This window comes from Hippoglossus hippoglossus, chromosome 10 (assembly GCF_009819705.1).
Source record: "Hippoglossus hippoglossus isolate fHipHip1 chromosome 10, fHipHip1.pri, whole genome shotgun sequence".
NCBI classification, from domain to species: domain Eukaryota; kingdom Metazoa; phylum Chordata; class Actinopteri; order Pleuronectiformes; family Pleuronectidae; genus Hippoglossus; species Hippoglossus hippoglossus.
Window position 1 is genome coordinate 20751601 of NC_047160.1, and position 72089 is coordinate 20823689.

At 41.7% G+C, this 72089-nt stretch overlaps 2 protein-coding genes across 4 annotated transcripts; both read right to left on the reverse strand.

The window, feature by feature from the left end:
• Nucleotides 1-12881: 12881 nt before the first annotated feature.
• On the reverse strand, nt 12882-59503 carry rab28 (RAB28, member RAS oncogene family). 3 transcript variants are annotated; one of them, XM_034598269.1, is made up of 9 exons: nt 59030-59503; nt 53450-53546; nt 50655-50743; nt 48669-48798; nt 37256-37359; nt 37094-37171; nt 33026-33128; nt 15056-15059; nt 12882-12900 (listed from the first exon to the last, which is right to left on the reverse strand). In XM_034598269.1, the coding sequence occupies exons 1-7, from the start codon at nt 59102-59104 to the stop codon at nt 33036-33038; spliced, it is 666 nt and encodes a 221-aa protein (XP_034454160.1). In that variant the 5' UTR covers nt 59105-59503; the 3' UTR covers nt 12882-12900; nt 15056-15059; nt 33026-33035. The 3 variants fall into 3 exon arrangements, with proteins under 3 accessions (XP_034454160.1, XP_034454159.1, XP_034454158.1); XM_034598268.1 differs by lacking the exons at nt 12882-12900; nt 15056-15059 and adding an exon at nt 31697-32964 and having other exon boundaries at nt 33001-33128; XM_034598267.1 differs by lacking the exons at nt 12882-12900; nt 15056-15059; nt 33026-33128 and adding an exon at nt 34010-34464 and having other exon boundaries at nt 59030-59181; nt 59313-59503.
• Nucleotides 59504-65293: 5790 nt separating this feature from the next.
• On the reverse strand, nt 65294-67982 carry nkx3-2 (NK3 homeobox 2). The gene is made up of 2 exons (XM_034598689.1): nt 67334-67982; nt 65294-66617 (listed from the first exon to the last, which is right to left on the reverse strand). Exons 1-2 carry the CDS (start codon nt 67704-67706, stop codon nt 66193-66195), a joined length of 798 nt encoding a protein of 265 aa, XP_034454580.1. The 5' UTR covers nt 67707-67982; the 3' UTR covers nt 65294-66192.
• Nucleotides 67983-72089: the final 4107 nt, after the last annotated feature.

Consider the following 72089-nt stretch of genomic DNA (forward strand, 5'->3'; position numbering starts at 1 on the left):
AGGGCGCAGGCACAGGTCAGACATTAGTCTGTGTGTTTGCTGCAAAAGTAGTTTATTTCTTTTCTTAAAAGGGCTTCATGGAACCTTCTGAAAAAGAAATATCCAGGTAGCTGCAACACTTTAATCCCTTTTTGTGTTTATGTACTTTCTCATTGGGCTAAAAACAGTGTGTGCGTGTGTTTGTGTACTATCTTTTTAAGGACCATTTTAAGCATAGACCCTACAGACTTGGGTTTAGGGTTAGAATTAGGTTAGAGTACGGGTTAGGCATTTAGTTTGGATGGTTAAGGTTAGGGTAAGGGGCTAGGGGATGTATTATGTCAAGGAGTGTCCTCACTAACATAGAAGTACAAGTGTGTGTGTGTGTGTGTGTGTGTGTGTGTGTGTGTGTGTGTGTGTGTGTGTGTGTGTGTGTGTGTGTGTGTGTAGCCAAGGGTCTGGCAGGTCACAAAGGCGGCTTTGTAGAGGAAGTTAATGAGTGTTTTGTGAATGTCTCTTGATGCTCTGCAGCTCTGCAACACCTCCTCAGCGCATCAGCTCTAAGTGTGTGTACATGAGTCCACGTGTGTGTGTGTGTGTATTCAGTACGTGTGAGTGGTGTTTGTGAGTATTTATAACTATTTATATCTTTTAAGCAGTGATTTATAATGTTTGTCCACTGTTTAAGTTTTGGTGGTTTTGATGGTATGTGGAGGTTGGTGGGTGGCGCGTTTTCAAGTTTTTTATTTTACATAAATGCCGATGGCAGAATCCGATGGAAACAACGGAGATTTAACCCAAATGCAGACGTTTCTTTTCATGCTGCACATCTCTACTCCTGTGGTCAAGTACCTTTGCAGTTATTACAGCTTATTTGTTCAAGTGGCGAGGAAATATTAAATATCACAAGTTCTCTGCTGAGACTGGGCAATAATTATCAACAGATGTCTGCCAGTTGGGCAAAGTGTGTGTGTGTGTGTGTGTGTGTGTGTGTGTGTGTGTGTGTGTGTGTGTGTGTGTGTGTGTGTGTGTGTGTGTGTGTGTGTGTGTGTGTGTGTGTGTGTGGTGGCACATTGGACAGAAACTGAGGAGCATGAAAACGGAGAGGTTGTGTCATCATGACGCTGATTGAAGGTTCCTGCTACATCTGTCGTTGAGGGAGAGGCTGAAGAAGAAATGAGACGGAAAGTTTGGAGCGACGAGGCTCCGAGCAGCAGCCATTGGACGCCCTGGGTGACCAATAGTTGGCCGTCCTGCTGCTTGGGATCAGGCTAAAGTCATTTTTTTCCACTTTGGACATTATCTTAACCTTTCCCGCGTCCCTCGGCGGACTAATGTGAACCGTCTGCCAGCGTGATGTGGATTCTTCACCTCCGGGACACAGAGGCAAACATGTGGTCGCAAACAGAGCAAATGGTGTCCACCTTCGTTAAATTGTATTGTCTTTAAAAGTAAATGCATCAGTCACCTGATAAACACTTATAAGTCTTAACAGGATTGATGATCAATTACTCGTTTGTCATTTTCCAAACAAAATATTCACTTGTTCCTGCAGCTTAAAAGAAACGATATGCTGCTTTTAAGTTTAGTTACAATACGTTATGTTATGATCCATTAAGATTTATCTATCCCATGCCAAGGAAATTCACTTTTTACTGGAGAAAACACGTACAAGTTCAAAATAGAACAAGATAGGCAAAGAAACAGAAAATTAAAAATGAAATTAGAATATGTAGATAATATTTACACCTGTCACTACAGATAGAAATATTATTTGCAGGAATTTAGTATCATTATATTGTCTTTTGGGAATCTTTGATGAACCTGTAACTCTTCTCTGAGTAAGACCAAATAACATATGAATAACAAGCCAATTTCCTTAAATAATTGCACGTGTCGTAATTACACTTTATTCTCAATTTATTTTTAAACTGGCTGATACATTTTCACCTTAGAGGCACAAACCAACAAATCTTTAAAAGTGAGCTTATTGTTACACGGCACGCTGCTCTGCTCAGTCGACGGGCTTGAGGTTGTTGGCTCGTCTGCGCTGAGGTCAAAGGTCAGCGAGGCTCAGAGGAATGAGCGGTGAATGACAGGAAGATCCCCCACACCTTCTCCACACGTTCCACCCAAAACACTGACCTCTCTTGTCCCCCCATGGGTGCTCACCCACCGCAGGCATTAGCCACTTAAAAGAAACTCTACACCAGAAGAAGCACATTGCAGCATGTGCCAAATTACATTAAGACGGGACACCGGCCTGAACATGTGTCGATCCGCCGCTCGCCGTGTTCTTTTATCTCCCTGAGACTCACGTAAAGGCCGGTGCGCGTGCTAATCCTGGCTAACTCAATTACAGGTTCAAAGATGGACAAATTGGCACCAGACATTCTGAAAGAGATGTGACATCATCAGTGCAAGTGCAGAGGAGAGCTGCAACCTGTCTGACTTATAGATCAATAACATGCAATCAGTGAGAAGAACTTTATAATGTGGCTTTAGGGCTTCAGCTTTAAATTTAAATCAATAGCTCTAATCAATAATGTATATATCATAAAATATTGGTTTATTATTACTATTATAATGACGATATCACATCATATATATTATAACTATAGTATTAACACCACATCTTTTCCTCTCTCTCAGCTCCAAACTCCCTACCTCAGACAATCACTTGTGCAAGACCTTTAAAGATGGACACGTAGCATGGACTCATGCACACACACACACACGCACCTACTTCTTCTCTAACCCTGTTTTCATTTGGATGTAATCTCATTATTTGCATATTTCTATTTGTCTTATCTATCTTGTATGTCACTATTTTCACTAATTGGAAATTGTTTTGATTGACAGCAATGACATTTACATAATTAGACTTTTCAAAGCGGTTATAAACTGTTATATTCATGTGGCGTTTCAGAGCATCTTGTTTCTCTTCATGAAAGTGGAATTTCGATGGCTGCCATTGACTTCAGATGAACTCAGGACACTATTCTTTGTAGTTTGTTTCAGCATAAATCAACCCTTAATATTGTCATATCTATATTTAATGACTGGCAATGAAATGGCATCGAGCTGGATTTTGTCTATATACCCCTAATTTATCCAAACATTCAACCCTTAGTACCTTTTAACCACAAAGTGACAGAATCCTTTTCTCTTCCCCGTCATCTTTAACATCCCGTCTGCTCATCTCATGTGTGGATGCAACACAAAGCACGCTGTGTTGAACTGCTGCCTGTCCTCTGAGAGCCAGCCTTGCTTTCTTAGCTGGAGAACATAAGTGTTGACCCCAAGTCAGAACCCTTTCTCCCCTGCTGTGAGTGACAGCCCTGCTTGAGTTGTGGACACAGGACCTTGTTGCCCCCAATGGGAAGCAAGGGGCACGCTCCCTCACAACACTGCAGTGTGGGTGGGCTCAATCACGGAGGACATCTTCCACTGGTGGTACAGTACATGCAAACATCTCCAATGTGAATTAGTATATTATGTTACAGTGAAAGCAGCGACCGTTCGGCCGGCAGGTTTTTATTTGTGAAACAGGAATCTAACCGACCCTACCTCTTTAAAATTAGACGTGCCGATTGAATTTCTTGTTTCTTTGCTCTGCAGATTAAGCCCGGTTTGTAAAACAAGAACATTAAATAATCAGTGGTCGATTTTGGCCGTTGAAGAGGAGATCTACACAAAACTCCACCAATCCATAACATCGCATGAAACTCAAACTGACTGGCCGAATGGCTGCCTTTTTAAAACAAGACCACTCTCAGGCCAAAATCATTAGTAAAGTAATCCATCAGCCGAACCCCGACCCAGCGACCCAAACCACAATGTCAGCCAACACAGACGGAGCCATTCACCGTTCACAAGGTAACACGGACCTTATCTGTCGGGATCACGAGAGGATGATCTCACCGCTGCTCAGACAGTGAGTGACAGCGGATGGACTCTCAAGAAAACAAAGTCTAACATCTCAAAGCGATAGGGCGCGTTAACGATGGAGCCGAAAACACTGGGACGGGAACATCTTGCGAAAACTCTGCAACCTTTTCTCCTGCTGCTCTCCGAGCTGCTCGAGGAAACAGCGGTCACACTAAACCGGGTTTTCCTTGGCCAGAACAGAGGAGGCTCGCTGCACACCGACCACTTATTGCACAAGATGCCAGTCATGGGCCGCCGATGTTTTTGTAGAGTAGTTTGGTGAAATGTCAGTCTTCTTCATTTCCCCCCCCCTTCGGTGTATATATATATATATATGCTAAAAAATTTGCCACTTTGTTAGCCCCTGAACCTCACACGTTTACTGGATGTATGGGATTCATATGTGGGCAACTCAGCCAGGGTGCAGTCAGGACGGATTTACTAAAGTATGGAATCGGAAAAAAAGTTATAAATTGACAAGTTTCACGTCGTCTTTTTATGAAAACTATTGTTAAATATAGTATAAACACCATAATGCATCAAATGTAACGATGGAGGCAAGTTGTTTTTAAATCCAGCATCAAGTTGCATAGAGTAGGTATTTAAAGTGGGAGGAAAAACTTTGCCCCTGCATCTCGCCAAGTATGAAGCTGTGTGGTGTACAAACAAATAAGCCCAAACAAGTCCAAATAAAGCAAAGTACTTTGGCTCCATTTATATAACTGGGCCTCTTACAGTTGGGCCGGCCTCCTCTCTCTGACTGGCTTTGATCCGCGCGGCTCTGTGGCGCAGTCGGATCCCATCAGACACGCAGACACAACGTAGATACAGTGCACCTGAGCTTCTGACGCCGCCGCAGAGAAGAAGTGGGGAGATGTGCTGGTATGCAGGAAAAACCAGCTCTATTTCAAGCCCCTCGAAATCGCTGAGAGGGTTTCCTTGTAATCCCATCTGTCATATTTACTCCAACCCCCACACCCCCCCCTGAAACGTTCACGACGGCCCGAGCCCACCCCCTCTTTAAACAAGCCCTCTGGATCCGAATCAAACATCCCGATACGAAGAGGGTGGGGGGTGAAAAAGGCTGCACGGTGTTGATCAGCGCGCGGAGATCAGCGGAGGGCAAGTACTCTCTCGCCAGCCGTGTGATGTCGCTCTGCAGAGTTTTGGTGAATCAGAGCCGGAGGCCTGCCTCTGCGTCCTCTGGGTCCAGCCAGCTCGGCAGCCTGTCAGCCAGTCAGACTCTTAAAGAGGTATTTAAATGTGTGCCTGCAGCAATGCACTCACTCAATGACCTCTTTATTTGTTAAAATAGATTATTTTAAATAAATTACAGAGCACTTTCGCTGAATAAACAGAGACTTTGGGGCTGCGGCCTGCGTTACATACTTACCACAGCCACAGAGATCCTAAATGACTAGTGAGCTGTGTAATCGCCTTTGATTTCACTGATAGGACTCTGATTCTTTGGGTAAAAGAGATGGAGCCATTGAGGAATCTGAAAAGCGACACCACTAAATGGGGGGAAGGCAAAGAAGAAAAAAAGTCTCATGTGGGGAATATGAACTTATGATGTTTCTAACCCGGCCATGTCGACAGAGGAGTCCATTAGAAGAACAGAGGGGAGCTTGAGGGAATCCTGTCATTTCTTCCCCCCGCAGCCTGAGAGCTTTAACACTCCTGCAGCCTTGTTTCGGAGCCATAACGGAGACGCCACCCGAGTGAGGAAAAAACCGAGAGGGGAAGAATCAGACCTCGTTTCTTCTTCTTCTTCCTCTTCTTCCTCTCTCAACCTTTTCCTTTCTTTTGTTCTGGACCAAGCGGAGGTTAGAGAAGAGCAGTTTTTCTCCGCTACATTTCCAGCCACAGAGACTCAGCATTAGGAGAAAGGTATTTTGCATAATTCAAGGCCATTACAAAACCACCACCCTTCCATTTACTAATTAGTCCATTTCCCCACGTGTAGCTGCACTTTTTTTTTTTTAAAGCAAAAGGTGAGAAACACACACTCTCGCTCTGCTCTACGTCTACATGCAGCTAATTTAGTGTGGCAGGGCCCGGTTACGCCAGGATTACTGTTGCTCAGAAAGAAATCTAGAATAATAAAATGACAGGGAAAATACTGACGGCCCGACGCAGAAGAAAAACCATGAAGAAATTAGGTTTGATTAACCTTATGAGTGCTTGTTTCAATTCTCACAGGTCTATTTATTTTCGAACATGTGGTCGACATTCCTTCAGCTGCACATTTCCCGGCACGTCTATTACATCTAATCTGTAAGTGGTTCCAAAAAAATGAAAAAAAAGAAAACTGCATGTATGTGCGCATACGTCATGCAGGCAATTTTGAAAATTGACAATTGAAATGGTAAAATGGCTCCGACTGTTGTTCCTCAGGGTGCAAAGATTATACGTAGTGTAAACTTACATGTCTGTATTGTTTCCCTATTTGCTGTCAATCATAAAGAAGGGCTGCTGGTAACGATTGTCATTTATAATAAGTCTGACAGTTATTTTCACGAAAAATCGTTTTGTCTTTCTTTCTGTTACAATAGTGAGATTTTCAAATAACTTGTTTTATGACTAAGTTTCTGAGTTTCACAATCTCTGAAGTTTTTCTAAACTTTAAAATTTGATTTGAAAATAAACAAAAAACTGATTTAACTTCTTCTCTCATTTATTGTCTGTTAAACTTAATTGTTCCCAAAATGTTTGAATCACCACCACTTTGTCATTTTGACCCCTCGTCATTTAGGGGGTGATTCAAGGTATGATGTGACAAGACAGGATTGTATTTTCCTTTTTTTAATTATCAGCAAGTTTTTTAAGTGAAACCATTTGTAGTAAAAAAGCAAATATTAAACATTTTAAAACTGAAAAATCATTGTATGTGGCAGACATATACTTATTTTTGTTTTATTTTGAAGTGGCATGCAGTAGAGACAGTTGAGCAAGAATGATGAATTAAAAATCTGAGCTACCTGCCAAAGAACAAGAGCAGCTGCTTTAATCATCAGTTTCTACACAGATTGACCAGATACATGAATTCATCTTATGTACTGTGTCTGACAAAATCTATAATCTATAATCTATGGATGGAGGATAGATGGATAGATGGACAGCACACACAGTCAACAGTCCTGTCAACTGAAAATAGTTCACTGAGCTCTTACACCCCATAAAAGTTAGTGGACTCACAGGTTTGGTTCAACTGAGTTTCTCCACTTGTCAGGTTAAGCTCATAAATGTCCCTTTGCATGACGATACACACCTGAAAATCATGTTTTATACATACATGATGCTTTACACATCATAATTGATCCTATTCGTAGTGTCTTTGATTGATAGTGGTGGACTTTCGGCAATTTTCTTTGACCGTGTTTTTTTTTTTTTTTTTTGCAATACCACAAGCGACCACTGAGAAATGACGGACTGATCAGTTAATATATAAATTGTTGCAGGATTATAATATCAAACCGTGTAAAAGTTCAAATATGTTTAGGTGAAAGTTGAACTACAAGAAAAATGTGTCCACTGAAACCCAATATGTGATAAGGTCTTGTTTTTTTTTTTGTATGCTTGTGTGATTACGAATAATTAGAAGGAAAACTTAATTCAACTTAATTCATAAGCCATTAAGTGTTATGAATAGCAATTTCTGTGACTCTCTCTGTGCTCTTTAAGGCCACTCTGAATGCAGCGCACAGAGCCAGCTCAGTTCTCCCTCTTTCTGGCAGCTATAATTGAGCCTAATAGCTGCAGCACAGACATAGGGAACCTCTTTGACACCTAGACCAAATTTTCTAATGAAACGATCAAATAAGCATCATCCAGCCCCGGCGTATCAAAGCTGCCGGCAGCTGGCAGCACGTCACCGTCTGACATTTGGGCTTTATAAGCGCTGCCAGGCCTGTTTCCCTCCATGTCCTCTGGCCTTGTATTAACACTAATAATAGGGAAAGTAAAAGAGATGTAGTGATGAATGGACGAGACTTTTGCCAGCTGCTGAGGAGGCGACGGAGGCTGGATGCATCTGTAATGGAGTGTGACAAGTCGCAGCATTGAGGCCTGTGTGTGTGTGTGTGTGTGTGTGTGTGTGTGTGTGTGTGTGTGTGTGTGTGTGTGTGTGTGTGTGTGTGTGTGTGTGTGTGTGTGTGTGTGTGTGTGTGTGTGTGTGTGTGTGTGTGTGTGTGTGAGTGTGTGTGTGTGTGTGTGTGTGTGTGTGTGTGTGAGTGAGAGAGAGAGATGAGGAAGTGGAAATCTAAAGACAATCCGTATTGCGGCATCATTATTTTGTAAAAAGATTTCAGAGATCCACAATGTATTTGGAGTTGAAATAATTACTTGATCATTGATCAATAATTGCTTTGATAACTTAAATCATTTTATAATTTACAGCTACAGTCTCCTGATGTGGCATTTATAATCAGCTTATAAACAATTAGTAAACTGTCAATAAAGACAATTAAACACAGCTACAGTGTATTACTGCATTACTGCATTTACACAGTGATGTAAAACATAGGATGCTAAGAAATACTCTCGACAGCTAGGTGCATACATGATAGTTTATTATAAACCACTTATTAAAAGTCTGTATCCTGCTTGTGAAGGATAAAATGAAATACTTAAAGCCTTTGGGTATTGATCACTAGAATCTGATATTTTACAATCGTTAAAATAAGAAAATAATTGCAACAATCATTGTTTGTCATTAGTCTTACTTTATTGTCATATTTGCTCCTTTATATTTGTTAAAATATATATTAATTATATTTTTTTTACTTAAAAATATTTCCCCTAACTGAAATGTAGTGAAATGGGCCTCACATCTAAGTGACTAACAACAATGATCAGTGTTTCTTTTCCTCAAGGTCGATCTGGTTCAAGAGAAACTATAATAAAGTGATTTCATCGAGGTTCCTCTTCCTAAGTTTGACACTGGGGCTCCAGCAGGAGTGGTTAGACCTTTGCAGGATTCCCCACGGGAGCTCCGGATGTCGTCAGCCCAGCCGCCTGCTTATTTTTCATGCTCCTATTGGGACTGCACACGTGCAGACCGGTGCCCGCTTTCTTTCCCTGCACTTGTTTGGTTACATTTGACTTTCTGCGAGATAAGAACCAGATTTGCCTCTCGTAGCGTGGAGCAGCCACTGGGTGAGAAGACGCTGACTGAGCGAGAGGCTGAAAAGCGTCTTCCAGGGGGGGCGACTGTGTAGTCTGCTCTATCTCTGCGAGCTCGCCCCTATTATGTTACCTTTCAAGTGCTTTGTCACAGGAGAGAGGGTGAGCTATTCTGGTTTGCTTCGCCTGTGGGCCGACTCCAACAGCCCCAGTGTTGTTTTAACAGCCTTATTTTAACGAGTGTGTGTGTGTGTGTGTGTGTATGCGTGTGGGGAGAATGTTTCCACACGCTGTTTATCTATGGAATATTTTCTGACACCTACTTACACCATTATCATCCCCTTTTCTTGTAAAGGGTAAAGTGCTGCCTCTGCTGCCTGCCTCACGAAGGACTCGCCACCTTTGTCCAGCGCAGTCAGGACGGACGAGCTACAAGATAAAATGGACAATTAGCTTCTGAAAATACAAGAATATTCTGCTTTAAAATCCAAAACATTTTGTTTCCTCCCGTCGTTAAATCAGCGTCTGATGCTGCCCTGTGTTGTCTGTTCGTGCCACGTTTTAAGAATCTATTCCAACATTGAACGATGTGAAAAAATTACTTTTTTCCACGGCCGTCACTGCAGCGGTAACATCAGTGTAGCAACTCCAGAAACACACACACACACACACACACACACACACAGCCATAATAATAATAGCTGGTGTAACTCATCAAACCACATGATTGATCAAACAGAAAAATTTTACTTTTTTAAAAGTAATCTAACGATTGGTAGAAAATGAAAGTAAAAAATATTAAAAGTTGGTTTGAGAGTTTTAACTCAACTCTAATAGAAACCAAATCCTGTAAGGTTGGACAGGTGGGCCGAGCTGAGGGCGGGGCCTGTTGTGTTGTGACATCACAGCGTTACAGAAGTCCTGACAGCTCAGTTTGAGCCTCAGTGTATGAATACGGCCTGTGTGCATTTTTGTGGATTGTGGGCTTTTCACAGTATTTATACAGAACCTGGAGCTGCTTTATGACAAAATACACATGGAAATTTCCTTTCCTACAATAAGGGACCTTTAAAGTGTGGATGCTGTAGTTGGCACTCACCAAACTAATATAACAACTGTATCTTTAAGTAGTTTAATTGCTACATAAGATTCAGGGTAGAGTCCCGAAAAGTATTTTCCGATAGAAAAACCTACAAATGTGTGTGAGCACCATCTACCTGTTATACTTATTGTTTATCGTCAGTGAGGCAAACCAGACGTCCCTGTGTCTAAAGGCATCAAGTAAATCCTCTCGTCCATCATTCATCTATTTCTCTATCTAGTTATTTGTCTTGACTCCTGTTCTTCCAAAGGAAAGTTGTCCCACTCGTCTCTGTTTGGACAAGGCCTCCTGTCCAACACCCTGATTCACCAACAGCTCTGCACAATTAAGCCGTTTTCAGACATAACCTGAAGGTAAAAATCCGGAGAATCCTTTCACACCTGCACAACACAGCGGGAGGTTCTCTGCACAGACGTGTTCACCACAGCAACAAACCCTCCACATTATTAAGGTGCAGCCGACAGAGACAGGAAGTGATGTATTAACTCCACTGCGGAGATCATGTGGTTTCCTTGACAACACACAGACGTGGGTGTCGGCTCTTATCACCACAAACTCTCTTGATATCTTCGTCGGAGTCCTCTACGTGCGTGTCACCGCTTTCTCACCATGAGATGTTTGTTTTCTTTTTGTTTTTTTAACTCGCTCGCAGGGGATCACATCGATATCTCCTGGATTTCTACAGACTCTATCTGCCTGACCTCCTGGTATAAAGTCTGTAGAAATCACACATGCACCTCCTCCAGTGTCTGAAAGCAGCTATAGTGTTCAAACTGGGAGGGATTTTTCCCCAAGCCCCTGCTGCTAACTTCTGTTGCTGGAGGGGAACTGGTTTGTCAGTGGACAGCTAAAGGCAGGAGAAAAACTCTGATACTCTGACATTGACAGAAGTCGTCTCTCTTTTCTCTTTTCTTTTTTCCTCCTCCACTCCTTCTCTCCTCTCCTCACCATCTGGCGCAGCTGCCAGGAGAGGGCTCGGCTCTGACCCCGTTGTCAAGGACACAGATGGGAATTAGGAAAAGTGGACTTGTTTCAAACAATTATAGAAATTACTTTAATATCTTAAAACAAAAAGACGGAGAATATATATTTATTTGAAATGTTGACTGTCAGCTTGAGTTTCCACTGGAGTGTGTGTGTGCGTGTGTGAGTGTTTTCGTGTGACAAACTCCAGTAAAGGATGATGTGGAGATTGTGTCAGCCAGGTGTGTTTTGTATTGGATCTAATCTTTCTGTTTAGTCGCACTTTTTTTTTTTAAATCGAGTCTAACATAAGCACCTGCCTGAGACTTACGGAGGAGCGGGTCCTGACCTCCTGCCTCCAACCCTGAAATGGACACCGGTTAATAGAGACCCGTCTGTTAAATTGTAATTGAATGTTACACGGCACTCTGAACTCAGAATGGTCTTTTTTCTTCCCGTAAGCGTGCAGGATTTAGGCAGACGCTCCAATGACAACTTAATTTCATCACTGAGGAGCACCGCCGAGTGTTTTGGTTCGAGCCTCTCCCTCAAAATGCGGCTCTTATTAATGATAATTGGTAAAAAGGTGACACATGTCTGACTCTTGTTTATCTTACATTTTAGATAATTTGAGGCACACGTTTTTTTCACAAGGACAAATTAAAATTGGAAAAACTCCAGCACTATGTCTTCATTCCTGCAAAAACTAACCGGTGCTTTCTCGTGTTCTGCTGTTATTTCACTTTTAGTTTTTCTGTTTTACTTGAAATACTACAAACACATGTACAACAGGGAGCAGAGTGCTCGAACACATTCAAACCGAAAAACATTACACATCCAACTTGAGACCAATTCCTCTGCATTTCTGCAAAATCACGAATTAGCTTTGAACAACTGCAGATATCATCTTATTAATAAGGTCACATTTCAAACTGATGTTGTTAAATCAAAGATGTATTCAGGTACTTCATTGTATTGTATTAATACATTCACCAGCAGCATTATAAGGTTGTTATTAATAAAGCCCGACTGATATAGATTTTTTGGGGCTGATATATATACATACTTTCAAAACCGATATATAGGTCGACTTTCTTATAAATAACTGTAAATAAAAAGACAACACAAATCAACCAACAACATATAGAGCTTGAATTAAGAAAATAAACATGTTTTTTTTACATAGAAGTTTTCATGTCAGCAAACAAACACTAATACTGATATGTTTGTGAAAGGCTCATATCAGACTTCAGTATTTATTCCGGGTGCTGCTGCCTCAAACTACACGGGTCGCGGTTTTAAATCAGTTGATTGTGTAATTGTTTGTTGTGATGATCATTGCAAACTAGCTGAGGCTGTACATACAAATATTATACTAAATATTATAGTACAATAATACTTAAGAGCTCTGAAACTATTGGAACTCACTGTGTAAAAGCTGTATACTTATTATACATATCTTAACACTTGATTTTGAGGATCTTTGATTGATTATGGTGAAAGTATTCTGCTGTCCTGTATATTTTGTAATTTAACATCAATTTGATTCCCAAAATGTTCCTCATACTGTCATTGATAACTTCCCCTCAAAGTTCTTCCGATCAGGACGCCTTAAAAGTCAGAACATTTAAATCTGACAGTTGAATAAATGTTACAATTTACAACTTTGTCTTTTTCAAGATGTAAACACTCGTCTCAATGAACAGTGATGTTGAAAACAAGCAGGGGGAGCTGTGTGTACAGAGGAGAGGCAGCAGAGGGAGTATGGCACTGTCTGTGGGGATTTGTGTGTGTGTGTTTGTGTGTAGTAGATGTCACTGAACAGACTTGATACTCTCACATAGACACATACAGGTCGTCTCTGAGCCAAATCTGCCCTTCATGTTTTCTATTTGGACTCCGTAAATGCTTCTTTTCCCGTCATCCACTGAATTAAGTCTAATACCTTCCTCAAGACGTCACGACTGTTTGACTGATTTCAAAGCCAAAGTTAGGCTCAAAACCAGTGAAGGTTCAAACCTGGGATTGAGCTTGTCTAATGTTTCCAAAACGGCGAACTGTGAAAGGCCCCATAATTGATACGCAGGAACCCAGAGGGCACGACTCCTGTCAGATCAGCAGCAGACAAGAACTGCCAGAGCCACGCACTGCGGGGAATAACAGCTAATTAGCCCCGTTTAAACATTTCCTGGTTTGAAGAACTTAAAGAGCCGGGGCCACAATCACACGAACAATAGCTGCTCACTTAGTGAAAACCCCCCTGAGTATGGATCAGACGGTTGGTAGCATTTAGAGAATCCAAACTGAACCAGATGATCAACAGATCACCTGCGCTCTGTCAAAGAGATTTTTTGAATCAGGTGAATGAGAGGAGAGCCGGACCAGGTAGTATTCACATGCTGCTGTTTGGATGAGAAATGTGAGGACTGGAAACATAATGATAAATCATGTCGAATTTTATGTCCTGCTCGTTAATGGCTAATAAATATCTGGGAAAAAAAGGTTTAAAAAGTGTCCATCACAGGTTTAAGTGTTGGAGCCTTGTTTTAGTTGTTTTTCAGTGTAAAGTTTACTTCTTAAATTTGAACATATACTGTTTAAATAGGAACCTTGACAAACTTCTCACCAATAACATTCGAGATCAAATTAACATACGTTATTGGTCCATTTTATTGGTTTCCCATGAAGTACTCATATATTCCATATTCCACTATTCCATTGAAAAATGTAAAAATAAACATGAATAAGGTAATGAAAGCAGTTTATAAACCAAAACAAAAAACTCACACACAACCAACAATAATATATATCATGAAATAATGTGTTAAGTTGCATTTTATGACATCATAGCTGCTCTTTGTACTTGCACCCAACATGATTTTATTTTTAAGTCACTGGATAAGATGAATATGAAATGAACCTGGGACCATCTACAGGTGCACGCTGCATTGTGTCATTGTCTGGAAACTAAAGATAAATAATCATAAACCACATAAAACTGTTTGCACTTTATTATTTGATGCAGGTGAAGCTGTCAAAAGTGTTTTTAATAAGTGGTGATGAAACTGAACCAACTGGTTTGTTCGGGGCTGTTTTCTCTGTGTAAACAGATTAAACCCATATTTATGTAGATTCACTGAGTCTGGATTTATTCGTCGTATTCATATTTTATTTCATTCTTTTAAATTGAGCTGCAGTTTTTGAGGCTGTGTCGACAGTTTGAGTATTTTTCATTTTGTAGTTAATCACCTTGTGGATCTGTTCACGCTGAGATGTTTGACGGACTGGTAAGTGTTACCTTCTCACTTCAACAGTGTGTGTTTCCATGCTGTGCCCACAGGACAATGGCTATCAATAAATAATAGACAGCTGTACAGGGAGCTGAATGCCAACTCCACACAATACTCATCCTCCCTCACCCTCCCTCACCCCTCAGCTGTCTGTCACAGATCATCATTAACGCTGTCTTGCTTTGTCTCTCGGCTTAGAGAAACACACACACACACACACACACACACACACACACACACACACACACACACAGCCCCAAAGCAAATACACCTTTTCATCGTCTGCAGCCAGATTCTCTGCCACAAACATCCCAGAACAATTTACTACCGATATAATGCTGCGGTAATCTGCATCTTAATTAAAGCGGACAGAGACTGTTTACTCAAATGATTGCGTGTCTCTGTGAATTCGAGCTTTGTATTAAACCTTTAAACGTGAAACCTTTGTGATGTAAAGTCACTCAGAGAACATCGTGTGCACAGACACTGAGGAGGGATCTGACGGGGCATGTCCCTAAAGGTATTTTTATAAAATCTCTCAGCAGAGGAATCAATGTGTGTATGTAGATTAAATAAGAATGAAAAACAAATCCTCATAAACTTAAAATCATTGCTTGTCCTCACTTTTAGTCCTCGTGCCATTACAAAGTTTGTAAAATGATAGGAGAATTAGTGATATTTTATAGTTTCTATATGAAAAGCCTTTGTTTGATCAGATATAAAAACTTTTAACAAGTTGTGATACCACAAAGTTTTAATCAGGCCAGAAGAGTAGTGGATCAACAGATAAAGAAAAAACAGAAAACCACAATAATATCCAAGAGACATTTTAATCATCATGATCATTAAAACACATTTTATTGCAGTCCAACAATCTTTTTTACTATTAGTCTATGAGGGTCGACACCAGTTGGCATTTTTTTAACCTTAAAGTCAAACCTCATAACATTTTTTAAAGATATTTTTGGGGCATGTTTGCTTTTGTTGATAGGACAGTGTTTCACACCAATATATAAAGTTTTTTAATGTAACAGTTTCTTTTTACTCTGGTAAAAGGATCTGTCGACTAGTTCATTTAATGTCGATGGCTCCTTAAAGTTCATTTGTCTACATGTGAAAGTGACTGAACTGCAGTTTCTAATTCTCCTGTCGCAGGTTACACGTCATCTTTGGTTCTTTCTTTCTCTGTATTTTCATCATCAACACCTTTCACCATATCAGACACGTCTCCTCTGATCTCCATCCTGTTTGGATTAATCTTGCTCCAAAGCTGCTTTGTGTTCCCACCTGGCCGCAGGTTAGCAGGTCGCCAGGTAAGCATTTAACAAGCCCTCCGCTGGCTTGTCTGCTCCACTTAACACCTGACATGCCCCCTCCGTGCTGACCTCTGACCCCTGACCCCGGACTGACAACTGTCGGATACTTTCCTTTCTCCGCTGCGCTCCTCCTTTTCTTCCGTACCCTCACTGAGTGCCACAGAGTGAGACAAGGTGAAAGGTATCCAGGCGTTTTCTGAGAGGGGGGGCCGCACAGGTGTTCATGCCTCCGCACCTCTCAAGTTCAAAAGCCATCGAGTCCTTAGCAACCGGGTAGCAGTCAAACAATGTGTCACCCGCCCCCCCACCCCGAGGCGACAGTGTCTTCTGTTTTACTGTCAGAGCGCCAGGCTTTAAAGAGCCTGATCCACACGCTTCACAGTCAACGTCATCCTCAAGCACTGACAATGAAAATATACACATTAACCCAACTGCATGTGTGACATCATGTGATATTATTCAATCACACCAGTGAGAAAAATAACCAGACACAAACATGAGTGAGGCTCGAAACTAAAAACACGGGACAGACAGGCGTGTGCTTATCTAACAACACGCCCCCTGTGTCATGTCTGAGTCTGTCACCTTGTTCAAGATTTCCCAGCTCCTCCGGGTTTATGGGTTAAAAGTGGGAGCCGGTCCAAGCATTACTAGCAACATCAGTGTCAGTAATTTAATGCGCAGGTGTGAATGGATTCTCAAACAAGCCGGGGAGGCCCCCGGCGAGCCCTGCGCAGGGCCGCCAGGGCCAGCGGCAGGTTTAAATAAATACGCTGCTGAGCAGACATGTCGGCAGCTGGGGCCCGATATGGCCGCCGCTGTTTGTGTTGTGGCTTTGAGAGGCACCGAGGAGAAAGCAGCGGGACTCTGGCATGTTTCCTGGGAGAAGAAGAGTTAAACTCAGGAGGAAAATAAGTGGCAGGAGAAGAGTTGAAAAGAAATACTGAGGGAAATAAGTGGAAGCTCGAGACGAGCTGTGTGTGTGTGTGTGTGTGTGTGTGTGTCAAGTAAAGTTCATATGATGGTTGAGATATAACGTCTGTAATTCTCAGAAACTCAGCTGCATCATAGGTTTTGGCTTGTTTGTTTATTTCTCTTTGTCAATGTTTTTTTTAGAGAGTTTATTTATTCTGATCAATTTACTAACCATTCAACAAAGGATAGACATTTTTAAATGTAACATTAAGTATATGAAGACCACATTTTACTTTATTTAAAGCAGTTATGTGTATTTATTAGATTAATAAATTAGTGAAAGGTCCATCCGTTCTGTGTTAACAGCACCTTTAGGCTGTCTCCATCCCCTCGAGACAACTGACTAATAAATGTCTCTGGCTCTCACCCAGAGCCTCCCCCCCCAGAAAAAGGACTTGGGGTTAATCCATAGAGTGACCAGCTACTGTACCACAGTCCAGTCCCAGTCATCAGGGAATGAGACGCGTGGGCTCGTGCACAATCACACTGGGCCAACCACGTATCTGTTCGCTGCTCAAGCAAAATAAAAAAGATTTCTCAAGGATGCACAATCCTCCCGGTTGTCCTGATTGTCAGGCCGACTATGGTCCGTCCCAGTTGCTCTGATTAGAGGTTGAACCAGAATAATTGAAATCTGAATTGTGTTTGAACAGATGGTTTTGGGGTTAGGTAATATTGTTTGTAGTGTATTTTTTTGTGTCATTCCGTCGTCAGAAAGGCTAATGGGAGGTAATGACCTGCAGTAAATGGTCCACCTGTCAAAGTCGAAACTGGGATCTGCTCATGTGATAAACGCCTTTTACCATTTGAATGTCAAGTCGCACTTAAATCTAAACTTTGCCAAAACGTATTCTTTTTGGCAACGTTTTTTTTATATATGGCTGATTTTGCTTTCAAAAGGAGTAGTTTAATTGTTCAGGTGTCAGTGTCCAAATCTCAAGGATCATATTAGCATTAGTTAGTTAATCGTAGCAGGTAGAGATGATAGTGGATCTGTCATGTGTGAATAAACTTGCTGATTTTATTATTAAGCCACTGTGATGGAGACATGAGAAAAAAAGAATCATAAAAGGTTTAAAGATGGACAGCAAAGTGAAATCACAGACACAGGGAGGAAAAGTCCCACGAGCTGAGAGGACAGGGATGTGATGGGGAGGTGATGGGGAGTGGATGGGGAGTGGATGGGGAGGTGATGGGGAGTGGATGGGGAGGTGATGGGGAGGTGATGGGGAGTGGATGGGGAGTGGATGGGGAGGTGATGGGGAGGTGATGGGGAGTGGATGGGGAGTGGATGGGAGGTGATGGGGAGGTGATGGGGAGGCGACCAGATGCCAGACGGGCCCGTTCATTTCAGGTTTATGGATTAAGAGCTGTGCAGAAAAAGGCCAAAAAAAGGAGCAGGATCAGTTTCAGTGTTTCTTTCCAACCTGCCAGAATTCCCTCATGATGTCCTGACAGTCATTAAAAGAAAAGCTGGAGCCATTGATTCCTTCAGGCGCGCTGCCAGAGGTGGTGTGAGGAGAGTGCACCTCTAAGTCCTGCAGTAAATCCCACGGATTCAAGCTGGGCCACAGACGGACACCTGCACGATATATGATACTGTATATTTCATCTCAGCCTTTGAGCTGAGCTACATCACCAGCGTTCAGCATTAGCTCAGCATTAACCCGGCGAAAGGCTTTATCATCACCCACTGCCACGATGTGACTCCTCCACACAGTGTCACATCTACAGAGCAGCTCTGAAATAAACCTTTAAACCATTAGAAACACTATCAAATACAAATAATCAAAAACAAAGCTGTATACTTTTAATTCTAAATACACTTTTGCAGCTTATTAGGCATCATTTCTTTTGTGCTGTGGCCTCCTGTTAAACTGCTATAATGATAAGCAAACTGTAAATCTTATTCATTTTCAAATCTCAAACCAATTACTGTATCTACAATTAAACTCATTTTGAATATTACAAACTTTCCCAACACTAACATTTCAAGGTCTTTGAAAAGACAAAGACCTTTGTATTTTACAAAAAACTTTTTCAAGCAAAGCAACTGAAAGTCAAGATGTTTAAATTCTAGCAGAACTTAATGTTGACAAAATGCTTCAACTTACTGGAAACTTCTGCCAAACTTATTTCCTTATGTTTCTGTAGTAAGTTTCCTATTTTCCCTAAATCAAACTTTTTAAAGAGGAGCATGGGGGAACCTGCAGTATATTAATGTACATTTCTAGTAATATGTGAAGTTTAATATCTGCCGGGAACTTAGCAGAGCCCCCTCTTCCATTCAAACTGTCCATCACTCTGCATTTCAGTTATGGAGGAGCTCACATGATCGTGAGGAGCAGGGCACAGCGAGCTTTGTTATTGTGACTTCATTGTGTTTTCAGTGAAACTCTCAGAGTGGGAGTGCAGAACCTTATCCTCTATGAATAGCAGGGCAGGATGGGGGGGATAACAATAGCTGAGGGTTTGGGTGTTCCCTGCATCTCACACTGTGACAGACCAACCTTTGGTTCATCCCAAGTCCCTCATCAAATATTAAAGCTGCTGTTCAGTCAGCAGCCACAGCACAGACGGACCAGGACGAGCAACACTTCTCTCAGCCGCTCGTCTGCTGTGAAAAGTGTCGCCCGTCTGCAGCGGAGGTGGTGAACTGAGACGTCTGCTGCAGCGCTGAATACGCTGTTTGAGAAAAAGTAGTTCTCTGCATGTTTTATAATGCAAGATGTCCAAATTTCATGAAAAATGAAAATCAATGATGATATGAATGTTATTTAATTCTTTATGAGTCCCACAACAGGGATGTTTGAAAAAAGTAACAAAAGAGTGACATGCAATCTACATATAAGGAAAAATAAGAACAATATTGTTATATATACAATATGTGAACAATATGAACTATAAACATATATATATGAGTTATAGAAAAGTAATTTATGAATACTTGATGTAAACAGACATGTATACAATTTAAACATAAAACAAATTTATATTATTTTTTTGATTTAGAGCTCGATCAGTTGGTAATATACTTATTAGTTCATTAATCAGCAATTATTTTAATAATAAAATAATCTTTTTAAGTCATCTTTTTACCCAAAAATTGTAAAAAAAAAAAAATTCTTGTTGCAGCTTTTCAAATATAAGAAATAGATTTTCTTTTCATTTTTCTACATGAATATAAACTGAATATATTTGAGATTTAAACTGTTTAATCTGACAATTTTACAACTTTGACTGTAAGGGATTAAACATTTTTTAAACTATCACATCTGAAAGAATAATCACTTATTTGATTTATCAAGAAAATATTGGATGTTGTTCAGTTTTCTGACTCTTGGTGATCGACTTAAGATGCAGTTCATCTAATGGCAAGATCCTCCTTTGATTTCCCTTCAGCTTCCTGTCTGAGCTTTCTGATCTCTATCAAAACAAAGTATATCCACCAATCATCATTAAACCCTGTTTCATTGTAGTGGATGATCGGTGTGTGTCTTAAGTTTGATCCCCCACTGGTTTGATTATTGTTTTTTTGCAGCATTGCTTTAATATTGTTCATATTTCGTGTGATAAGTTCTGTGCCAGCTGTTTGTTTGTATTATTTTTTGTTCACAATCTTAATTCTACTCGTACAAAGAGCCAATCATCCTGCACTATTTATTCCAGTTGTTTGCAGTTAACCACCTTCACACTAGACCTGTATCATCTTTCAGTTTGACTTCCTCAGACTCATTTAATTACTCTTCAGTAATCTAATGAAATACTTTTAAATTTTGCTCATTGTTTTATGAAGGAAAATATTATTTATATAGAAAATGTTGCGTGATATGAAACAAGTTGTTCAAATTAAGATTATAGTTAAATCAAGGAGCCGTAGTGGACGTGGTTTAGATCTTTGTTGCAGAATTCATGCGCGGCCTTTAAATCAATACTTGCTCTAGAAAAAAATAGACAATTAGATGAAGACTTTTGCATCTCTAAATAAATGAGTGTGTTCTCCTGTGAATTTGTTCTCCTGTGAATGTGCTGAAGGGAAGCAGATGATGAGACGGACACGCTGTAAGACTCCTCTTATAACTCCCCCCCCCCCCCACCCTGTGTCATTGTGCCTGTTTTGGGATTAGTCACAGGATACTGCAGATATTAATGACTCCTGTTAAAATGACTATAACGTGTCATCAAATCCCCTGTTGCATGATTTAATTTCCACACCCCTGCACATAATGGCGGAACGTCTAAGTCCTGGACCCGTCAGAACGCCTGTAAGTGGCGTCAAGTCCTGTCACCCGAACAAAAAGGAAGAATATATATTTTTTCCCCCGGTTCCATCGTGGCGATAGTGTTTCAGCTGACATTCTCTCTCGAAACACCTGAGACAGGTGACTTTTGCGCTGAGGGGATTAACTGTTATGGAGTTTGAAGAGGTTCCTATTGTGCGAGGCCAGGAATATGAATAACCAACGAGCTGGCGTGGCTGAAGGGGGGGGGGGGGGGGGACGCTGACACGGAGACAATATTAGCTCATCAAAATATATGAATTAGTAACAGAGTGAGGACACTTTGGATGGTGCCCTGCAGCTCCGTCATCAGAGACACCTCCGACCATGAAACACAGCGATCGGTCCTGTTTATGAACAAGTGATTGGGTTTCCAAATTTGACTCAATAATTCACAGGATAATTGGCTCAGCTTAATTGGCGGTGGAGCATAAAAGATTCAAGGTGCCTCTTAAGTGCAGCACATGAGGTGCCACTTATAATGATGACAGATGGCTGTTCGATGGCTTGGGTGTCAGATGGGTCGGCTTTGTCATATTCACACTTCCCCTTGTTCGGAGTCGGATCGGGTTTTTCCTCCCAGAGCGCTACATCGTTTCTCTTTTTCATTTGCCAACTGTGGCCGCGGTGAATTATTGAGACGCAGCAAGCTGACGAAGTGCCGACCAGCGCTGCTCTGTCAGCGCACACAGGACAAATGTTTTGTTTGTGAGCCTTTGAACTAAATCAGCCTCATGAAGCACTTCACGGAAAATGTCTTGTGTTACACACCGAGCTAAGTGGGGCTTTTTTCCTGCTAAATTTGTAGGTTACGCAACGTTTCGGCAGCTGCACGTTCAGGTATAAACATGTGGAAACAGAAAGTCTTTGATATTAATCACGTAGGCGAAAGAAAATAAATATCACATGGATAAAATGATCAAATACATTTAATAATACAGCAGTTTCTATTTTTAAATGTTGTTTCTATTTCAACAGGCCCAAACCAGTTTTATTTCATCATCACACATTTCTTCATAGTGTCCTCATGTGTATGTGTGACTCTTCACACAAACTCAGACCAAAGCAACAGACACATAACTGTCTCTTTTCAGTCTGTGGTCATTAAGATGAAATGTAATTCTTAGAAAAATGACGTACACACTTGCAATAAGCTTTATTTCATTGTTATCATGAAGTTGGTTGGTTCATGGTCGTCACATCTGTGTAGCTTCATTCACAAGTCGACACCGGACTGTACTTTCTACAGATCTGACGTCCAAAACTGTACTTTTACTTTATTTCACTTTCACTTCATATTTTTATCTGTCGGCTCTTGTGTTCCAGATCATTGGTCCTTCTGTTGTTACATAAGTTGGATTAACAAACAAAGAGCAAACCTTGTTGTTGTCTTTAGTTTACCGTTGTTTTTCTAATGTGTTCACACTCCAGGAACTCTAGGAGCTGATGCACATCTGCAGCTGTCCATTACTAGCATCCTTAAGACTACGGCCATACGAACATCTGCAGCTATTTTGATGTTCATTTGCATCCATTTGCTAATTAACATTAAACAAAAAGTAGAGCTGAATATATTGAGTCATTGACCTGATGATGGTGATATATGGACTCTTTGTTCCCGATTGGACATGAATTTGATGACAGTAATTTCGCCTAAAATAACATTCTGCTGGTCTCATCTGCTGGGAAATGTCTGAAGATCACAAACAACCAACAGATGTATCCTCAGGGGACCACGATTGTCTGTAAAAACTTGTCAAATTACTTCCATCCAATAGTCTTTGAGATATTTCAGTGTTTAACTGACCAGTGAATCACAAGTCGGAGTAAAAATATTTGGTTGTTACATTGTTTCATGGTTACATCACATTTATTATTCATACAATTCATATTCCTGTGATGTTTAAAAGTTTAGTTTCTTCTCAAAGTGACGTTTGAACATCTATCGCCCCAACTCAAAGGTTTAAATCACAGCAAGAATAAATCCTCTGTGACACCAAACTCTGACCAATACCAGCGTTTAACTTAAAGACAAAATTAACTTCCTCACAAATGTATTTATTCATCTCCTAACTTTTGCCCTCCAGATGACCACAGCTCTCGCTCCCAGCAGCTTATTTTTATTCATTAGCGCGACGTTAATAAAAGGGTTAATGAACATGAATGAGGCTGTGGTCAGTTTTCCTCAGAACAAACATCATTTTGAACCTTTACACCATCAGTAATGATACATTTAGCATTGAAAACACACAAAAAGAGCTCCGCTGATTTTCCCCCTGAATCACACATGAAGACTCCACATTGCGGGAGTTTGCTTTGCGTGTACACACAACTAATGTCTTCCTGTGTTCAGCGTCTTCTACATTTCCCGTCTCTAATTGCCTAATAATTTAAACACACTTAAGTTGGCTCATTAGCTGTGTATGAAGACTTAAGGGGGGGAAACACCTGTTCATTTACTTAATGAACTCCAAAAAAACATGGCACCGTGATCGGGGGCAAGAAAATAAACCGAGACAGGACAAAGTGGCCTCAGGACATTCAGACCTTATATGGAGCTCCGATAGAAAAAATGTCAATATCTGCATTTACACTTTTGGTAATTTACCTGCCGACAGAGACAGGAGCTGCTTTCTGAGACTTTTAAATCCAGTGTTTCCTCCGTGTGGTCGTCCACTGAGAGATTAATGAAGGGATTCAAGAGGCCGAGGGCAAAAATGAGGAATAGATTAAATATGCAAAGTGTTTGGGTTTGTATTAATGATGTTTAAGTTTGGTGTTTGCCCCCGAGGGAGTGAGACAGAGCTGCTGAGGAAAATGACAATTTGTGCAAGTGATGCGGAAAACTGGAAAATTGAAAGGGGAGGGTTATAACTGCAGAGCAGACAGATTCTCCGCCCAGTTAAGTTGAGTCGGCCTTCCAACGTTTTGCCTGATCCTGCACAGGAAAAGTTCAAGATCAATAAAATGATGTAAATCTGTGATTCACATTTGAAAGAATCAACAATAACACAGACCATGTGGACACCGTCCCTCCCTGAGCACTGTAGCCTCCAGACGTCCTAATTACATCTCAGGTTTTACCCTCAGTTGTTGTTTGTCTGTTAGCACGACAGTATGAATACTGACTGACCAGTATGAGGGTCACTACTTGAAGTAAAGATACCATCCACAAACACGAATGGCACTGAAGAGTAGGGGCTTCCTGTGCTGCTCTTGGTTTGCACATGCTTGTAGTACCAGTATGACTGAGACCGTCACGTCATGTTTTTCACACGCGACTCGCAGCTCCTGTCATCGGTGATCGATGTGGCGACTAATGGTGGACTTTGCCCTGTGCAGCATCTCTGCCATCTTCGCCAGCACCTAAACCTCTCTGCTGGAAACCCAAGCCCGCGGGCCACAAAGGGCCGTGTAAAGCATCTCCCCCTTCCCTCTCAGTATAGTAATTAACCCGCCTCTCACCTCCCTGTCCAGCAGCGTCCTCGGAGCAGCCTGGCAATCACAAGACACTTCACACAACAGCCTGCACACGGGAACCCGACCCTCATGGCTCCCTCTCTTCTTTTGTGACACTTTTCTCTGCGGCACTTCTCTTTCCAAATGGTGGCGGCCGGCCATAACTCACACACACGCAATGTCATCACAGTCTGTAATGAGCGGTCTCGATTAAAACGCTTTGACGGATCACTGTGAATTAGTGGCTACTAGCAAGTGATTTCATATGTTGTAATACGTGGACAGAAGAAGAAAATGTCCTTGATGTGTGGCTCAGGCGGCTGGCGTCCGTAAATCACAGGCTCCACTCTGTCCGTGGGCCATTTTCAACGTAAGAAAACATTAAAGACTTATTAACTTTTAGTCGACTTTCAGTGCGGGTCAAGAAATGGAAATAGACTAAACAGCCAATAAAAGCATGAGCCCCTCTTTGGCGTAAGTCATGACAAAAGCAGCCCTTAAATCAGACGGGAACAAGTCGGGCTTGTTTCCGAGCGCAGCCTGTGCAGAACCTCCACATCCTGTGTGTTTGCACGTTGAACCTTTGTTTCCATCGATAGTTTCTCCTCCTTGACTGATGACCTCTGCGCCCTCGGACCAGGCTGGTTTGGATTAAGCATGCTGCGTTCTAAGTGAGAGCTGCAGGGTTTCTGACGCTGTGATGGATTCTCTGAAGAAAGTCACACCGTCCAGGTTTTCCACACTGCCCACATTGTGTTGGACAGAGAAAGGAATTCTAACGTCACCTCGCATTATATCAACGCTCTCGTGCTTCTCAACATGAGGCTGCTACTTTTTCCAGCGAACAATTTTTGTTTCTGGCAAATCCAGGGAGAGAACATTGTCTGTTACCACCATGAAACGACCCACACTCTGTCGCATGACATTTCTTTCAAACATAAAAAAAAAAGAAAACCCTTGATTTAAACATTCGAGGTGCTGCTCTGTGTCGTGCCAGTCCCACGTTTGACTTTATATTGTTGTTGGCTGGCCCAGCAGGGTGGTGTTGTGATTGGTGTCGCGGTGCTTCAGCCACAGGGCCTGTGTTCAATTCCCCCTGACAGCCCAAAATCCACCCTGCTGAGGTGCCCTTCAGCAAGTCATAAACTCAGTCCGGGCTGACAGTAGCTCCGCGTGAAACAACGCAGCTCTCGTTCAATTCACTGAGGTATCACGGATGTTTTTTTTTTCCTCAACATGATAAAATAAACCATACGATTCAAACACAACAGGTAAAAGTTCCTTTAGAACAAAGTATGACTGCAGATTTATTTCTCCTTTTCTCTCGTCTAGCTTTAGTTTGATGTAATAAAAACACAAATCCTTCCCAATCTCATACTTGTAAAGCTGCGACTAAAATCAACAATCATTTTCCGTCTCACTACCAGTTTCCATTTTTTGTGTTTTGCCGCAAAACAGAACACAAGCTGACGACGTTGATTCTCCTCCATGTTTGTTTTTCTTCTGAAGTCACGTTTGACCACGTGAGTTTCTGTGAGTCTCTGTGTTTGCCACTGTGAAATTGTTTCCTACATACGACAAGTGTGTGGTCTAATGTTCCGGCCAAATCGTTTAGTGTGTGCGTTCTGATGATTATTAAATTAAAAATGGGTTAAATCTGTCATTATGTCTGTGGTCTCCAATGTTTTCAAATTGGTCAAGAGTTGAAAATCGTCTAGTGTGAGCACACAACGTTCTTCCATGTACAACTGTAAACACAGTAAAATGGAAAAAGGAATAATATGTTATTTTTGCTCTCATATTTATATATATTTTTATATATTCTTTCTATATCTCACATTTATATTTCAATTCTTATCTTGTCTTGTATCTGGAAGGAAAAATCTTGGTCCCACCTTCATTGCCGAGTGGTGATGAATATTTCAAGTTTCTCTTTATTTCATAAAGCTGTGAGGACACACACACACACACACACACACACACACACACACACACACACACACACACACACACACACACACACACATACTTGGTGCTGTGGCCCTGCAGTGAAGTCGATCCCCTGGATAGAACACGTCAAATAACCTGTGGAAGTCTGCAAGCTGTGATTGGTCGGGGTCCAGGGTGAAGCTGCCGCGTCTCTCGGCCAAGTCCCAGCAAGTGTTGAAGATGAACTGATAAGACACAGTGACCAACTCAGAGGACAGAAATATCTTTAGCTCGGACTTTGGCATTAATCTCTTGGAAAAACTACTTTTGGATAAACCTTTGCAAGAGAGCTTTTTAAAAAATTCTAAAAATATTTGCTCCATTTATCAAATATTGTGCAAAACTCATCACCTTCAGGTTGGCATTTTCATTTTCACTTGAGATAAATGTATCGTTCTATTTATTTTACTTCTTCGGGACGAGGATATTGAAACTCTCTTAATTCCCATCGGAGAACATGAGAAATGCGCTGCCATCGTTAAAAATAAACGTTTTCCTTGATTCCTGAAGAGTTGACATTGAGGAGGTTCACTGATGATACAAGCACGTCGTCTAGCTTCTCTTTCTTTTCCACAGACGCCTGCTGGAAAGATTTGTCTTCCTGAAGCTTTTGTTCTTCCCGAAGAGACAGAATAGACAAGACGTCAGATTTTCAGCGCACGTCGACAGATTCCCTCCGTCTGATTGATCGTCCCCGTAGAGAAACGAGCACCTGAAGCAGTCAGTCGTGGACGTGAATAAACGTGGACTGCTGCTGCGTAACAAGTCGTCTTCACACACCATTGTTTCCCCACTGAGGCCTGAACAAGAGGCTCATTTTCGAGGCTCCACACCGAATGAACTTTCCAGTTAAGTTCCACTCTGTCGCACGTTAAATGGGACATAATTTGAGGTACGGATCAACATGGAATTATCATATTTCCACAAATCCAGAAAGGATGTGCCCTCTGTAATTAGCAATAAAGCGCAATTCAGTTTGGCTATGACCGTTTTTTCACCACAGAGGCGCTCACTTAATTTCCTGAGCCAAACTTTCCCCACCTCAAAAAAAAAGAGAAGCCCACAGTGGAACGTCTCCATCGACATTCACACTTTTCAGCGTCTCAAAGCGCGGCAGCGTCTCCTAAGTAGTCTTTTGAAAAGCCTCAAAGTGTCATCTTTGAATAAATGCTCTTCAGTGGGCTGTAATGAATAGCACTTAAAAAACCGAATGGCTCTCGTATCAGGTTTGGTACCAAAAGTCTTTTGGGGAACAATGCGGGAGGATTCACAAAGCGAGGTGAGTAACGACCTGGTAATCTGCCTCCCTCCTGATATTCTCCCTCTGATTATTAACTCCTTTATGTTTATTTATCTTCCAACAGATGCGGGGAAGTGGTGAAACCCAGCTTTGGTCCCACCCAGTCACCGGCTCTTTGTTTGAGGCACAGGCTGGATTCAGGCTTCGGGAGAAAAGGTACGTGCTCAGGTGCTGGATCCTTACTGTCATTTTTACATGATGACATCATTGTGTTTCCTTCTAACGGAGCAGATCCTTTATCCAACACATGATCTACAGGCCTGCGAGTCAGAGGAGCTCTCAGTTATCATCTCTTTCAAGGCCGACTTCATTCATCACCTGCTCCTCAGGAGAGAGACGACCTCTGACCTTCATCATAATGTGCACACATGTGTCTGCTGGTGCCGCAGAGATTTAACCCTCAATAACTGTCTTAATAGCTTAGATTCGTACTGTTTACTTATTTTTAAGGAGAAGTTATTGTAGCTGTTTGTGTGTTGTGTCAAACATTTGAGAAATTTATAGGCTCTTCAGTCACGTTTTGCAGGAAAATATGTTTATGTTCCCCCCCCCCCCCCCCCCCCCCCCCCCCTCGAGGTATTTGTCCCAGCCTGTATTAAACAGTAAAATGTAAACTGAACTTTCTCTCGTCCGAAGCGCTGATAAAAACACAGACCGTCACAAACTCCAGTTTTTATATTTGCAGAGCTCTGATTATTATGATTGGCTCGTCTGGATGATGCTGTCGTATGTGCATCAGCATGTTCGATGTGTTTCTACACACGTGACCTGAACAACGCAGCCACAGCCTCGTCCTAAATCCAGTCTGTTGCTGTTAGTCCCATTTAAAGGTTAACAGAGCAGCATCAGGAGCATTAAAAACACTCATTCAACCTGATTTTCACTGAACTGTTCCTTTAACCAGCGATAACAAGAATGAATCCATCACTACGGGTGATTGTTTCTGTATTGCCTCATCAGAAGTGTTTTTACAGTGAAAGAATATCTCTTACACTGAGGCTCTTGCTTTGTTATTCCTCTCGCTCCCCCCCCCCCCCTCTCCCTGCTGCATCTAAAATCTGATACAAGAGCCATTCAGTTTGAAGTGCTATTCATTACAGCCCACTGGAAATAGCAATCATCCATGGCCTCTAAAGGAGAGAGAGACTTTAGGTTTTCTGTCCCCGTTCCTCTTTTTCAGAATCCGTGCTTTTACTGGCAGCTCTTCTCAACCAGACCGGCAGACTAAAAATATGACCCCTCTGAATGCCCACATCCTTCGCCCCGAAAATAAATCACGTGCCTTTCAGCCTGAGCAGACGCACGGCACCTTCCAGGACGGTGCCGTCTGTCTCCACGAGCTGCAGCCTGTAAAGGAGACACGCCGAGTTCTCAGATCACAATCTACAAACTCACACACACACACAGACACACACTTCGGGACACCCACAGACAACAGGCGAGAGCAAACGTCTGAAGTGCCCTGGGAACTGAGCTGCGCTGGCTCCACCTCGGGCCTCCGAATAGCTGGATGCCAGCTCTGGCCCAGTGCAGGCCCTGTTTTGCTTTGCCTGTCACTCCTCTCGCTGCTGGCTTGCCTGGTGCACTCCGGCAGAGAATAGGAGCCAGTGTGGGGACCGGGTTGGGGGGGGGGGGACTGGAGCTCATCAGAGGGGTTGACTCAGTCCTGCCTGCTCCCTCAACGCTGTGGGTCTGGCACTCTGCTCAGGTGGAAAACGGAAGAGAGTGAGTGGGTAATCACGAGGGTGTTGGCTCCGTTCTGCCCACACACACAAAAAAAAAGAGCCCGGCCCACAACTATGGCCCTCTTACCAGTTTGTCGTGTGTGGTTTTCTGAGACTGTCATCGCAGGGTTTGTGCAACGAGGAACACAGACGAGGGAAGAGGAGGGAGGAGAAATACAAAAACGTTTGTGCCCGCTGCAGTAAAAACTTTCAGGGACCAGAAGTGTTTTGGTTTCTGACGGAGCCAAACTTATTCTGAGACGACAAAGTACCGAGCAAATTTAACGTGTCACTGGGGTTTAATATCAACAAATGCATCCCACAGTTTGTCTGCCTTGCTTCTGCATCTCTGCTGGTGTGTGTACCTAAAAGAGTGAGCAAACACCAGAACCAACACACACACACACACACACGGTGATTCACCGCAGCTGCCAAAGGAGCAGGTAGACAAACTCATTTTGATGCAAATCACCCTTGACTTTTACTAATCTGTCAAAAGCCTCACCCTCCTCAGGCATTATCCACGCTGTGATATTCTTTCCTTCCGTCTTCGGGTGGGGGGGGGGGGGGGGGATCTCTGTTGTGTGCGTCTGAGCTGGAAACGGGCTGCGAGTTGTTTTCTTTGCAGAAACACCTGTCTAAACAGCAGCAAAGCCAAGGGCAAGTCTCGCCTGTCAGCGGCGGTGACAGCTCCTGACAAAAATTCAGCAGAGACGATCCCTAAGACGTCCACTCAAGCGAAACAATGCACGTGTGCTGGAATGACCCCAGCTGGGCCTCCTCACTCGCCATTCAGTGTCTCTGCAGAGGACGGGCGGTGACATTTAACATCTGAATGGAGATAAAAAATGTGAGATGTTCCTGGAAAGATAAGAGTCTTTGTTTTTGTGTCTCTGTGGTTTTGAATTCACTTAATCCGTCTAAATATATACGCCGGCGGTTTCCGTGACATTGAATCCAAAAACCAGAACGTACAGTTGTGTGACAGCAACAAAAGACTGGACTGCTTAAGTGATTAATTAATGCAGCTTACAACCATTAATAAAGTCGTTTGTATCGCCTGTCCGGAGTGGGGTTAGGGGCTGTTTCAGGGAGGCTTTACTGAACAAAGACCAGGTGGCTCATTAGCTACTGGAGACTTAGGAGGGGGATCTGTGGGCCGGTCGAGTTTCGGTCTTATGCTTGAATTTCAACACACGGATGCTTAATCTGCGACGCCTTCATCAGCTCTGGTGCAGCTCCCATCACCCGCTGCAGCTCCGGGGCCTGTTCCTGTTGGTTTCTCTTATCGTCATGAGAGTGAAAAATGACTGAATCTGGCAACAAGCTCACAAAGGCTGAGTAATGAGAAGCTGCACATTCATACAGCTCCGAATTTGGTAAAACTACACTGCTCCAACTCATTTGCTAATTGAGGATATCTTCAACTGTCTCCACCAACAGTCCAAAAGATGCAGTTTACTGTAAATGTGATGAAGCAGCAAATCCTCAGAGTTGAGAAGCTAGAAACAGCAATTACTTCAGTTTCTGTCAGTCGACTAAATGTTGCCGCTCTGACGCAGTTCAATACACTTTTCATGGTAAAACAACCAAAGTATGAAAGTTTGATGGAAAACCAATTTTCCTAATGATGTAAATAATTAACTGAATGTAACATTTGAGATGTCGACACTGGGCTCTTTGATTAAAGAACAGTTTTAATTGTTTATTTATTTATGAAGGTTTATTTAAGGGTTTGATAAATTGAATCATTCTTTAGATGAGTACAGTATCATGTGAGCAGATTACAACCCTAACTTTAAAACAAACTGTCTACCTGTTGCTCCCTGGTTGAAGGAATAGTCCACTGAAAATCTCTTTGACTAGAAATCCACTGAAAATCGTTTAAAAATCAAATTTTCATTTCATTAAAGTTTGTGAGGTGACAGGTTTGTAAGTTTGCAGCTTTCCAGGTTCACAACAGTGACTGGTGCTGACGGTAACTCCACAACATACATGTAGGATGGAACAGACTCCTGCAGACATGTATAACATCTCCTTATATCATCTTATACATAATATTACTGCCTTCAATGGGCTAAAGTTGTACAAAAATGTATTATTAATTACTTGTTAAATACCTTTAAACTCCTTTTCTGAGGAATCAAACTTCAGCTCTTTTCAAGTCCTGCTGGTGCTTTATATATATATATATATATTCTATATAAAATCAATTTCTGCACAAAGGATATCACAAACACTCACAGATGCACAAATCACGACTTGTTTTCCATGTCGCATTTTTTATTCAGAAACACAAAGCGGTTTTGCCGTATAACATCAACTTAACGTCTAAATGTACATTCATAATATTTCTATAGCAAACGTTTTGTTTAAATGATCAGAATTCATAAAATGTGTTGTCATGATTTCTAATCTTGGAAACAGAGCAGACAGGTTTTTACAGTACAAACATTATGTTGCTCATACGACCGATGAATCTGAAGTGGACAATAGTTTGACAAACAAGTTTAACAGACAACATCTACGTCAAAACTAACAATTCACAAACTGTAAAACAAGCTCATGAAACGTGGTCAAAATGAAGATCCAGTTAAACATGTAATGTTTCATAACCATTCATCAGATCAAACTTCTGTTCTATAACGGACAGTTGAGTAGGCTACGACCTAACTTTACTTTAACTTCAGCTCATGCTCAGCTGGACTCTCTGGTGTAGTTCCTGTATCATATCCATCTCTCTCCATCAACACTTTATCAACTCAGTGTCTGAACTGTTCTCTATCTGTGAATATGAAATACTTAAACATCAAACTTCTAGAGAATGGACAGGCTACTGAAGCAAAACACATGATTCGGAAACAAAATCAAAAGAATATAAAATGTAAATGTTGATTTGAGGTTGTAAAACTGAAAGATTTCTCTGTAAAATAAAAGTACATGGTTCACATCACAGCCCCTAATTGGCAACGTAAAGAGATTCTAACGACTACTTCCCTTCTGTTCACCTGAGGAGCACCACAGACATTAAGGAAACATTTGGTTTCGCCTCCTCTGTGTCCCATTCGTTCACTTTGCAGTCGTAGGGACAGAGACAGATTAAACAAGTGCAGATAGTATTTTTATTTTATATATTTCATCATTGAAACATGCTCCTAGTAGCAACAGTAGAGTTTGATATATATATAAAAATATTGTCAACTACCAGAGTGAATGATTATAGTAGATTTCTTCCTCTCTTTAACAATCGGCTTCATACTAACACTTAAATCAAGTAATTGCTTAAAGAGTCTTTATAAAAATCATAGAAATGGAACGAGAGCTGCGTGTAAACACAAACAAATTAGGTCCCTTTGCCTTTTTTAAATATTCAAACAGGCCAAGGCCTCAAAATCACACAGTCTGTTCTTCATCTCCCCCAAACAACTGGCACACAGGAATACAGAGAACACACTCTCCAGAAACTCTGAAATAAGGAATACTGACTGAAGAATTTTAGATATTTAAGTGTGTGTGTGTGTGTGTGTGTGTGTGTGTGTGTGTGTGTGTGTGTGTGTGTGTGTGTGTGTTGTTGGGGGGGGGGGGGGGGGGGGGGGGGGGGATGTCACTGCACCACACACATGGAGCTGCGTGGGGGGTTGACTGTCCTGGCCACGGTGTCCTGACTGTAGTTCACAATGTCTGCCTTCACCACACGCTGAAAAAATGCAAACACACAGAATTGAACATGAACAACGGCGTTAAATGCACAAGGATTTAATGACATAATTTAAAGGATGTTTCTGAAACCTCGGATGTTCTAGAGACTGAGGAAATATCCTATGAATAATAATAATATTAGCTGTTTATTACAGTTATATAACAAACTGCACATTACAACTTCAATTATCATTGTCAGAAATTTCTACTTTATCAAAACAATACTGCAAGAATAGAGTTAGCTTAGCATAACACTAAAAACAAGGGAAAAGAGCTAGCCTGGTTCTGTCCTAACTGTTTGATGGATGATGTGAAAACACAAACTCTAACTCTGTTGTCTAACCCTGTTACTGTTTATAAGTTCTCAACTGGACTATTGAAAACAAATCTGCTGAACAGTTGGTTGAGAATTTGATCACGTCCAGAGGATTAATTCAGTTTTTACTGAAGATGAGCACCAGGAAACAACTTTGTGACAACAAAAATGTTGCATTTCTGTAATTTTTCCCAATAAAAGCATCCCTTCAGATCCCTTCAGGAGAGCTTTTAAGCATCAGCAGGACATTTGTAGTAGCAGTTAATGAACACAGCTCTGATATGGCTAAAGGAAACAGAAAAACAAGTACAAGCAATGAAACCAGACTTTAAACCATAGAAATGCAGGTAGAAGCTGAAAGAAAACGTTATCTGGATATGAAATGTCCTGTATCAGGATGTGAGACTTTGGTCATGTCACACAGTCATGAGCTAACTGGCTATAGCTTTATATGTCATTGATAAATATGAGATAAATATGATAGAGATGCAGTTTTTCAACCTTCTCATCTAAATAAAAGATGTTTCCCTGAATTCTTTAACAATCCTGGGTCAAACTCCAAGTGGTGACTTAATGGTGAAAATATTTGTGCACTCCTGATCCAAACAAGTCAGGAGGAAGATAGAGGTCAAACTCGTATCTGTTCCCATCATCAAGGGTTTTCTCAACAAGCTTAACTTAAGACACAGCTTAGATTCAGACGACAGTTATTATAAACTCTGGGATAACTCAATATAACAACAGATGTGATGTGATTATGTCGGGTTTTCTCTACTTTTTCTAGAGCTCTAATCTAAAGGCATAAAATATGTCCACTACCGTGATTCCACTAGTTAATACAAAGCTACTGTTTAACAGATATATGACCGAGGGACTGAGATATATCTGTGAATACGATAAAACTGTGGAGACATACTTCCAGCTACTGAACAGAACATATTTTGCTTTGCTGGGTGTTTTCTTGACTAATGGGGCCTTCGTCCTGTGGGTAGTCCACCAGCTCAGCCTTCACGATCCTCTGAGCGGGTTCAACACATCAGAGCAGCCGAGCGATGGACGTAGGCAAAGAGACAAAAAAAGAAAAGGGGTGGGAGAGGAGGATGAGGATGAGAGGAATGAAGACCAAAGTCAGACAGGGTGAGGACAACCAGGAGGAGAGGGTGATAGAGTGAGAGAGAGAGGATGAAATGTGAGTAAAGGTGAAGCATGCATCAACTGACAACAAGCAGACACAATGAAAAAAATAATATGAGGCAAGAATAAAACTCAGATCGATAAATTAGTCTTCAGCTCCCACAAAGTGTTTTTTGTTCTTCCTGGAGATTCAATTTATCGAGCTGCACAAGGAACTGTTCTTTTTTACTTTGAAGAGGAATCCCGGAGAAAAACTCTTAATGCAAACAAGAGCTACAGGCAAATAAAAAAAAGAGCTCAGAAAGATGGGTTAGTGTAAGAAGTGATGGATCTCTCTCCCAGGAAAATCAAAGTATAACAGAGCACATTAACAAAATAACAACATGTAAAACGTTCCTGACTAATGACAGTGTCTAACATACATGGAAATTGCTCATTTTGTCCCAAAGTTTTCAAATTAACAGTTTACACGGATATGAAACATCACACACATATACACAATCTGGAGATTAGTGGCAATTCAAGTTCAAATCAGTGTAAATTAGATTTTAACGGTGAACCAGGCTGCTGGACTCTTTGCTAAATAACCGCAGGGGAGACGGCCACATGGCTGAATACCAAGTCCTGGTTGGCTGCCTGATTAACGAGCTGCCGAAGCCTGTTGTCGGAGCCAGTGAGTGATCCGCGGCCTCTGTATCTGATCCTGCAGACAGAGGAGCAAGATGGAGAGGGCTGCCAGGCAGAGGTAATACTGTCAGGGGTTGTGACCCTCATGTTCAGCTCTGTAAACCTGACAGCTGATAATGAGGCTGCGCTGGCCCCACAGCAAGACCCAGAGCTGTGAAGTGTTAAAAGCTTCTCTATGACGTTCCTTCTCCTGTGCCACAGAGTTAAACAACAGACATGTGAGATTTGGTGTAGATCCAAATGAAAATCCAGCTCTAGTGAATTTAAACTGGGTTTTATATGGGGACTGTTGGCTCCTGGTGGACGTACTGGGTGCCATTCTAGTTTATCTTGATGGAAACTGATCAAATAAAATGATTACATTAATCAGTAATGGAAATAACACTTGGTTGCAGACTTATCATGTGGTGTGTATTGAATGCAGTCAAAACAGTACAAATGTATAACTTAGAATTTGGAAAAATAATGTTATAATTCTGTGAATTTTGTGTGTTTCAGTGAACTGGTCTTTGCCTTTTTCCTTGAAGAACAACCTTGTATCTATCCACTCAGCCGGCTTGATTAGCCTGGATTAAAGCACTTTGCTTCTCTGACCGAGCTATCAAGGGAGGAGAGGACGGGGGAAGTAGACAAACAGCTCCATTAGTCAACGGTCATTTATAGTTCGTCAGCAGTGTTGATGAGAGTAGAAGGGCTTGAGAATTTGGCCGGTCCTTCCCCTCCATGCTCTCCCTTCTCCAGAGGTCCTGACCTCTCTGTAGACCCCAGGCTCATCAACCACTACCCAGCCAGAGTGGCTCCAACTGGTCATATCAGACCCAGGATTAATGCTTCTGGGGGAGGTGACCTTGTAAATTCTACAGCTGCCACCACTGGGCACCTCGGTCTGGCTGGCAAGCCGAGACGCTGCTTTGGCCCGAAACAGCGGGAGATAACCCAAATAAATCAGACAGACAATTCTCACCTCCTCACCTCTACCACTGCCTACCTTTAACCTCTGACTTCACGCGTTAATGTGGTCAATGTGGGCGTATTTACAGATGGGCAGTGTCCGCAGCACGTAGACCATCACCGGAGGCAGACGTAACAAACTCGTGTTTACACAACAAGAGGTCCTTTACAGTGTGTGGTGACCTCCACTGACCTAACACACTCCCCGTGACCTCCCTTTAGTTCAGGCATAACATGACACCTAATACCAGGAGAGGTGAACCCAGACACATACTTTCACTCGTTTAACATTCAGCTACGAGTAAAAGTGGCTGGATAAGAGCAGAGCAAAATCATAGATAGGAGCAAATAAACTATTAAATGTCCCTGAAGAGGGAGCTGAGTAGACATTTCAGAGAAGTTTAACAGACATCGATGTCTCATTATAGACGTTTTCAGACATGAACTCCAGAAAAATGTAGCAGGAGATTGTCTGAGTCAGAGGCATTCACCACTACAGAAGAATCTCCAGAGCGTTCAGGTGGCGTCTGTGTGGAGCATCCAGGAGGCAGAACAGAACATTTAAATTGAGCTACAAAAATAAGATGCACATCATCTGCCCTCATCACCAAAAGCCCTCGATCTTGTTGTTTTTCTAAGTTGATATTTCAAGGTATCTGCTACATGTTTGGCATCTTTGTGTTTGTTTGTCTGCCAATTGTTAGAAACATCAACGCACCCACTCGTAAGCGATGATTTGTCCTACTGCATTCTCACATGGGCTCCCTCGGACATTCTCCTTTACTTTACTTTACTTTTAAACTTTAACAGTCACTACCAATAATTTCAGGAGAAGATCTAGAGTTCGGTGCTTGTCAAAGCAGCGTATGTCTTACCTGGGACTGCTCTATTTCTGCTTTGTTTAGCTTTACACCAAGAATCTCAGCAGCCACCCTCTGGAAACAAAGATTCACCTGGAGAAAGAGATAACAAGAGAGAAGTTAAGCATCACGATCATCTCATTCTGTTTAATTCTTATTGATTGAGCTGGTACCTACCGAGTCGCCCGTTTTGGCTGATACAAACTGACTGATGAGGCTGTTCTCTTGGCAAAAGCGCTGGTGTTTGTCAGCCTTCACTGTCCTCATGTGCTCCAGGTCGACTGTGGACAAAACACAGTGTTACATGTGACAAAAACCTACAAGAGATAGATAGATGGATTTATGCAGTGGTTACACAGCACTCTCGCAGGGTTAACTGTCACATATCCGAACATAAACACAAAAGATAACTGTTTACACTTGAGTTAAGATGGGAGGGGGTCTGCCTAGTGTAGGAGGATGGTGCAAATAAAGAGATGTGAAAAAACAAAGTGTAATTCAGCTTTTGTTTCGCGGCGCTGAGACTGACAGTGGTCAATTCAGTCGCCTGGAGCTTCCCTCCCCAGCTGGTATGAAAGCGTTGATATGACACATTCCTCCGTGTAAGACTAGTACAGTTGCACCCTGAAGCCATGAACCTCTGTTTGACCCGAAACAGACAAACCAGCCAGCTGCAGAGGAATACTTAAGAAACAATACGCGGGTGACCGAAGTCTTCAGGCTACACTCGCAGTGAGAGTGTATGATGGAGAAAACAGTTTGACTTATGAGCGTGCCGGTCTTTAAGGTGGGTACGCAGGCCCAAGAACTGGGTCTGTCACCTCCACGCTGATTTACTGAGAGCACACAATGACAGCGCCTTCCTTTTTAGCTATTGTGATCGCGTCTCGGTGCATTCGACTCCTGTGCACTGATACTAGGTGCTTTGCTTCTCTCCTTCCTCACTATGGGGTCACGCTGGGGTCGATGGGGAAGGTCACCCGGGGGTCTTACTGCTGAAAGCAATAGCTTCACTCTTTATTTCTGGCTTTGTGCAGAAAGGCGGCCACACCCGCTATCTGGTGGATACAGGCTACTGTACGGTGTTGCGTTTCTCTCGTCCCCCCCGAGTTTTTCTCTTTGTGTGAGGTTTCATTGAAGCTGTCAAGGATTTACCCCGTTCTCATGCCCTTGTGTGTGTGTTTGTGTGTGCGTACGTGCATTCGTGCGTTAGGAGGATAAAGCCAGAAGCAGACAAAGAAAAAGAAAGATACATATCAAGGAAGAAATGTAAACACTGCACTAATCCAGTGTTATTAATATCTCAGTAAGTCATATGACCCAAAAATGTTAAAGGCCAATCCACAGAGACAGAAAAATTTATTTTTAAAAATGGCATTGGACTAAAACTAATATGACCATCATCATAAGTGACATATAAACACAAACCTTTCTGGGCAAGGGCTGACACTTTTACAACTACTCAATATCCAGGACAGACTGTCACGTCTCTGCCTGGTGCATAAACACTGCTGTCTCATAGGCGTCAGCGGGTTATTAATTCCAGTCATTAACAGCGGAGGTACCCAGCACGCTACTAGAAGTAAACTCGACTAATCCTTTGGATCCTGCACACTTGGGAAAGGTTATCAATCATATGTCACAGTCAGATTAGCCAACATTAACAGAGTGGCTCAGGCGCTATGAGGTAGGCACGTTACTATAAGTTTTTAAAAAGGGTTCTGTCTGTGGGCACAGGTTGAGCATCAGGTGGAGCGATACATTCCACCGATGGAGAATCAGTCTCAGATATCAACTGAGAGGTTTCACCTGGTTGTTATAACATCAAAATAACTTATCAAATCAAAATTTACAAAAGAAAATGAACACAAACAAGCATCAGTGTGATAAGAACTAAATTGAAAAATATTGTTGCATATTTTGACTTTAAATTTGGGCTATGTCCCGTTCATTATCATGGAGGAGGTGCGGTATGACTGATACTGCAGCCAGCCACCAGGTGGCAATGGAGATGCTTTGGCTTCACTTTTGGGGAACCGCCATGTTGTCCATCTTTATATACCTTTTATGTTCAAGACAATCATTTTCCAATACTATGTTGATCCAAAACATTTACTTGCTTCAGTTCCTCAATCCTCCACTTTGGTGCAAAAAATAACTAAATAAATAATATTCTGGATCTGGTGAACTTCAATGTGGTTTCACAAGGGGATTGATGTGCCCTCTACTGAGTGCCACTCTAGTTTTGTGCATGTTCTTGTTACTGATCATGATTTGTGAACAAGTAAGTAGCTCCTTAGTTACAGAGTAATACCGTTAATTCACCCACATTCTCACAAAAGAATTTAGAAGCATGTGGCATCTGTCTGTGTATCCTGAATACAAGACTAATCCCAGTTTCAGTGTTATGCTCCATTTTTCTCCCTAATGTACCCATTTCTACTTATCAGGTCAAAACAATCTTCCTCCGATGATCTGGTTTCCCTCTGTTACTGTCAAACTGTACATCAGCTTAACAACCCCTAGGAAGTGACTGCAAACACGAAATACACTGTTTAGGCCTCTGAGCACATAGAGATAGTGGAGAGGATCATCACTTGTCAGGAGCGATGGCTCTCCCTCGCTCTGGTCACCGTCAGTGTTTATTTAAAAGGTCTGCCTGTCACTGCACTGGACTGCAAGACAACAGTTAAAGATTAATATCTGCTGGATGAATTAGGCTTTTACCGTAAAACAAACCCCAGTTTGTTATTGTGGTGACCTATTACGTAAGTGGGAACACAATCAAATGAGAAGAAAATATGGACGATCTACTCCACAAGTTAGTGTATGTGGGGATGGAAGCTTAGATCCTTTATGGAAAGAATCCTCTTCCTGGCAGACCTGATTATCCTGAAACCAGACAGACTTGGAGAGAGGTTCATGTCACTAACAGACCTGAAATTAGTGAGGGGGTTGGACTTTGGTTAGATTGATCTGCCTGAAGCAAGCTTTGAAACCAAAATCCTCGCTAGTTCTAATTCACTGAGATGAAGATGCAAAAACTGCCAATGACATAAATTAAATATCTAAAAACTATTGTTAAAGTGACTTTAATTGAGATTATGAGAGGCTGTTCAAATGCTCACAAGTAATCACAGGTGGCACAAAGCCAAGGATGGGGGGGGATTTGGTGGAACATTTTGGGGGGATCCCTGTTGTTAAAATGACACATCCAGAGCACTCTGGTGGCCAAACGGTTACAGTGCATGCCACAATAGCACGGCATCCATGGTGGTACAAAGCCCTTCTTTATTCCTGGTTTCCTGTCTGCCTTGTAAAGACAACGCCACAACAAACACCTGACAGTGTGATTGCACTCTCCAAATCTCTGACACAGAAACATGGCACTCATCGGGACAATAGGTTCATGTTATGGCCACAGTTCCTGAGAAAGTGTGGTTTGTCCATCATTAGGCATCACAGACAGGTCTAAATACTACAATACCCATGAGACTAGTTTGCCATTGCCATAGGAAAATAAACCAGTCACAGGCATCAATCAGAACAGTAGGGTCACAGTAAAACTTGTTAAAGAAATATGCCATCATAGGTGCTGCATTTTATCAAAAGTGACACAGAAAACAATAGTGACGTAATTTACGATGTCAATTTTCTTTTATATTTCTCAACTACGTCATCTTTAGCTCTCGCCTGCTTATGGCGGGTCACATGATGCACCTTTGGAAAAATTCTATGTTGACAAATTCAAGGATGTGTCCTCTTTAGACTTCACCAACACATTCAGCAACTTCAGCAACAATAAGCTAACAGCTCTATATTGGCTAACAGCCCCACAGTCCTGCTGTGGTGTGGTCTTCAGGGGTCTTTTTAAAACCACGCTGTGATAACAGAGACACCTACTTACTGCTCTGCCAGGTCGGCTGCTGGGGACCAATTGGAACAGTTTACCCAGCTAGCAACAGCCAGAGAATAAGCTTGACATAACACAGTTAATTGTCGACAGCCTCGCTTTAAACTAAACAGCAGTTGGTGCAGTGGGGAGTTCGAGGGCTGCGAGAGGAATGTGTGTGTGTGTGTGTGTGTGTGTGTGTGTGTGTGTGTGTGTGTGTGTGTGTGTGTGTGTGTGTGTGTGTGTGTGTGTGTGTGTGTGTGTGTGTGTGTGTGTGTGTGTGTGTGCCTGTGTGTGGTAGTTATGATCGGGCGTGTGTGTGTGTGTGTTGTCAGAGACCTGGGGCTCTGAGGGGTCATATCCCATTAAGTGAAAGTTACAGGATTGAGCCTAATCAACCCCAGGGGAGAACCTATCACTTCCAACATTACCTCACACTATGCCTTTAAGACCCTGTTAAGAGGGTTTGCCTCAACTTCCCCTCAATGACGACCATGAACCAAGACCAGACTGTATCATGAGGTGAGGATTATCAGACCAGGTTACAAGCATAGACTGGATATACAGATGGACCACGCGTCTCCACTTCCAACACATTGTACAAAAATATAGCTAATTATCCTGCATACGGGTGCTGCCATCTTGCACTTTAACAACAGCCACTGACTGCACACTAGTGATCAGGGTGTGGCAAAAGCAGGAAGCCTCTGTTTGGTCAATATTACACCCATCACCTGTGAAGTGTGTAACATAAGTCTATATTTAGTCTTACAATCACAGTGTAAAAGCTAACGTTGCTTATTAGACCGTGTAGAAAACCTTCACCATCAGTCACTTGTACATTAAATGTCCGTATTACTACTCAGCTGTTTTTGGAGAACAAACAAGTGAATGTCTCTGATGTCTGCTGATCACATAAGACCACTGGAAGCTGAGACTAGTCTGACGCCTCTGCTTTTGTATCACATATACTGTTATGTATGTTTACCTCATTGTTTGAAACTTTTAATATGGACATAAAACATTGCAACATTATACTATATTAAATATTATATTAAACTTGATGGGAATGAGGGCTCAGACTCTTGGACACCACTGTATTGACAGAAAATAAGGAAAAGGCTAAGAGGTCCCCTTTAAAAAGTCAAAAAAGCATAATGAATCATCCAGTGCGATGTCTGATTGAATTAGACTTGCATTTAACTTTCACAGCACAAGTGGCTAATAAAACAAATGACTGGTGGAATTTATGTGAAGCATTTAAATGCCTGAGTCCAACTGCTCTACATGACTTGGAGAGAGCTCATAAACACTGAGGGTTTTGAAATATGAAGGACGGGAGACGTCTGTACCTGCATTAAAATATGGACCACAGATTGAAAAAGGCATTCAATAAGTACTTTTTCTCCCTCGAAATAACTCTGGCTACCAACCACTTTAATTCATTTTTGTCATGAGTACAGTATCATACAGAATTGCACAGAAAATGTCGTGTTTTCTTTACTATTCAGACGCTACGCAGCCATTCAGAAGTCAAACGGTGCTCTTGCACATTTCATTAGACCTGAACAGTGTGGTTATTGTTTACAGTAGGCAACGTTTATTCTCTGAAGACTGGAACATCTACATTTAATGAAAAAAAGAACATGACATTTGAAATTATTTTAATATTACCTTTGGCTTTAACAGATCATAATTCCAGCATCAGTGTAGTTTTGCAATACTGCAGCAATCTGTAGAAATTGTATACGGCTATTATTGCCTCTGGACATTGTACAACTTGTGGTGGAATAATTAGAAATAATAATCAGGATATTACATTTTCAAGCTAAGCTAATAATATTATCAGGACTTTTCTGAGTGAGTACAGACAGATGAAGTGCTGTTACTAGCCGGGTGTTGTCGAGGTGAGCAGGGCCCGTGCACGAGTCCTCGGGGGAATCCTGACAGAGACAGAGCGCTCTTTGTGCTGGGGAGCCCCTGCCCCGGTGGCCTAAAACGGGCTGGGACCATCAGGGGACTCGCTTTCCACTAGGTCAGAAGTGTTCTGTCGACAGTTCATTGATCACAGCTCATCTTGTCATTCGATCGTCCTTCGCGAAACGATGTGCAGACACACACACACACTTGTGCAAATACGCACACAGGCATTCACACTTTAAAACATAATCAGATACTCCACAGCGGCTAGTAAAACAATGTGGTCTTCCTCCTTGGTCAGGGAATTTAAAAGACACAGTGTCCTGCAGTAGCTCTGCAGGCAGGGAGAGAGCTGGAGGGCCGGGCTGTCGCTGCGTCAGTAAAACCTGGGGCAGAGAGCCTCGCAGGCCGGGTTAACGGGCTCCCAGGACTCATGAAAAGTGAACAAAAGACCCAGTTCTGAGCCGACCGCACAAGACGCTGCCCGGGGTTTCACTGGCCATGTCCTCCAAGCTCTCCTGTCGCTGTTAAACTAAGTGGACTTTTATGGGTGAGCAGTATACATGCCTCTGTGAGCCGGCAGCGTAACTAGGAGCTATAATAATTATACGGAGCACAGGGGAGCCTTCATAATTGTATGCGTCGCATCACTATAAGTCTACTTATAATTATTAAGTCCATCTATGAGCAATAATGCATTGAACTGGCCTAAATATCCAACAGCAGCCAGAGCAGTGAACTGTAACGTGGAAAGAGCGTTCTGCTCATGACTGCCTGAGCAAACATCGACCAAGTTAAAAACCTGAAACAGAAGCAGAATGCAAAGACAGTGATGTAATAATTTAACACCACAAAAACTAGATTTAGCACCAACAAAAAAAGAGGGGAAAGCTGTGTTGATATCCCGCATACATTTATAATATATGTGGATCCTGTGGATCCAGATCAATCGGTTATTTACCCAACCCTGTGTCAGCAAGGCCCCTTCCAGGAATTCCTCCATATCAATGTTGTGGAGCAGCAGAGAAATAAAGTACAGGCTGAGCGTGATGAGGGTTCCAGGCTGCCTTCAGGTCAGGTGGCTAAGCTGCGCTGTGCAGCTCAAATGGCCCATGACATACCACACAAGAAGGTATTCGAAGACTGATCATCTACTGCATGTGCAACAATATTTGCTTTATGGATGACTAATATGAATGAGGACTTTCCAGGCTTCGACAGGCATGAGAGTCAAGAGAGATGAGTGCGGGGACCAGAGCCGGGTCAAACAGTTGCTACAATTAAATGTCAGCGTAGCATTCATTTATTTGATCACCAGGTTGGCCCTCTGTGGTATTGCTCTGTGAGGGAAAGACCACCTATCTGATGCCTATGTAGGCTTAAATTAACCCTTAAAGTATTTCTTAATCACTGCTGGACACGTGTCAGCTTCTGCAGCTGGGATTTTACACCGACTTATCAGCCTCAGTGAAATACAGCTGTAATTCTTCAGTCATCCCTCTGTTTCCTTGGTGTAACCTGAATCTCTATTTCCCATCTTTTCCAGACTCACAGAAAGACAGCAGGCTACAGTCGGTGCGGTTACTGAGACAATTTGATACACACGTCTCGGCTGACCCTTTACCTTAAATAAAATGTGAAGAGAAACAGGAAACACTGGATTTGCTGTAAACTGTAAACATTCCACATCTTTACCCAACCATACACTATGCCTCACTAGGTCTATATACTGTATATATAAGGTTTTACAGTGTCGGACCTGTGGTCACACTACCCACAGTGCAACACAGACACTGCTGACGTGTTCATCTCTTCTATCTGGGGAGGGGTGTGGGTGCTGGGATAAGAGTACTGGGCTTTTGTCCCACCACATGTCTATTGTGGCTAAACCTTTCCCTTGGGGGCAATTAGGACCTTTTAGTTTGTTGTAAGAGGACCTAAGTAGGAGTGGGTTGAGCCAGGAAAAACATTTTTGAGCTAAACCAAAAACAGAAGCACATTGAGCTCCTCTGCGCTCCTGGACTTCTGAGCATCTCTCTATTAAGAAATGTGCAGGCCAACACTGAACAGACAGGAACTGTGGCAGCTTTACTGGGGCAGGGAGGTGATGGGGGTGAGAGAGCTGGGGAGGGCAGGGGGGGGGGCTTCAACTCCACCTGAGGCCTTGCCAAGAGGGCAAACAACTCAAGACCAACAATGTTGGTGGTAAGGACATGCTTCAGGAGAATCAAGAGTTAGGGGAGATCCATGTTTCGCTTTGGCTTTCTCATGGATGGATGGAAAACTGCAGAGAGAGAAGTGCGACTGGTAACGGTACGTGGCGAGATCTGCTGTAGCGTGCAGAAAGCAAACACACGCATGTTGTTTGACACAACAGGGACAAGGAGCCAATGAAAAGACATTACTGTAAGTAAAGGCAGCTACAGACAAAGTGTTAGTCTACACATGTGAGAGATAAGAGTTAAGAGTAGGTCTGAGAGTGTGATTGAAAGAGTAAGTGTTTGCACAGGGGTGAAAATGAATGTGCAAGTATGTTTGAGAGATTGTGCGAGATAGAGAGCTGGAGAAGAAAGAACTGGGGGGAAAGAAACCGAGCCAGAAGAGAAAGGCAGGTGAGACAGAGTAGAGTCTACAAATTGTCTTGATGCGGGGACCTTATCTCCCTGCTGCAAGAAACGTTTCCCATGGCAGGCCTGAGTGGATCGGCAGTGAACGGTGTTCGAACCTCTGAGTAAGAAGCCATGAGTGATGAGGAGGGGTTAAGAGAACTGAACCCATTTAAGTCACCCAAATAAGGGCTGTACAAGCCTATGATGGATGCTCTGGAGTTCCTGAGGGAGAGAGCGCTAGAAATGGGAAGCGAGCAGGGGTCCTGCGATCCCCACTTAATAAAAACAAATTGGTTTGATAAACGACACAGGCTTAATGTCTTACGAAGAAATATGGGCACTAATTTCAAACAGCAACGCGAGTCATTTTGACATATTGATGATCCCATACGGTGATAATGTGTGTTTGTTATGGCACACGAAATGATTCCAAATGTGTATTAGGACATACAGTTACTTCTGAGGAGGTTAAGTTTACGCGCCAGTTACTTTGTTGGTTGGTTTTGTTGTTTTTCAGCAGGATTACACAAAAACTAGTGACCAGATTTCAATAAAACCCATTAAAGATTTGGGTTGGATCCGGACTAAGGGGATTTTGTATCTCTTTCTTTAGCAGAGATATGGTATTTTGTGATACAGGGGTTTCACACACATTTCACAGGGAATTATTAGTGTGTGAAATTCTGTGCATCTTGATTAAAACTTAAGTGTATTGCACTCTACTGAGGGTCATTCTAGTTTATTTAAGTGCCCTTAAGTCCATCTCTGATCTAAAGAACAAACACTCACTAAAAGGCCACATGCAGCTGTTGTTCAGCAAAGAGCAACATAATTCATAGTTTGAGTGTCTTGCAAAGAACACAGTACTTTTTAGATGACTAAAAATTAAACAGTTGAGTGGTGGAGAAGAGGACTGAGCACTCATCTCTTGAGAGATTCCTGTGTACCATATGGTGTTACGCTGGGCTGCCCTATAATAAACAGTTATAGTATGTTTAAACAGAACAAGAGCTTAGCATTCTTCCATTAACCATGTGTTCCCAGAAACTCCACAAGTGTGTCGCTTTACAGGAGTGCATGTTTCTGTGCACAGCTGCGACTGTGTGTCATTGCATAAATAATTGTGTGCACATATGTGTTCCCTCAATAAAACATTTCATTGGCTTCCTCTCTGAATTGTTATTATTGTTATTACAAGTGATGCCATTGTTTTACACGAGGCTCTGGGCAGCATGCAGAGGGCATGGGAGTCCAACACACTGGGTCTTAACAAGCACACTTAACCTCAGCCGGCCACACTGCGCCAAAGAAAGGAAAGGTTGTTCCCCGGCAGTGACATGGCACAGGAGGGCAGTCAGGGCAGGGTGAGGAGAGGAGGGGACAGCATCATTAATGAACTACTCGTCTGGTCCATAGGCTCAATTACAAGTACACAGTACACTGTGTAAGGAAGAACGTGTTTGAATTAAACTAGGAGACAAGCACAAGGTAATTCAGGAAAATTAAGCTCAATTCATACAAAAATGACATGTACTGTTAATAAGTAAAACAGAGTCATGTTAAATTAAATGAAAAAAAATACTTAAATGTTATAATACTGGATCAGGTGATGATTAAATAGCTTTCTGCTGCAGTCTGCACTAACCAGCAGTGTTCACCTTAAGTTTATCGAGGTGGGAACACTAAAGATTCTGAGTGGTGAAACAACACAATCTCCCCCAGGACGTGCCCTCACAGAGACATAAATCTGTTGTGTTTTTATAAGCTCCTTGTTATGTCTGTGCTTCTATTTTAGTTTCAGTCAAACATCATGGGAACAATAAGAGGGAAAATCTAAATTCTGCTCTCAAAAGAATGCTGAGTATTCATATGTTACGTTCTTACTGTTAATGTATACCAAGTACTCATTTTGAGTAAAAAAAAACTGAAGCGGTATGATACAGAAAAATGTCAGTCAGGGGGCAGAGGAAAAGTAAAACAAAAATTTAGGTGTGGACATTTCTAACTTGATAGCTAGACTAACTTTCTTCAAGGTCCCTGAAAAAGAGGGAGTCAATGGGAGGGCCCTGGGATCCATAAAGTCTCACAAGGTAATTGATTGCTCTTAGCGGGGCAATCTGTGTGGGATTTTCTTTTTCTTTTTTTTCAGCCGGCAGGAACAGAAAAAACACACATGGGCCATTTTCAGCAATAGAGCCATTAGGGGGAGAGTGAGTGTGCGAGTGTTGGGGTGAGGAGCCTGACAGCGGGATGTACACTACTTAAATATTACAGTACACACACTCACCCACACACCCAAAACCTAGCCTAAATACAGAGGCGCCCACCGTTAAAGCCAGGGCATTAAGAGATGCAAACGGATGCGAAGACAAGAGAATCTGCTCCAGACAGGCGAATTAAACCGTGACCTATGCTCCCCGTTGAGTAACATTAGCGAGAGCTTCCTGTGTGCAGGCACCACTCTGTTGACCGTTCATCATCGCCCGGGAAGGTGGACAGTCACCATTACACACACGCACTCTGACGCCTCACTTTACAATAACACGGCAGCAGCCATGACTCCACATCTGTCAGGGGGATGTTTAAAAGGAGTCATCATTATTACTCTTTATTTTGGAGATAGGTAGAAGGTGCAGGCCGATAGGAGGAGAGCCGTCTGGTTAACGTCGAGTTCCTCTTCTTAACCGACGACTCTAGTCAGGAGCACAGGCTCGTACTGGGGGGGGGGGGGCAGATGGGTACTGACTGGGGAGGAGGGAGGGGGCACAGATAAGCGGTGCCCCAGGTCCATTGGCCCGGGAATCTTAAATCATCGGCCTTCACTCCCAAGATTTTCCTAAACATCAGCTCTCCCATCGCTCTGGAAAGCTCACTTTCTTATCAACTGGCTTATCAAACCGATCAGTTATCTGCTGCTCGAACAAACACGTCTGCTACCATCAAACACTCACTCCTCCACACACAAACACAGACACGCAAAATGAAACATGTGTCAAGGTGAAGTGGATAGGGAGAAACTCTCTTCATTTTAATTTCTACTGAGTTCAAGTAAGTGAAGTGCTATCCAAACTTGATGGACTACACCGACATTTTTAAAGTACAGTATTGTTTTTTCCCTGCTGAAAAACTATTACTTTGTGTGTGTTTGTGTATTTATATTAAAACTCACTTTTGTTCCCCACTAAGGAGACAACAGGCTGGACGTCAGATTCCTCGTTGGCCTTCTTCACCATGCTGAACCAATCCTCCAGATTCTCAAAGCTCTGGTAGTTGGTGATGTCGTACACCAGGAGAACTGCCTGCGTTGGAAAAAGCAAGAGGAACAATGGTGAAGGATGTGTCTCACATTTACAATCATCCACTGGTAAATTATGGATGCGAGTATACAGTTTCACTTCATATTCCTTCATGTTAACATTAGTTAAATACTGAGTGAGCATGGGAACAGTAGGTGGCACTGCTCCTCTTTTTACAGTCGGGGACACACTCCCTTACTCACACATCATCTGTGGTGCGTGACACTGTGTAAATTCACATGGATCTGATTCAAAATGGAAATAGTGGTTTAAATAATGAACAATTCACAGTTTTAAAAATGCACACTCCAATTTCAGTGCAGAACATAGGTTAGGTTTGGTTATCTACTGTCTGAGCTAATGAATTAAAGCTGTCTGGCGAGAGACGTTTTCCTCCTCCCTTAGTTTTCCTGAACACTGCACTCTACAGAGACAGTGCTGCAACAACAACCAAAGCCAACACTGAGACCAGAAACTGTTTACACATAAATCAATCAACGAGTAAACACAGATACAAGAAGTGTTGGTGTGATTCAAGGCGAATCATCTCATTCCTCAACTATCTAACTATAACTTCTGCTTTTTCTTCAGGACGGGATGTGAACACGGGCCAAGGTAAATGGCTCTACTTTTACTGCGTGATGCAACACGACATAAGGGGTGTCTGTTGCTTTTTGTTCGGCAGACACGCGCTGTCACAACACGCGAGGATGGTGACGACAGCTCGCGCCTCTGACAATTACGGCGAGTCTCTCCGAAACAGCTATGATTGATTACAGGACGCACAGTGGTGAACAATAGGTGTGAAAGTTCCATCCGACGCCGACGAGAAACTCTGCAGGCAAAGTGTCATAATGTGGTGGTGATGAGCGGGAGACTGTGAAAGAAAGGCTGGAGACTGGAGAATATACACACTACCAGGGTGCAGTTTAGACAATGGCTCAACAAACACTTCAAAAAAGGTGTCGCCTCCATAATTTTCATGGCCATGTAGATTCATTAAAAAAATAAAACCTACAATTATTCTTTTCTCTAACGTATACACCAAGCGTTTCCTTGAATAGAGCTGGTGTACGCGTCTCTTTCTCGTGCTGCACTACGCTTTGTGGATTTGACAAACCACGGCCTTTAAGTTGGCCTCTTCACACATGAGATGTTCTGGAGGTGACAGAAAGCACTCCTCTAAGGTGACACAGCTACCTGTCCATGCTGATGTTGTTGGCACATAAACAAACTGGGATACAATGACAAAAATATTGTTCTGTTTCCCGACGGCAAGAATGAGGCAAGAGTTAATAGATCATTTATTAAATGTTTTTTTTCCTCTACTTTTTCATTACTAAATAGCAACATTACTTTAAATAATTAGTGGTAAAAGTTTAATTAAATTTGGATGTTTTTACAAATTCTGGGAAATAACAGTTTACACGAATGAGAATGTAGTTCCGAATATTTCTATTGACCTTCAGTGTGCAGTATTATTAATCATCTTTTGTCCGGTCTGCCAGAGAACATCAACAGTAACGACTCTGAAAAAGGAGAAATATGCTGATTCTTGAAGCTCTCTTGACCTGCTTCGCCCACTGTGAGTCCAAATGACGGTTTATTATGATTTGGCTCCACAGGTAGGGAGTGGCCGGCTCTGAATGAAGCTGCCAGAGCTGTAATAATAACTCAGACAAGAGTCCTGTGACTTTTTAACCATAGTGACAAACATCTGTAACATTTTGTTTTGTCCATCTACACATTTTTGCTGCATGTGCGAGGAAATAAAAGACTGAAGAGGCGCATAAAGATGTTTGTGAGGCAGAATAAAAAAACATCTTCATAGGATTATGTGTGAATTTGTGTGTACTTACATGAGCTCCGTATACGTATTTATCCAGCATCTTCCCTCCTAACGTTTGGCCTCCAATGTCCCACACCTGCAGGGTCACATTCAAATTGCCTACAGTGGTGGAAAGAAAGAAAGAAAGAAAAGAACATCTTACTTTGTTTTCCTATATATTCTTTCATCTGCAAATCACTTAAATTTAAAAACTAATTCAACTGATAATGCTGCAATTTGTGGGATTCCATTGCAGATGTTTTTGTCCTTAACTTGTTTGTTTTAACAAAGCTCATAATCCTTAGGAAATAACCAGTCAGCGGTAACTTGACTCTGTATTTTGGCCGTGAGAGTTCTCTAATGAAAGTCCACCTTGTCGATATACATAATGGAAACAATAAATCAGCGATTAATGTTTCATGCTCCGGGCTCTCGCCTGGCAGGTCACCAACACCTCACGTCCAAGAATAGCCAGCTCAAAGATCGAAGGGGGATGAATGGGTACAGTTACCCTCTAATTTAAACATCCTCAATACTCAGAAATTACTTCTTATTAGCCTGGGAAGACCTTTTTGTATTGTGCCATTTCCTGCCAAGTGAGGAAAGTGAGGAGGATTATGTGCTGTTAAGGAAAATAGCAATAATTAAACAGAAAATAGGAGGAAAAGAAGACAAGTCCTAATGCTTGTGGAAAGAGAAGGAGTGAATGAGAGAGAGAGAGGGGGAGAGAGAGAAAGACGGGCACAAAAACCAAATCCAAATAAATATTTTCTTCCTCTGGAAAATGAAAGGGGTGGTTGAAAAAAAAAAAAAAAGAGTCAAAAAAAGAGGAGGAGGGCGGACCAGACAGCGAGGAGTTTATGTTGGTGTGATGAGGGCCCTGCGCTGGGCTGGAGCGGCGATGGGGAGCAGAGCGTACCCTGTGGACACGGCTGGACGATTCAACCCTTCATAAGTCCCCTTTATAAAGCGAGGGAAGGAAACGCTGAGGTTCACAGTCGCTACATCCAGACTATACAGTGTCAATGTAAAGCTACACTGAGGAGTGCAATGAATAACGGTTAAAGAGCCATCCCCGCCCATCCTCAGACTGGAGCTTTATTTATGTTAGAGATTCACGCTGACTCCACCGACATTTCCCTGCGTACACTTTGCAAAAGCAGAAACTGCAATTGTGAGCCCCATAGACTTGTAATGATAAAGAGGTCAAAAAAGGAGCATGTGGATAAGATAATTGTTCTCTGGGTGTGACAGAATCGATCAAGTGAATTTCTCCTCAGGTCAGTTCCCTCCACCGCCTGTACCTCAGTGTTTTGCACGGGCATCTGGAAGAGGCATTGTTATAAGAAGCCCGCACAGAGGAGGCTGTTGTGTGCCAGTCGGCCTATCCTCACCTTTCCCTGCATCGGAAAATGTACATTAAGTTTGACAAACCGGGCCTTCATGGAGAGAGGGGCCAACGCTGGCTATAGGCTACTCTCCCCCCCCCCACTGCAAAAGACCCGTACGGCCCCATAAGAACCCGGAGAGCCACACAATCTCTCCAGTACAAGGCAGGGTGGGGGTCCTAACTAAGTTTGGGACCACCCAGCTCGCAGAGCCACCCTCCGATTCATCAGCTCATCAACACCCAATTCCCCGGAAAATGGGACATTTAACAACTCCGGTGTTCGTGTTGTTGCTGCCCCGGTGATACATGTACACTACATTTAAACAAAGCTTACAGTTACACACTTGAGAGAGCACTGATTGTTTCAGGAAAGAAACTTACTGGAAAGAGAAGTCAAACGATTAACAGCATTCAAGTTCATTTTTTAAGAAGTCAAGCCCAGCCTGTGCTTTTAGTTGGCTCTTTCATTCTGACTCCACCACAACATTTTTGGGGGTTTAGTTCTCCTAAGTCTCATAAGCTGAAACTGACACAAAATCAAAATAGAATCCTTCAGCCAACTCACAAATCAGCATAAATTTTACATTTAGCACTTAATTTGCCCTCGCTTAATGTTGTTTTATTAGTAATGAAAGAATGGAGCCACTTTGCAGATTTCTGGAGCTTAGGCCTTGGCAGAGTTTGAGAAATGCCATTTAAGATGCTGAAAATCCCCATTTTCACATGGTAGGAAGTAAAAATGGGATCTAAATATAGCATTAGTCAATAAACATATATTTTACAGATCTAAGGGGGATACAGAGTGTGGCTTTATTTCTGCGGGTTCAACATAAACAAATAAAAACATGAATGTTTTATGTGGTGCAGGACAAAGATCAGCTGAACTGGGGGATCAGCGATATGGATATAAAATGTTAATGTATTTACTCTGTACTGTGCCCACAGAATTATGAGCAAGGCTCGCCCATTTGGACATAAGCTGTCCATTGGCCTTGTGGAGTCAAAAAAAAAAGGTTTGCTGTAAGCTCTGGAGAGAAGAGCTTTCAGAGTGAATAACCCTGAGAAGTGGCAGACACTCTACAATGAGGAGCGACCAGAAAAGACACATTCAGCTCCTGAGTCAACCTGAAGAAAAAAACTGCAGAAAACATGACAGTTCAGTAAAGCTGGAACAACAGGCCTCTTTGTTCGATTCAATACTTTTTCTGGCTCTTTTTTAACACTGATAATTTTAAGTACACACAAACCTTAAGGTCAAAATTACAGTAAAAACAAACAACCACTAACAATCAAGGCAGTCTCTCTAAATACAATCATCCCAAATTATATTGAATAAACAAGCCTGCAGACCGCCACTGCGCGCTTGTGCAACACGCGTGTCCGTGCTGAGTCTGTGCACAAGCGAACACTCCCAGAAGATTATGAAGGTGTCTCACCTGGAAGGCTTATTCTCTTCAGAAAGAAATCAAGGCCGATGGTTTGTTTGTATTGCTTCCCGAAGGCCTCCTGTGCAAATCTGGTGGCGAGTGATGTCTGAAACACAGAGACAAAGGGAGAGAGAGAGAGACGGACAGGAAATGAATACAAGCACGGCTCTGCAGCAATAGACAGGACTGAAGATATGTCACTCGAAGTAATGTGTTTTGAAAAGAAAATGCTTTCAAGCTAAAGGGAAATCTGTGAGTCTTTGCATAGCATTTGCCTGGTAAATAATGTTCACCCATATATGCAAACTTCATAGCATAAAAACCAAATGAAAATCATAGCATGGCCCAGAGCAAAATGTTAGATGCTGCAAAACTCCTTCCAGAGAAAATATACAGCGTGTTAAAGAACTTCCTGAAAAAGTGATATTTCAGTGGTGAGCGGAAGAAGAAGAAGAAGTTTGATTTCATTCACACAGAGGGAGTGAAGTGCCAAACTAAGCTTTATACAGTATTTCAATTTCTAATATTTCTAAAAATACACAAGTATAACTTATCACATCACCACACTTCCATGTGATTCTTTTCCACAACAGAGCGTAGCCATAATTCACAGACAGAGCCCCGGTGAACTATGCTCCGCGGGGTTTTCATTTCATCATTAACAATCCATTTTAGGCACCGTCAAAAAACGTAGTGATTGACTTGAAGGTACGCTGATGTAATTGTCTGCCTCGTCTGCCGTCTCCCCGCTCAGCCGCAGTTGTGACAGTGAAAATCAACGTGAATTACAAAAACAGGTGCTGGAGTATGTGTCATGTCTCCAGACAGCAGACCTAATAATTGCCACAAATTATAAAACCTCCATCACTGTCACCGTTGTGTTTGAGGAGGAAAAAAATAGCATGTTAGGGGCTCTCCTGAAATCCATGGGAATCCATCGCGCAGGCTTGACATGCCAAGTTTAATTCATTTTGATGGATGAGGATAGGGGAAAAAATGAAGTGCTGAATGTCTATTAGCTATCTTTAGAGCAGTGTGCTTACATAAACACAACAGAAAAGTGAAGCAATGGGACTCTCTGAGTGTTCATGTGGCAGCAAATGCATTTTAATGTGGTACTTGACAATCACTGAGGGTTAGAGGATTTAAAACTAAATTCTTTCTTTTAGTCCACTAAGCTTTCACTTGAGCCGGTGTCCTTATCTACCTCCATCATGCTCAGAGAGTTTAGATTCAACCAAGTAACGCTTCAAATTAGACTGGATTTATTTCAAATCACTCCTGGGCAAACAGAGAGTAATTTAATTGAGAAAACCCTTATCACTGTTTACCCAAATATTTGTCTGTTTGGATTTTTTGTCATGATACCTTTAATATAAAAGCATTATGTTTACTCTATCATGGATTATTAAATGTTATCTTTTAATTTAACCCATTAAATGTGTAATCCTGACTTTTACGAATGGCTTTCTTGATTAACTTGTCCTTAGAGGTGCAGGATCAAGTTTAATCCACCTAATTATTTTTTTAAATTCCCAAAGCTGCAGACTTTTTTTTAATCACAGTCTGCAGAGTGTGTCACAGGCTCGAGAGTGACGGAAAAATTACTAGAGGTGACTGACGCAACAAGGAGAAAATCGTCCATTTAAGTAGCCCAAACAATCACTGACAACACAGGAATAACAAGCTCGGACAGCAAAAATGTATTCCACATGCTCGCGTTGGCCTAGTCGGCCATTTGTCTTGGCATTCCAGTAGCTTGGCTCTCGTCCCTCAACGTAGACCTTTTTTTTTCCCACCGTACAATTGGAGCTAACCAGCGAATGTAAAAGCTGGCGTAACCCTGACACTCCAACAGAGAACAGCACAGGGTCACCAACGATACCAGTGCCGGGAAATGGGGGAAGTTCTACTGTAACAAGAAACTGAGAGAGAGGGAGGGAAAAAAATATGGCAAGCTGATTATGTCCATGTGATGCAATGCATATGAGGGAGGTTGTGCATTTTTGGTATCAAAACTGGCTCTTTATTCTTCTTAAACAGTCAAGACAGACAATAAAGTTGGTATTCTGCAGAAGAGCTCCTCTGTAAAGATCATTGCTGGGACACCGGTTAAAAAATAGACCTGTGTATAAGTTCAGCCTTAATATGTGAGCCACCATGTTGTTAAAACATCTTGCTCAGGTGGACAAGCCTCCCCAGATCTCCCGCTCTATTTCTGAATGGACAACCAACCACAAGCGAAAATACCGCCGAGAATGCTGTCCAAGAAAAACTGATCCGATTGCAATTTGCTCAGCAAATTGACATTAATAAGGGGGGAAATGGCATTCAAGATGTCAGTCAGTGGTTCCTACTCAGAATGGGGGCAGGGCTCCTGTTTTCTGCCCAAAACAGACAAGCAGGTAAGTCATTCAGACAGTGACGAGCTGACACCTGGCAGCCGCGTGGGGAGGGTTATTAATGTAGCGTATCTACTGGGAACTGAGTTGTGTGTGTTCTCCGCATGCCCCCCCCCCTTACCCCAAAAGAAAATGTCCAGAATGAGAACATTCATTTTTCTCATTGGGTCTCACCATTACTGCTACATTCATTTTCTTTCTCCCAGAGGAAGCAGAGATTAGTTATGAAAGGGGATGTGTAGACGAAAAGCACTTGACGTCTCCTCCCTTGCATTCACACGCACTCATCTGGGGATTCAGATGCAGTGAAGAAGAAACTTGGCTGGATCGTCATGACAACCTCCCTGCTTTGCTGCAAATAATTGTTTGGTGTGGCGGGGGGAAAAATTCCCCTGTTGTGGATGTTACCAGTCCCTTTTTAATCTGCCTCTTGTACTTATTTTAATGAACATAGAGAAGAATTCGGTCCAGTGATTTTGAAAGGGAAGAGGAACAAACAGCCGGTATGAGCACGGAGCAGATTTACCACGAAGAGACACAATAAAGTAAGAAAAAGTATATTTGCTCACATTTCAAAGTGTTCGCCCCAAACTCTACTCCCAGTATTCTTTTATCCTATCAAATGAGATAATAGCCACGTGTCTCATTAGGGTCGTCCAGATACAATTTTCTTAAATGGAGCAAATTCCATACGGGGAGAAGAGAGGTACACTGACGGACAACAACCACCAGCTGCCAGAGCCTGACTAAGCACTAAACTGTAGCCTTCCTTTATCAACTAGCACACTCTGTTAAACACCAATTCTACCCCGAGTGCCCTGAGCAGCAGCCGTGTAGTGTTAAGAGTTTGGGAATGTGAAAGTTCATCAAACTGCTTTATTTCCTATTCAACACAATTCAAAGAAACATTTAATCGAAACAATCGAAACTTTAAAGGGGAAAGTTAAGTTGATGTGTGTTTTTCTAAAATGTTTTACTTGTCTGTGTCATTTGAGCACATAAGTCTGAATTTAATGGCAAGTAGAGGCATGGCTTGGGCAAGATATTAACAAATGAGTGTGCCAACTTGTTATAAAAAGAATTAGCCCTACACATACAGGGCTCTGTATAAATATATAACAAAAATATATATGCACCTTTTGACCAGTAACCAAAAACAAGTAACGGCAAATAATTTCTTCAGTGTATTGAAGCCTATAGGCTCAGCTACAACAAAGCACCACAGGCAACTATGTCCAGTAGAAAATGCAACATAAGACCTCGATGGATCTTTATAGGTTCACAACAAAGCATTTAAATCCTTATTGCTAAATTTGAATAATAAACAAAACTACAGATGTCCAATAACTTTTGTAAAAGACGTCACTGGATTTATAGAAAGTGAATACAAAGTGAGAAAAAACTGTTTTTTAAGGTTACATTTTTTTCCCCTGCTGTTCACATGTATTTCACCAATTAAAGTTTAAATTTAAATTTGCTTTACCAATAAAAAGCAGGAGAAATACTGGGTTATTTGACAACATTATTTATTTAGTGTTACTGTTATTGTAAGCTTATTCCTCTGTCTATTATTTATTACTACTATTATTATTTATGTTAAGGATTTTCCATATTTTCTCATACTTTACTCTCTCCTATCGAGCTTTCAGCCACCTGGAGCTCTAACTGAGATCAAATCTCTCTACCTCGTTTACACTACGTCTGAATATTGACCAACCCAAGATCAGTGTGAATGAGCGACCTCAGGAAAACTATATTATGTAATACACAAGTGTACTTAACACCAGGACTTACTGGAAGCTCGGGCTGGTGGTCAGGCGTGAAGTCAGATTTTGTGTCATTAAACTATCGCAGTGTTTTTGTATGATTTGTGCTCAAATTAGTAGCTTGCTAGTTTATCAGCTAACAAACTGTTGCATTCATTAATTTAATGAAGAGTAAACAGCTATTTAGCTTCAGTAAATGTTGGATTAAGCAAGAAAGGGAATACGGCACAAATTGTGCAGGCGACTTCGAGCGTCTTTAACCGTACACGTCTCTCACTGCAGACGTCTGCTGACATCAAGAACGTTGCAAGTTCCCGAGTGAAATCTTGTCAACCTCCATCCATCATGTGGACTTTCTCCTCACGATCGAGTTTCTCCAGTCTGAGAAGTGGGTCCTCTTGTAGGTTACAACTCAATAAACAACCAACCTGTTGAGTTACAGTCAGAAACACAGGAGGCCATGCTAACAAATATTTACATCCATCTGTGCAGAGGAGCTTTTAATAAATAATAATTTAACAAATGGCAATGAAGTGAACTGACTATTTAGACAAAAGCAAGGCTCTATATTATTCCTTTTGTACAATATGGCCGTTACCTGTCCTTAGTACCACTAACAACTGTCATAATCCACATAAGGTTTCCAGTGCTGAGTAGTTTTATGCGTGTGGAAATTGCTGAGGCAGAATCAGAGATGTGCATTAGTTCTGTTTAAATCAATTTTTTATAATTGTGTTTTTATGTTTGGTAAGTATCACAACTCAAGTATGATAAACCTGCTGATAGTAATAAGACTCCCCCTTAGCCAGGTGTTGACTATGCGGTGGTCATATTATTCTTCGGGGTTGTGTGGCTCAGGAAACATGACACGAACAGAGGGAAGAATTCAGAATGTCACAATATTCTAGATGTGGATATAATGCATCAGTATTTGAACGTTGTGTGTATTTGCTGTGCAAGGGTTGGGGATGTTTTCTGTCGTTTGTTTTGTCCATTTGCATCATGTACTCAATACACCCTGTATTAGTCATGTAGATAATACTTCAGACGCAGACATTTTACAGTACTGTGAGTACGTTCTTGTTGTGTACCTCAAGTCCATTTGCCTCATACTACAGTATTACGTTCGGTTATATAAGTAGTGAGGTTTTAAACACAGGACATTAACTTAAAATACTACATATTTGTATATTTAATGACTTTACGGAGCTACATACGTATTTCTCCACTGGTGTACTGGGATTGTTGTTAGCTTGTAGCCGGGTTAGCTACATCAGCGTCGGTCACCATGGCGACGGAGCGAGCTTCAGGATGAGCACCGTGAAGCAGTGTGTCTGTCTGTGTGTGTCTGTGTGTGTCTGTGTGTATCTGTGTGTGTGTCTGTTTGTATATAAGTGTGTGTGTCTGTGTGATGGTCTCACCTTCCCACAAGCACCGTCTCCAATCACTACAAACTTCAGCTGCCTGTCGTGACTTTCCTCCTCCGAGTCCGACATGACGCCGGACACGCTTCCCCGGCTGCTCCGGTGAATCGAAGCGGTGAAACAACGGCACCAGTCCCCGGTCGCTGAATCTGAGTATCGGGGAGAATCACAGACGGATTAAACGAGCGTTGAGTGGGCAAACAGACGCCATTTTGACTCCACCGACACAGACTGCGCCGCTCGGCCTGATCCACTCTCTCTCTCTCTCTCTCTCTCTCGCCGCTACCGACGCCGCTCACCGACTTTCTAACGGTTACGACGAGGACTTGATATCTACGGAGAAACGAGCCGCGCGTCCCGACTCGTTGTTCCGGTTCGGGATGTTGTCATTACCGCTGCGAGGCCGTTTGCAGTTTATCGGGGGAAAGAGCAGAACCGGAAGCGGCAGCCAGGGTCCGTGTGGTCGTGTGTGTGTGTGTGTGACGCGTTGCAGTTGCCATGGTAACAGGAGGGTCAAAGTGCGCGCACGTGAATCACAATAAAGTAAAAACGAGCCAAAAATAGAAAACCTGAAGAAATTGATTGAATATTAGAATTATAAAGCTTAAATAATTTTCTTTTCAAATATACTACATAGTGTTTAATAAGCTATTGTATTCTTCTGTATACTTTTACTCAACCACACTCCAGAGGGAAGTATCACATCTTTTATTTTAATAAATATACAACATGTACTACAGCTATAGGTGCAATTTACACTCAGAGCATATTATCAGCTTGTAAAATAATATGTATTGTTAATATCAGGAGCTCTGCCTCAACCAGCTGCATCAACACAATGCTGCTTATTTCTTATTATTTCTTAATGCAGCATTAGCAATAATCTTGAACGTATATTCTGTATATAGGCCCTTTCTACATAATAACGTTTTTTAATTTATTTCCATGCATATTACATGGAAGGGACATGGGTGGATTAATGTCCCAAGGGGTCCTAAGGCCTCATTTAGCATGAATGTTTCATTATTTTCTCAGACACTCAGAAACCATTTAGTACAGTAGGACTAATCAATTAGTCGACTCAAAGAAAATACAGTCGCAGCAATGATATAGTCACTTTTATGCAAAAATGCCATAAATTCACTTTTACCAGCTCATTCAAATAATACAAAGTATAAGTATTTGCTATTTTCTATTTTTTAAATGATAAAGACATATATAGCTATATCCTGTTATGATAGTTAACCCAACCTTTTAGAGAGTTGTGACAAAAGAGCAGTTTGACTGATATTTTATACACTGATCAATCAGTCAGTTATTAAAGATGTATTGATGATAAAAGCACCTGTTGGTTGCAGCATTAAAGTCGTCTAAGACAATATTACCTGAGGTTCTGTGTGTTAATTACTTGAAACAGGGTCAGACATTTGATCAAATACAAGTGAGCAAAATACATTACAACAATTTAGTTTATAAACCTAAATGAGACCGATTCCCTTTGCAAGAAGATAGAGAATGGGGGGACCTGTTTTATTTTAAATTTTACCTCTGTTGCAAATCTCAAACTTTGTGATTAATGAAATAATGTAGCCAGAGACGGTGTCGACTGAATATGAGGTGTTACTTCTTTTACTTGCACATGATTTCATTGCATTCAAACCTAAATATACATATATTCTGTTTGTGTGCTTTATCTGGAATTTCCACTGCTGAATATATGATATATATTGATAGCCTATCTATTAAAAAAGGATGTCTACAGTAGCTTTTTCTCAATATTCTTATCTTATGGTCTACGCTTCTTTTAACTTACACATGCACATGTCTTCGTGTGCACATTGAACTGAAGGTTATATCAAACTGTAAAGGCCTCTCTGGGGTGAGCCGACTACGATGTCTATGATTTTGGTTCACCTGAATGAAAACAATGATCTCAGTTATTAAACTGTCAAGTCTGAAGAGAACCAACAAACACATTTAAGTATTTTCTTTTTGCCCTTAAACCACCTTTAACCATCATAGACAACTATTTAAATCTCAACATTATTCCTGAGGAGACCTGCTCAGAGACGGACATATGTCCTTTTCTTCCACTGCTCAGTTCACAGCAGACAGAGTCTCTCAGACCGACACAGTTCAGAGAAATTCCTCAGCAGCTGTGTAATGTGATTGCTCCGGATGACACACTGATGTATTTTCAAAAAGAAGGCTGAGTATTATCACATATTACAAAATAGAGCATTTTAAACACAGTTATTCTGTGACATTTCTCTCTCGTGTTTTGTGAATTAAACCCTATTAGTTCAAGAATAAACTCTTAATACAAACACATGCAAAAAAAATGTGTTTGTATTGTGCATGACTTTTTTTTTGTTTTGTTTTGAGTTCATGAGCATACACACCAAACGTATTCTGTAATATAAATGAAATAAATTACAATAAAATAATTAAGTTTGAATCACCAGGAATAACCTGTGTGTCACCAGGTTGAAGTCGTATTAAACATAAATCTGTTAAAAAGGAGGACAACAACACTACATTCTGTACAATAACTTACAATTAAAATCTACAACCTGTGGAATTTGATTTAAAAAGAGGCATTTCAAGGAAAAATATCCCACTTTATAAAACTGTTTCTCTGTGTGTGTGTTGTAAGTCGAGTATATGCACACAAAAAAGATAATGAATGTGTTTCCACTCATTTCAAATCCACAATTTCATGGCATAATGTTTGGAGCTAGGTCTGCTAAGTTTATGTCTTCTTATTGTATCTCAGTCACATTTCCTCAGAAAATCAATGGTGGTGTTGAACAAAGCAGAGGCTGAATGACGGTGCTCGTCTTTCACACGGTGCAGGGGGAGGATGTGTCGCTGGGACGTTCATGGGGGACGAGGAGGAATTTGCACCTGGGCCCCAGTGAAGCAGGTGGAAGTCTCTGTCAGGTCAGTTTCACTCAGTCCTGCAAAATGCTCATGGGGGTGTGATTGACAGCTTCCAAACCGGAAGTCTGATAGTGTCCTAAGAGGCTGCTGTGGAGACGGATCGGGATGATGAAGACTTTACCACTAAATACGGTTTGTGGATAAATTCTGCTCCTTGTCACCGGGTTGGTTGCGATAAGTGAATTAAACTTATCCTGCAACCTGCTCGTCTAAAATAAGTTTAACTTTTCTATTGGGCCAAAGGGATTTAACACAATTTAATGAATCAACAAGGAAAGAAGGAAGACAATGTGGGAATATTTATCGTAATAAACTTCACGAAAGCTCCTCGAAAATGCACAGAAATAAACGAAAATGAAAAATATCCTCGTGTAATTTGTGATTGGTTAGTTTATAATTTTTGTTGCTTGTGATGAAATCGTGATTTATTTAAAAGTAAAATCATAATAAAGCTCAACTGAACCCAGATATGCAATTGACCCATATGGGCTTTTCAAATTGCGAAGCTTCACTGCTTCAAACATTGATGAATAACATTCATGCAAATAAAAAAAGCACATGCAGGTTCACAGAAAAGGTGTTTAAAAGAAGAGCATTAATCACCACGTAGCCTAAATATATTATTGTAAATTGTGGCGCAAAATAGATCAAACTACACGTATTTCTATTTTATTGCTTTAAATTGTATTTGTTGGTTTAGCCTACAACACAAAACCAGGTTAATAAAACGCTAAAGCATACATAATTTAAAATATTCTATTCTTGCTTGGTTTATATTGCAAAAAAAATCTTTAAATAATTGATTGTTAAAATAAACCATTTCATCCAGTCTATAAATAAAAAGGTGTAATTGTGGAGTGACCCTGTCGCTTGTGTATTTCACTTGTTTCGTGTTCGGACTGTCACAATAAAATGACAATAAAAGTTATTCCAACAGGTTGATTTGTACCTACACTAAAACCTAATTTATCACGGGAACGAGATTTAACAACTAGTTAAGTGGATCGTTTAACAGTGTAATTTGGTGGTGAACCGTTAACTCCTGCTGTGTTGTGACATTTAAAGGAAACGAGTGTATTTTAAAACCATTCCCTTCCCCACATTTTCTTGTGGTTTCTGCGCCACAAAGCAGACGCAGATCCAGAGGAGCTCGGCAGTGACTGCGCATATATTCAGTCTTAGACTTGAACCATAATGGTCTTCAGTCCATTTAAGTCGAGCTAAATAAGGCTCAGTTCAACTCAGACTAAGAATATCTATTAAATGTCAATTTTCTGTCATCCATCCTGTAACCGGATACAAACCAACAACTGCAACAACTGAGTCTGTGCAAATGAAAGTAATTACAGCTCAGTACAAAGGTCAAGAGCAGAACTGTCCCTGACTCAGTTCGGGTCAGACCTCGTTTACGGAAAGAGCATAGTAATCCGCCTGCAACAAGAAAACCCAAATAACAATGAAATCATGAAAGTTTGTTTGGATTTCTGCTCGTTCAACGTCAATTCCGGCTATGACAACTCCACGTTCTCTTTTTTCCGGCACAACAGACTTTAAAAAAAACTAGAATAGCAACTTTCCTCCTGATATTTAAAAAGCCAAGAGATTAAAAATAGATGTTCTCCTTTTTATTGAATAAGAAAATGCGTTACTTGTGCGTAAACCTCCTTGTATGTGCGTTAGTTTGCTAATAAGGTACATAAAAAAAACACACATTCTGGGGAGGTGTACCCGTTATCTATTTTTTTTTTTTAATCAGTTAACAAATACAATGTATTCATATCCTTATTAAGAAATACAATATGTGCGTTACCGAGGCAATAAACGTGAAGTCGAACAAATCACGCCGCTGGAATGGGGTTAATGCACAACCGATGGGGGTATTTGTATTTCAACAAACGCAGGTTGAGAGGAGATATAGAGATGTCTCTCTATATCAGATATCTCCACATGCAGGTATGAAAGGAAGTCATGTGGGACGGTCCACTCCTTAGTATCCGTCTCTGTCCTTTCAGCTCCAGAGGAGACAATGAGGAGCATCAGTGCCGCTGGAGCTGCCCTCGCGTGGCCTATATATACCTGCATCGAGCAAATCAGATTTTAGGACATATAGGCGCCATTCGTGAATGTTTGTACCATTTAGGGTTAAAGATGATGGGGCGCGGATCAACCAAATCCCTAACTATGCCAAAGTGTTGGTGCGTAAAGCCGCCTGTACGCACAAGCACAATGTCATTACGCAGAGCTGGCAGCTCTGAAATACAGAGGTGTTCACATCTGGGTCCCAGGATATGACTCAGTGAGCAGACATGTGCTGTGATAATCTGTGACCGTGTCTACGAAATCCCCAAATAGAGATTTAATTTCCTCCTCTTCACGCTGATCTGTAAATCTTACATCTATTGCACAGCCACACCTTTTTATTCCTGATTTACAGTATCCGTGTACGTGTCTGTGAGGGGTGTAGGTATTTTATAAGGCCGGAGATGGATGGCTGATGTGCGGCAGCTCCCTACTGACCCCCGACATAACACTCAGGCTGCTACTGCACACAGAATAACACCGAATAGTTCTGCTACTCCCGAAATACTTCAACTTCAGCGTTGGGCCCAAAATTATGAAGACAAGCTACAAGAAAACGTTCCTGTTTGCTGTCTGTAAACACCACAAAATGAGAAACCGTGTTTTCCGTCTTTGGTTTGAATGTAGGCGCAGTGACACGGGCCTCCTTAACCCCGGAATACTCCTCTCCTTGTGTTGACATGCAGCGCTAAAGGTAGCTGTCAGTTCACCCTGTCCGGGAATCACACCGCTATTCATCATTCCTTGACAGGTGTTGTTCGGGAGGAAAGTCATGGTGGCCCAGGGGATAAATACGTGGTCTCATAATGGGAGTGAAATTAAAGACATCAATTCAGCATCAATACCAAGTTTTACTGGTAACGTTGCTCACGAAACGGTTCAAATCCAATGGATAAATCCGTTTCCGTGTATTACTTAAAGGCCAATTACTTTTAGTTTCAGTTTCCTTTGTGATCTCATACCATAGAAAAGTTTTCATAAATCAGTTTGGCCAATAATAAGTCATATTATCAGTCTGTTTAAACCGAAAGGACTAAAAGGAACGAAACGATGCGACACATACAGGTTTAAAACCCGTTTGAATCTGTAACCATCGAGGTTTTACGCGATAAAGTCAAAAAAAGCGATAAATGACTAGTAATTTGTTTTTACGTGCAGTTGTCACTATAAGTTAATTTGTAAACCAGCGCTGCGTAAAATATGAACGTATGTTCACGTTATAATTATTTACCGTTTTTTTGGTGTTATTAAAATATTTCTTTCCGTGTCCCCGTATTACACATCATAATAAAAACCTTAAAATAAAATTGCACCCAGGTAAAAGTTATGCCTGATATGTTTTTAATGTTTTTTTCGATCTAAACAGTCATTTAACACGAATAACATGTACATGTACATTTCATCAAAAGGAGGTTGGTGTGTTTGCTGCCACACGAACACTTTCAGGCCAGCAGCACAACAAACTGCCTCTTCTCAGTCTGACACTGTACATGTCCAATAATGTTTCTTACATTGAAATAATGTAACGTATATGATGAAAAGTGCTGAAATATCTTACCTTTACAAACACAGCAAGAAAAACAAACACACACACACACACACACAACCTGTAACAGAGACAGTTTTTTGAAAAGTCAATGGAATATGTCGATTTCCAATCACTGCAGAGGTAGGAAGGCGCATGTAAAATATAAACCAGCATCAGGTGACATTTTTCAGTCTGTTTAGGCCTCCGGGTCCTAAAGTGGGGTGTTCAGAGGTCCTTGAGGGGCTCCCGGGCACAGAGAGGAATACTTTACTGTTATTACTGTGTCACTCCTCAGAGGTTAACATACTGACATTTAATAAAGACGTCCAGTCTCCCTGCTCCCCCACAGCTGAGACACTGAAAACCCTAAAACGTGAAAATATATTTTTCAACAGGGTTCCTCCTCCTTACTAAAAAAGAATAAGGAGTCTTTTAAAAGTATTTGAGGATGTGGAAGATGTCGGGAAGCCCTGGTCTGGCCTGGACAGCACGACGAGCCAGTTCAATCAGAGAATTCTCCTCCTCTTGTCAGGAAAAATAGTTTAGTTTGTTTTTTTGCTCCCAGGAAATCAAACAGTCAAATAAAACAATAAATACAGTCACTGAGCTGTCACTGGTTCCCCGCGCACGCAGAGAGTGTCCACGCAGGGAGGCAGTAGGCGTAGGGATAATAGTAGGACGGCTGCAGGGAGAGCAGCGGGGGCCGCAGGATCTCTCCCGGGCTGTACTGTCTCTGGTCGTCCCGCACCAGAACCTTCACCGCCACCTTCTTGGCCGCCGGAGTCGACGCCATCAGGTCGGCGGCCATCTGGCGGCGCTTCGTCTTGTACCGACGGTTCTGGAACCAGATCTTGACCTGGGTCTCTGTGAGCTTCAGGGAGGCCGCCAGGTCCGCCCGCTCCGGCCCGGACAGGTACCTCTGGTGGTTGAAGCGGCGCTCCAGCTCGAAGACCTGCGCATGGGAGAAGGCGGCTCTGGAGCGTTTTTTCCGCTGTTTGGGTTGATCCAGGCTCTTTTCGTCCAGGGTGCTGGAGTCTGGGGAGAGGGGGGCACACAGACAGGGCATGCAAGTCAATACCTGTATTTGTCTCATGTTCTGAAACAACTGGAATCACATGTGTTAATCAGGTGATGCATTTAAACAAAGTACAAATGAAAGGGGAGTAGACACATGCACGGTTTCTATTTTCTATTTTAGCTCCTTGTTGTGAATAAACTATGTTAGATTTTTCTTTATGTCGATTTGATGCTGTTTTTAAATAAAACGTGAAATATATCAGATCGAATTTGCTACAGGTCTGAAGATCCAAACTTTTAAAGTTTATTTTGTAAAACTGGCTTCAATCATCGCTTTGTTTACAACTTATATCCAATGTTAAATCTGCTCAATGTAGCATTAGTTAGATTACAACAGTAATGACATCTTATAAATGCTTATAAACACTTGTGGTACAGAAACAAATCCAGGGAATCCACTACTAAGCGTGCGTAAAAGTTGAACAGTTTGTGCGTAAAAGTTAGCAGGATGTGGATAAGTTTAGCCAACAGGCCTGATATGCTACGAAAACACAATCACGGCACTCGTTGATCCCACACAAGTGTACCAGCAGTTTAAAACATCAGCATTAAAGGAGCGTGAGGCTCTTTAACTCAGACTTTTATTGCGTCATTATGGTTTTGGTCAAATCCGAGAATCGCGGTGTATTTTTGCTTTGTGTACAGCTGCATGTTGGTCTTTCTGTCTTACTCACCCGTGGCATTGTTGGGTTCACTGTCACTCTTTGCGTTTTCCGCAGCTGCAGACTCCTGGTCCGTCTCCTCCTGCATACTTTCCTCCGGCACATCCGACGCTGCGTCCCCGTCCTTCTCCGACTTGCACGCGGCCGGAGTCTTGCTGTCGTTGTCGTCGCTGAGTCCCGAGTCTGAGTCGTAACTTTTCTGGTCCGTCGGCTCACAAGTTTCCCCGTCGTCCCTCCTCGAGCCGCCGTTCATCTCCCCAAATATTTTCCAGCACGCCGTCTTGGAGAAGCACATGTCCAAATCTGGCAAGTGTCGGCTGTCGTCCTTTTTGTTCAGGATGGCTTGGATCGAGAAAGGCATCAGCGAGTTGCCACGAACGGCCATTTTCACTAAAGCCAAAAAACAAAGTTTGCTCGGTGTTGAAGTTGAGTGATTAACCAGCCCGGATAATGGAGTAAATGTCAGTTCATCCACATTTTAAACTACTTCCTCCGTGGAGCTCTGCTGTCGCTTGACTTGTTTCCCCCTCTGGACCTGGTTCCTGGTCGCATCCCCGCGGGAGAAGCCGTGGAAAAGTTTCTGCTACATCCGCAGGCACGATGCTGCTCCTCCGTACAGCTCTGCCATCAGCCAGGGCTCGCTCCAGTCTCTGGCTCTTTTCACCCAATGTTTTTAACGTCCACCCTCACCTGTGACTGACAGGCACCCCTCGCCGTCTCCCATTGGCCCGGAGAGGAGGAAAGCTCTTTCACTATTGGCCACTGTAAACGACGTCATGCCACTTTCAGCCGGGTGGGAAAAAGTTGAAGGAAAGTTTGGTGGACGCTTTTCACAGGAGGCAAAACTGACATGAAGTTTGCAACAACACACGTGTATTTCAACGGAAACTGACCCAAAAACCGGAGAGCAAACTGCGGGACTTGTGACAATAAACTTGTTTATTTTATTTGTTTAATTTTTAAGTATTTGAGGATTAATGTGACGGATTTTTATCCTCTAGTCTAGTCAGTAAAAAAACGTCGTCCCGTGCGTAAAAGTCTGGGATCTCTAGAAAGCAGATTAGCTGCAGCACCAGTCGAATATAAAAGGTTATAGTCGTGTCTCCCATTTTCTCTGCAACACCCGAATGCAGCATCAGGACAGTAAATTATGCGGATTTGTCACTTTTTTTTTTAGACTTAACCCTTCATCATCCAGTCAGGTCTGCTGGGAGTCTGGCGCGTAAAGGTCACTTTTTACCTTTGCATTTCAGGATCTGACCCACGCGTCCGTTTGTTCTCAAATCTCTCAGTCTACGTTTTGTTCAGATTTTTTAAACTCGTCGATGTGCACATCCTCGTCACTTCCTCGACAGCCTGCATCATGGATCGCCATGACCAGGTAGGCCTCCGCTTGTGCGCAAAACCAATTTCCACGCATAAACACTTTTGACTCTATTAAGTGTAAAGCAGTGTTTCATTAAACGATGAGAGTATCTGAGAACAGGTTACTGTCATTGTCTCAGTAGATCAGATTGTGCAAAGCCCCAGAAACACTGACAGCTATTTCAGAAAATAAATAAATAAGTGCCACAGTAAAACAACTGAAAACACTTTGTTCTAACCAGCAGAATATTTAACTGAGAATAAAAAGGTCGATTTTCATATTAGACCTCTCATAATAAATTCTGGCACCTTTTGCATCATAAAATTAAAGCTTGTTTGTTTTCGTTTATGACGTTGACCCTTTGTTTTTGTAGAAAAGTACGATGATTTATCAAAGATATTATATATATAATATATATTTAGATATTACTATAATATAGTATTATCAAATGAGGAGTGTGTCACTGCAGCTGTGTGTGTGTGAGGAAGTGGACAAACATCTGTCGCTGCAGATGTGGATCGTGACCTATGCCGTCTCGTGTGCACGCGGCAGGACGCACAGCTTTTTCTGCAGCCTGGAACATCACACATCCTCAATATCCTGCACACTTATAAAGTTTAGAGTTTTTGAAAATATAGATTTTCTTTATGTATTAGTTTAACTAGCCCCGACAATGTAGTACTGAAAACCTAAGCTTATATTGGAAGTTTGAAACGGTATTAAAGAAAACATTAATCTGAAATTATAACTCTCCTGCTGCATCAATAAAAGTGTAACCATTGGTTAAATAATTATTATAATTATTTTTTATTATTATTATAATTATTTCGTATCCTAAATGAACAATGTGTCCTTATATTGACTTTAACAAATTCAAAAAATGAGCAGACTGTTATAACGTGTTTCTATTTAGTTTTTAAGTCATTTTAGTGTCAGTGGGGGTCTTTGGTGAATGGGTCTATTTTCTGCACATGAATCTTCCGAGCCCGGACCTTATTATTAAAGGAAAAGTCACCTTTAACTAGGATAATTTTGTAAAGACAAAATAAATCTGTAACGCTCGGCCTGTATCCTCGGATGCACGTTGGATCACTGGTCATTTGATGAAGGCTTGCTTAAAAATTTGAATTAAATGGCTGTGCGTTTTAAACATTGACACGTAAATTAAATTGCTCTTCAACTTTATTATAAAAACCGTACGTGTAGCTAAAAAATACACCCGCAGCTCAACCGCATGTGAATAATGAAGATAAAACCAGTCCCGTCATCATATTGACCAGCAGAGAATTTTACCAGCGCTGCTGTGACCTTGTGCAAACCCGTTGCGTGCATATATTATACCATCTAGTGGCCACTGGAAATACCTCCTCGTCTTGACATCTGGCACCTCTGGGGTCAGCTCACTGAACTTTACGCAGCGCAACAGAGCCTCTATTTTGCGCCTCGACCTCGTCAGAAGCGCAATTTCACCGAAAAGCGCTAATTTCAAGAGAAAACATTAATGTGAGATGTTCTTTCAGCAACTCAAGCGTCCAATGCATCAGCTGTGAAGTTTCATCCCAACAGCCGTTAACTGGTTTCCACTCCTGCTCCGTGAGACCAGTCTAATGCTGCTGCGTAAAAGCATGTGCCATTGTCTCTGGGCTGGATGTGATGTGACCTTGGGGATAAAAGTCTGTAACTTTCACCACAAGCAGTGAAAACACAACTGGGGAAAAAAGAAAACGCGTAAACCACTGACACCGTCTGGATATTTTCACACACCCTGCTGCCCATGTTCTTCTAGAAACGGCTCAATCCGCCCAAGGCCAACACACAAGTGGTACATCACATAGTTTGTATTGTATAGAACAAGAAAACTTTTTTCCCCTCCCTGGTTTTTGTTGGCGTTTGTCCTAAAAACTGACCCGTACACAGGACTTTACCCTGGGAAAAAATGGAAAATAAATACAAGTGTCTGCCAGTTCTCCAACAGAGTGGGCCAGTGTGTGCCTATCAGTGTGATGTCAAGCAGAGCACCGCGGGTTGCACCGTGTTTTGGTAACCACACTGCGAGGAGGAGTAATACGCAGTAAGTAGTTGTAAGTGGCAGGAAATGTAAACAGCAGCAGCAGCAGCAGGTTTTCATTCAGACAACTGTTGGAGCAGCTCATCAAAAAAAAGAAGAAGACAAGACTCGCATCATCCTCATGTTCATCACAGCACCTGAGCAGGTATTCAGGGATTCAGCTGTTACAAGTAATAAGCCTCATGTAAGTTGTCTGAATAAGCAGCAGTGAAATACTGTTGCTGTTCAAGTAAAAGTACACCAGCAAAATCTATTCTAAAAATAAAAAATAAAACTAGTAATCATTTTTATTACTTTATTGTTGTGAAGCTACTTTTAACTGCTTCTTCATAATGTTGGGTCGGTCCGGATTAATCACATTTTAGAAACTGATCACATGCTTTGTTTATTAAACTTTTTTTGTTTTGAGGAAAATAGCTGAAGACCTGTTAAATAATAATTAAGTATAGTGATGTCTATTGAAATGTATTGGGGGCAGAATTACAAGTGGATCAACAGTTTGTCGAGATGTAAGTGATGAAAGTCAGTCAGGTGAACAGACCAAGTCAGTTAAATCTATTCTGAATTAAGCTTTAGTCACTGAAGACTACTTGTGGATGAAGTAACCAATAAATAAATGTATAAATGCCTTTCTATAAAAAATACTCATGGATTTAGCATTATTTATAAGTATTACCAGTAAAAGGTACTCAAAGTACTCATTATACTATAATATTATCGGGTTATTCTTACAGAGCAAATCAGTCACATATATACTGTATTTGTAGTGGAGCCAATTTAAACTACTTAATAACTGTTGTTTAATCAATAATCAAGGCTCATATTTTATGAATGTGTGTATTTTATGTAAATACATATGTAAAAGTGTATTAAATTACGTCTGTTATTGTTATTTTATCCCATCTGGAGAAGTAGCATATAAATTGAATTTAATATACATTTTAGAACAGCGACTAACAATAAGTTGTATTTTAAGACAAAGTGAGTTTCATACAAAATAAACAATAACTTTGAAAAGATGTCCACATGATTTAAACTTTGTAATATTGTTTTCAAGTGGGAGGAGGCGTCTCATGTATAAACGATTATTGTTTTGTTTATAAAATGTCCATTTTGTTACCTGAGCTCCAGGTGACATCTTCTTTCTGTGAAACAGTCCAACATCCAGACATTCAGATTTACAAAGATACAAAACAAACACATAAATAAACAAATCCTCACATTTGAGAAGAGGAAACTACTTGTTTGCTAAATGACTTTAAATGTTTGGTCTGTTGTCAAAACAGATAATATAGTTGGAGAATATATAAACAGAAATGAAACATGTTGCTCTG

Bases quoted from the DNA above. Each gene is read 5' to 3' on its own strand.
- nkx3-2 (XM_034598689.1), bottom strand. From the start codon at position 67,706: ATGGCCGTTCGTGGCAACTCGCTGATGCCTTTCTCGATCCAAGCCATC. The intron at 66,618-67,333 runs GTGAGTAAGACA...CCCTCTCCCCAG, and splicing joins TGAACCCAACAATGCCACGG to ACTCCAGCACCCTGGACGAA.
- rab28 (XM_034598267.1), bottom strand. From the start codon at position 59,104: ATGTCGGACTCGGAGGAGGAAAGTCACGACAGGCAGCTGAAGTTTGTA. The intron at 48,799-50,654 runs GTAAGTACACAC...TTTCCAACGCAG, and splicing joins AATACGTATACGGAGCTCAT to GCAGTTCTCCTGGTGTACGA. The intron at 37,360-48,668 runs GTGAGTTTTAAT...TTTTGTCCACAG, and splicing joins CTCCTTAGTGGGGAACAAAA to TCGACCTGGAGCACATGAGG.